Source organism: Xenopus laevis, chromosome 7S (genome assembly GCF_017654675.1).
Source record: "Xenopus laevis strain J_2021 chromosome 7S, Xenopus_laevis_v10.1, whole genome shotgun sequence".
NCBI lineage: Eukaryota > Metazoa > Chordata > Amphibia > Anura > Pipidae > Xenopus > Xenopus laevis.
Window position 1 is genome coordinate 111750658 of NC_054384.1, and position 55657 is coordinate 111806314.

At 42.8% G+C, this 55657-nt stretch overlaps 2 protein-coding genes across 2 annotated transcripts; one reads left to right on the forward strand and one right to left on the reverse strand.

Annotated features, from left to right (window-relative positions):
• Positions 1 to 4830: 4830 nt before the first annotated feature.
• Positions 4831 to 6497, forward strand: LOC121396066. Its single transcript, XM_041570660.1, has 3 exons — positions 4831 to 5221; positions 5300 to 5343; positions 5408 to 6497. The coding sequence occupies exons 1-3, from the start codon at positions 5183 to 5185 to the stop codon at positions 6495 to 6497; spliced, it is 1173 nt and encodes a 390-aa protein (XP_041426594.1). The 5' UTR covers positions 4831 to 5182.
• Positions 6498 to 28474: 21977 nt separating this feature from the next.
• Positions 28475 to 41618, reverse strand: fblim1.S (filamin binding LIM protein 1 S homeolog). Its single transcript, NM_001114834.1, is given in 8 exon segments — positions 28475 to 29122; positions 30141 to 30258; positions 30826 to 31004; positions 32962 to 33131; positions 33238 to 33412; positions 34682 to 34905; positions 38299 to 38491; positions 41387 to 41618. Coding segments are annotated over 7 exon segments (1152 nt in total). The 5' UTR covers positions 38474 to 38491; positions 41387 to 41618; the 3' UTR covers positions 28475 to 29011.
• Between the last annotated feature and the right edge of the window lie 14039 nt (positions 41619 to 55657).

The following is a 55657-nucleotide window of genomic DNA, read 5'->3' on the forward strand; positions in this document are numbered from 1 at the left end:
CCGCTACTGCAGAGCTCCATTGACCCACTTTCTTCCCTGATTTCAGGGCTGGTACCACAAGGTCAGAGCCACGGCACAATTAACAGCACCCTACAGGCAGGCCCTTCTCAATGTATTGTAGCTTTACACAGAATACGGGCTATCTCTAGGTACTTTTACAAAATGTTTTACCAATAGGGCTGGCTACGTAACTAGAATTCCATGAGCAGCACAGCAACTGTTTTAGGGCTCATCTGACAACCCAGTTATCACACAAATATACGAGTCCTCTATCATCATCATCATTTATATATATATATATAGCGCCGACAAGATACGCAGTGATTTACCTTAGTTATAACAAACAGGGAATAAATGGTGGATAACAAACAAGGGTTACAGATACAATAGGATTAGAGGGCCCTACAAATTAGAGTTAACAAAGTAAAGGTTTGGGTACAATTGAGACATTAGGACTTTAGAAACAATTTTGTGATTTATGATACAGCAATGATTGATTAAGGTACATCGAATAAGCTTCTTTAAACAGGTGGGTCTTTAAGGAGCGCTTGAAAGTTTGGAAAGAAGGAGAAAGTCTGACAGCTGGAGGCAGAGAGTTCCAGAGAAAAGCAGAAGCCCAAGAGAAGTCTTGTAGATGAGAATGGGCAGAAGTGATGAGAAGAGAAGCGAGGCGAAGATCAGAAGCAGAGCGAAGGTTTATTGTGTATTTGGAGATCAGAGATGAAATATAGGGAGGGGCTTCATTATTAAGGGCCTTGACCCCAGCCTCCAATAATTCTAGCACCCCTAATGTGCCACATCATTGCTAGAAGGGCCTGACAGATTAAAGCGCAGTCCTGCAAAAACTGGTGGTCAGCGCTCCCCTCCACAAAAGTTTTTAAAAAATTGCCAGCCAGCCCCCCCATCTCCTCTACCTCTTGGCAGCAGCTTTTTGGTTCTCCTCTGCGGCTACTTGTTCAACTCCCATTTGGCTTTGGCCCGGTTTTGGCTCCCATACAGCTGTGGCTCCACTTCCCTGGTCCATAAATGGAGCACCCCACGGGGAATTTCATCAAATGGCCCATTAGCCAGTCTGGGGCTGATTGCTAGGTGGAATAAGCTCTCATACATCCTTCTCTCTATGTAGAAATAAGAAGGAATAGGAGGAAAAAGACTGCTTGCCGAGGAGGATGAAGTTCCACTGAACTGATCTTTTTTTTTAACCACACTAACCACCAATTAACAGTAAGTATTCCCTGGATACCGATGTCTTTGTTTTTTTTGTTTTATTAAAAGGGTGGGGGGGTTGGCCACCAATTTTTTTTTTTGCTACAAGTTGCCCCTAATATGTCATGTAGGTAACTGAATCTGACTGGGGTCGCAGTCCTCAAAAGCATGGTGCCTTTGCACTGTGATACGGCAACTTCTCTCAGGATTTAGGATGGTGTTCCTTCTCTCCAGGCAAATGAACAGTGGGAACATATCTCATGAGATTTTCTTGAATACTTCTCTCAGGGCGTTTAGGGTTTCAACGTTAGTGTTGGGGATTTCTGTGAAAGAATTGAGTTACGGTTTCAAGAGAGGTGTTAATTTAATGCCTACTTATCCATCATTGGCTTCTGGAATACTCAGCGGTGCATTCCGGAACCGGTCAACGAGCTATGTTTAGGATAACGGTGTGGTAACAGAATATCTTTAAGTGCGGGTTAAGTTGCCACTTCATGAGGGATTGGGAAGCTGTGCTATGTGTTGCTGAACTACAAATAACAGACATCCCAAAATACTTCAGCTACTAGAGGGATGCTGAGAGTAAAGCCGGCCATACACACAGATGTTTTCATTATCACGTGGCCAAGCTTATCGTGAATTGATCATTTCAAAGTACAATTTGTCCATTAAGGAAAAATTACCCTTTCAAGTGATTGTCAGAATTAAGAACCTGCGACGGAATAGAATGAAGAACCTGCGACGGAATAGAATGAAGAACCTGCGATGGAGTAGAATGAAGAACGCTCTGGAGAAGAATGAAGAAGCTGTGAGAAGCCGCAATTGAAAAAGAACAAAGAAGCCACAATGGAAAATAACGAAGGACACAATATGGAGAAGAATGAAGAAGCATGACGGACAAGAATGAAGAACCGAAATAGGAGGAAGAGGACTGCTTGCTGAGGAGGATGAAGTTCCACTGAACTCCAATAATCTTTTTCCTAACCATACTAACCACAAATTAACAGTAAGTATTCCCTGGATACTACTTTTTTTTTTTTAAAAAAAACATGGCGGGGGGGCTGGCCACCAATTTTTTTTTTTAATTTGCAGGAGGCCTGGTCACCAATAACATTGGGATCACTGACCTTCCTATATATTTATCTTTATTCCCTATTAATAACATTGGGATCACTGACCTTCCTATATATTTATCTTTATTCCCTATTAATAACATTGGGATCACTGACCTTCCTATATATTTATCTTTATTCCCTATTAATAACATTGGGATCACTGACCTTCCTATATATTTATCTTTATTCCCTATTAATAACATTGGGATCACTGGCCTTCCTATATATTTATCTTTATTCCCTATTAATAACATTGGGATCATATCACTGACCTTCCTATATATTTATCTTTATTCCCTATTAATAACATTGGGATCACTGACCTTCCTATATATTTATCTTTTATTCCCTATTAATAACATGGGATCACTGACCTTCCTATATATTTATCTTTATTCCCTATTAATAACATGGGGATCACTGACCTTCCTATATATTTATCTTTATTCCCTATTAATAACATGGGGATCACTGACCTTCCTATATATTTATCTTTATTCCCTATTAATAACATGGGGATCACTGACCTTCCTATATATTTATCTTTATTCCCTATTAATAACATTGGGATCACTGACCTTCCTATATATTTATCTTTATTCCCTATTAATAACATTGGGATCACTGACCTTCCTATATATTTATCTTTATTCCCTATTAATAACATTGGGATCACTGACCTTCCTATATATTTATCTTTATTCCCTATTAATAACATTGGGATCACTGACCTTCCTATATATTTATCTTTATTCCCTATTAATAACATTGGGATCACTGACCTTCCTATATATTTATCTTTATTCCCTATTAATAACATTGGGATCACTGACCTTCCTATATATTTATCTTTATTCCCTATTAATAACATTGGGATCACTGACCTTCCTATATATTTATCTTTATTCCCTATTAATAACATTGGGATCACTGACCTTTCCTAATATATTTATCTTTATTCCCTATTAAATAACATTGGGATCACTGACCTTCCTATATATTTATCTTTATTCCCTATTAATAACATTGGGATCACTGACCTTCCTATATATTTATCTTTATTCCCTATTAATAACATTGGGACACTGACCTTCCTATATATTTATCTTTATTCCCTATTAATAACATGGGGATCACTGACCTTCCTATATATTTATCTTTATTCCCTATTAATAACATTGGGGATCACTGACCTTCCTATATATTTATCTTTATTCCCTATTAATAACATGGGGATCACTGACCTTCCTATATATTTATCTTTATTCCCTATTAATAACATTGGATCACTGACCTTCCTATATATTATCTTTATTCCCTATTAATAACATTGGGATCACTGACCTTCCTATATATTTATCTTTATTCCCTATTAATAACATTGGGATCACTGACCTTCCTATATATTTATCTTTATTCCCTATTAATAACATTGGGATCACTGACCTTCCTATATATTTATCTTTATTCCCTATTAATAACATTGGGATCACTGACCTTCCTATATATTTATCTTTATTCCCTATTAATAACATTGGGATCACTGACCTTCCTATATATTTATCTTTATTCCCTATTAATAACATTGGGATCACTGACCTTCCTATATATTTATCTTTATTCCCTATTAATAACATTGGGATCACTGACCTTCCTATATATTTATCTTTATTCCCTATTAATAACATTGGGATCACTGACCTTCCTATATATTTATCTTTATTCCCTATTAATAACATTGGGATCACTGACCTTCCTATATATTTATCTTTATTCCCTATTAATAACATTGGGATCACTGACCTTCCTATATATTTATCTTTATTCCCTATTAATAACATTGGATCACTGACCTTCCTATATATTTATCTTTATTCCCTATTAATAACATTGGGATCACTGACCTTCCTATATATTTATCTTTATTCCCTATTAATAACATTGGGATCACTGACCTTCCTATATATTTATCTTTATTCCCTATTAATAACATTGGGATCACTGACCTTCCTATATATTTATCTTTATTCCCTATTAATAACATTGGGATCACTGACCTTCCTATATATTTATCTTTATTAATAACATTGGGATCACTGACCTTCCTATATATTTATCTTTATTCCCTATTAATAACATTGGGATCACTGACCTTCCTATATATTTATCTTTATTCCCTATTAATAACATGGGGATCACTGACCTTCCTATATATTTATCTTTATTCCCTATTAATAACATTGGGATGACTGACCTTCCTATATATTTATCTTTATTCCCTATTAATAACATTGGGATCACTGACCTTCCTATATATTTATCTTTATTCCCTATTAATAACATTGGGATGACTGGCCTTCCTATATATTTATCTTTTTTCCCTATTAATAACATTGGGATCACTGACCTTCCTATATATTTATCTTTATTCCCTATTAATAACATTGGGATCACTGACCTTCCTATATATTTATCTTTCCTGTCCTTCCGCATGGCAGTAGGCACTAATGGGTTAACTCCCTCGCACAGCGGAAGTACAGGAACCAATAAACCTAATTCCCAACCCCCTTACCCCATCTCTTTTTTTCCTGTCCTCGCATCAGGAAGGATTCCCCTGTGCCGGTGTGGTTCCTCTCTGCCTCACCGAAGCGACCGGTTCACATATAGCCGGTGGAGCCTGGTAGCTGGGCTTTTAGAACGCGGTAAGACGCGGGGTGTGCAGTAAGGCGTTCTGAGTGCAGTAAGTCGGATCCCGCGGTAAGACACTGTGTAGACTCTTGATGATGTCATCTCTAGGCGCCCTTGGCTCTTAAAGCGCCCATTACCTGTTGTACAGCAGGAGCAGGTTTTGTTTGCAGTACATGCAGCAGGAGCCGTTTGCTGGTTGGGAGAGCCTGAATGTAAGCAGTGTTGCAGGCCTACCGGTTGGGGACCTAGGTGAACTGTACAGCTACTTATATTTACTCCTCTTTTTTCAGAGCATGAGTTCTAGGAGCCGGAGATCCCGGTCATCCTCTAGGGGGTAAGTGTATCAGAGAGATGTGTGGTGACTCCTATGTGATGGTAACAAACTCGTTTCTTTGTAGGTCACCTAGAAGGAGGAGTCATCATTCAAGGAAGGCGGTGGAAAAAGAGTGTTCAATATGTGATAATCCAGCGATGCATAACAAAAAAGTATGCCTAATGTGCTGGGAATCTATGTCTGGCAAAAGAGCAGATGATCAATGGAGTGCTATGAGAGACTGGTTTAAGGAGTCTATGTCTAAATCACTGGAGGACCTAGTAGGAACTGTGACAGCTAATGTGATACAGAAAGTGGGTCCCAGTGCCCCAGTAATGGGGAAAGAGAGCCGTGATCCTAAGGTGCCTGCGGAGTGTGAAGCACGTCAGCAGGGGGCAGCAAGGTGTAGCCTTTCGGCTACTTCAGAGGAGGAAGAGGAGCTAATTGTATTGGATGAAGATTCCTCGTTTGATTTGGATCTAATAGAACCTCTAGTAAAAGCTGTCCGGAAAGTATTGGAACTAGAGGACACTGAACAAGAGAAAAAGCAGGACAGAATGTTTAAATCATCAGGAAAGAAAGATCTGGTATTTCCAGTCCACGATGTACTGAAAGATATTATTAAGGAAGAGTGGGCAGTACCAGATAAAAAGTACTCAGAACCTAGACACATGAAGAAGATGTACCCGTATGCGGAGGGGGATGTGAGTCGGTGGACCAACCCCCCCAAAGTGGATGCTGCCATCACAAGGGTGGCTCGTAAGACCACATTGCCAGTGGATGAGGGGGTTTCCTTGAAGGATCCTGTAGAAAGGAGACAGGATACAGTGCTGAGGAAGGCCTATTCAGTTTCGGGGCTACTCTGCAAGCCAGCGGTAGCAGTCACGTGTGTGGCAAAGGCATCCAAAATCTGGCTGCAAGAGATAGAAACTGAGCTGCAGCTTGCTGGAGACAAAGACAAGGTGGGTCACCTAGTGGGTGATATAAAGGTGGCTATTGATTTCATCACGGACGCATCATTGGAGGTGCTGAAATTGGCAGCCAGAAATATGGGGTATGCAGTGGCAGCTAGGAGGATGCTGTGGCTAAAACATTGGCAAGCAGATACCCCTTCCAAGTTCAATCTGTGTGCGCTCCCTTTCGAGGGGGAGTTGCTGTTTGGGCCAAAAACTTGACAGTATTATTTCTAAGGCTTCGGCGGGCAAGAGCTCCTTTTTGCCGCAAGAAAGGCGTGTGAGACGTCAGCCAGTCCGTGCAGGCTGGGCGGACAGAATGCCGTTTAAGGATGCCAAGACCTATAGGCCTGGAAAGCAATTTGATAGGCAGCCCTTTTGGAGAAATCGCGGGCAAAATCAGCTCAAAAAAGAGTTCAAGCAGGGAAAGCCTAAATCGTTCTGACGGTGTTCAGGCCCAGCTGCCGCCAGTAGGGGGAAGACTACTTCAATTCCAGGCAGTCTGGGGGAAAACTACGATGGACAGTTGGGTCCGGGAAGTGGTATCCTTAGGTTACCACTTGGAGTTTTCGAAAAAACCAAACAGAAGTTTTTTTGTGGAATCAAAGGTTCCGAAAACGCTGGAAGCTCATCGAGCAATGAATCACATTTTATTAGATCTGTTGGAAAAGGAAGTAATTTTAACAGTGCCGGAAAGCCAGAAGGGACAAGGTATCTATTCTCCGATCTTCCTCAGGAAAAAGGCGTCGGGGGAGTTCCGAGCTATCTTAGATCTCAGAGGATTAAATTCGTTCCTGAAGGTAAAGTCATTCAAAATGGAGACATTGAGTATTATTTCGCAGAACCTACGGGTAAACGATTGGCTAGCAAAGATAGATTTGCGAGATGCATATCTTCATGTCCCTATTCTCTTAAGTCACCAGAGATTCCTCAGGTTCTCGGTAAGGGGGGAGCATTTTCAATACCGAGCACTTCCCTTTGGGCTAGCGTCTTCACCGAGAACCTTTTCAAAAGTTCTGGCTCCAGTCATAGCCGCCCTACGCCTGCAGGGCATACAGATCTTCACCTATTTGGACGACCTGCTGATAAAGGCCTCAAACGAACAACTGCTGAACCAGCAGGTCCAGGTGACCATTACGGTTCTAGAGGAACATGGATGGTTAATAAATTTCCAAAAGTCACAACTGGTCCCGTCACAACGGATGGAGTTCTTGGGGGTTCTAGTGGATACCAAGCAGTCGCGACTATATCTTCCCCTAGGCAAAGTGGAAGACATTATTCGAAGAGTGCAGAGTGTTATCAAATTTCCTTATACCACGGCTCTGATCTGTCAAGAGATAATAGGGAAACTGGTAGCTACGAAGGATGCCGTCAGGTGGGCAATGATTCATCTTCGACAGCTCCAGTTCGGGTTTCTTCAACAGTGGAAAAGAGTTACTCAGTCTCAAATCATTATTCTGTCACGACAAACAGTGAAGAGCCTGGAGTGGTGGCTAAATCCGTTCAATCTTTCTCAGGGCAAGCCAATAGATTGCTCATCGTGGCAGATGGTCACGACGGATGCCAGCAGCCTTGGATGGGGGGCTCATACGGCATGTGTATCAGCACAAGGCATATGGCCACCGGAGGCAGTAACGTGGTCCTCGAACTTCAGGGAACTGAAAGCGGTGTTGCAGGCGCTAGTGAGCTTCAAAAGTCAGCTCAAAGGGACAGCAGTCCTCATTCAGTCAGACAATATAACAACGGTAAAATATATAAAGAAACAAGGAGGGACTCACAGCAGGAAATTGTTGAGTCTGACTTTGGAGATTTTCGAATGGGCAGAGAACAATCTCCTCGACTTGTCAGCAACTTATATTCCTGGTCGTCAGAATATTCTGGCAGATCTGTTGAGTCGGAGGACACTCCACCCAGGGGAGTGGGAGTTGTCGCAGGGGAGTTTCCAAACGTTGGTGAATCGTTGGGGCCTCCCTCAGATAGACCTCATGGCTACATCCAGGAACAGGAAGGTGAGACTGTTCTGCTCCTGGTACCCGGAGAGGCAAGCATTGTGTCAGGATGCTTTCAGTCTGAAGTGGATGTTCAAACTGGCATACATTTTTCCGCCGATCCCGATCATATCAAGGGTATTGAACAAAATTCAGAAAGACAAAGCTACAGTTATAGCAGTAGTGCCATGGTGGCCGAGAAGGCCTTGGTTTGCCCGGTTGTGGGAAATGGCATTGGACAATCCAGTCAAGCTACCCTATCACCAGGGTTCGCTATGCCAAGGCAAAATATTCCACCCAAACCCACAAAAATGGGCTTTGACGGGGTGGCTTTTGAGCGGAAAGAGCTGACAGAGCTTGGGCTCGCAGAAATGACTATTGACACACTGTTGGCAGCTAGAAAGCCATCAACAGAGAATACCTACCATAGAATTTGGGAAAGATTCAGGGAATGGTGTACATTGTCAGGAGATTCATTTACATCACCAACCGAGTCGGCAGTAGTAAATTTTCTGCAGTCAGGCTTAGAGAAGAATCTCAGCTTGGCTACCCTGAAAGTGCAAGTGTCAGCCTTGTCAGCATTGACGAAAGTCAAATGGGCGGAGTATCCATTAGTGACCCGCTTTATTCAAGGAGTCAAACATCTGAAACCGCAAGTGAGACCAATTTTGCCATCATGGGATTTGAATTTGGTTCTTCAGTCTCTCATGACGGAACCATTTGAGCCTCTGGAGTCAATTAGCTTGGACCTCCTGTCAATGAAGACTGCTTTCTTGATAGCGGTAACGTCAGCACGGAGAGTGGGGGAGATACAAGCATTGCTGAGGAAAGAACCATATCTGAAAATGTTACATGATAAAGTAACGTTAAGGCTACCAGAGAAATTCCTCCCGAAAGTGGTATCCTCCTTTCATGCTAGTAAGGAGATTGTGCTGCCGGCTTTCTTCCCTAACCCCGCTACGGAAGAAGAAGTAAACTGGCATAAACTGGATTTGGTGAGGTGTTTATCAATATACTTGCGAAGAACCGAGGCATTCAAGAGGTGTGATAGTCTCTTTTTGCTATTTAAAGGATCTTCTATGGGCCATCAAGCTTCTAAGCGTGTGATTGCAAGCTGGATAAAAGCTTGTATCAAGAAGGCGTATTTACTCAAAGCTATGCAGGCTCCCCATGTTAAGGCTCACTCCACTAGAGCGGTGGCTGCGTCCTGGGCGTTCGAGGCTCAAGCTACGCCGGAAGAAATTTGCAGTGCAGCTGCATGGTCCTCTATATCTACTTTTGTTCGTTGTTATAAGCTTGATGTTTGTTCCGTAAACAAAGCTGGTTTCGGGCTTAAAGTCCTCTCTTCAGTTCAATTTAATAAATGATTTTCCCGCCCAAAGTCTGTACTGCTTAGTTAATTCCCATTAGTGCCTACTGCCATGCGGAAGGACAGGAAAATGGAAAATTCTATCATACTTACCGTAATTTTCCTTTCCTGGACTGAAGCATGGCAGTAGGCACGACCCACCCCTTCAGTACCTGAGCTCGGACAGGGAAAGAGATGGGGTAAGGGGGTTGGGAATTAGGTTTATTGGTTCCTGTACTTCCGCTGTGCGAGGGAGTTAACCCATTAGTGCCTACTGCCATGCTTCAGTCCAGGAAAGGAAAATTACGGTAAGTATGATAGAATTTTCCATTTTATTCCCTATTAATAACATTGGGATCACTGACCTTCCTATATATTTATCTTTATTCCCTATTAATAACATTGGGATCACTGACCTTCCTATATATTTATCTTTATTCCCTATTAATAACATTGGGATCACTGACCTTCCTATATATTTATCTTTATTCCCTATTAATAACATTGGGATCACTGACCTTCCTATATATTTATCTTTTTTCCCTATTAATAACATTGGGATCACTGACCTTCCTATATATTTATCTTTTTTCCCTATTAATAACATTGGGATCACTGACCTTCCTATATATTTATCTTTATTCCCTATTAATAACATTGGGATCACTGACCTTCCTATATATTTATCTTTATTCCCTATTAATAACATGGGGATCACTGACCTTCCTATATATTTATCTTTATTCCCTATTAATAACATGGGGATCACTGACCTTCCTATATATTTATCTTTATTCCCTATTAATAACATGGGGATCACTGACCTTCCTATATATTTATCTTTTTTCCCTATTAATAACATTGGGATCACTGACCTTCCTATATATTTATCTTTATTCCCTATTAATAACATTGGGATCACTGACCTTCCTATATATTTATCTTTATTCCCTATTAATAACATTGGGATCACTGACCTTCCTATATATTTATCTTTATTCCCTATTAATAACATGGGGATCACTGACCTTCCTATATATTTATCTTTATTCCCTATTAATAACATTGGGATGACTGGCCTTCCTATATATTTATCTTTTTTCCCTATTAATAACATTGGGATCACTGACCTTCCTATATATTTATCTTTATTCCCTATTAATAACATTGGGATCACTGACCTTCCTCTATATTTATCTTTATTCCCTATTAATAACATTGGGATCACTGACCTTCCTATATATTTATCTTTATTCCCTATTAATAACATTGGGATCACTGACCTTCCTATATATTTATCTTTATTCCCTATTAATAACATTGGGATCACTGACCTTCCTATATATTTATCTTTATTCCCTATTAATAACATTGGGATCACTGACCTTCCTATATATTTATCTTTATTCCCTATTAATAACATTGGGATCACTGACCTTCCTATATATTTATCTTTATTCCCTATTAATAACATTGGGATCACTGACCTTCCTATATATTTATCTTTATTCCCTATTAATAACATTGGGATCACTGACCTTCCTATATATTTATCTTTATTCCCTATTAATAACATTGGGATGACTGGCCTTCCTATATATTTATCTTTATTCCCTATTAATAACATTGGGATCACTGACCTTCCTATATATTTATCTTTATTCCCTATTAATAACATTGGGATCACTGACCTTCCTATATATTTATCTTTATTCCCTATTAATAACATTGGGATCACTGACCTTCCTATATATTTATCTTTATTCCCTATTAATAACATTGGGATCACTGACCTTCCTATATATTTATCTTTATTCCCTATTAATAACATTGGGATTACTGACCTTCCTATATATTTATCTTTATTCCCTATTAATAACATTGGGATCACTGACCTTCCTATATATTTATCTTTATTCCCTATTAATAACATGGGGATCAACCATCATTTTTTAAATCTCTGGCCTGGTGGCAACGCTAAGCAGGGCCCAGTAAATGTTGTTGTACTGTGATTTCTGATGGTGTTCCTGTGTATAGGCCTTGGTGTATACTTTTTTTTCAAGCCAAATGTTCTTTTATGTACCCTTCATTCATGCGTTATCATGTGAAAAAATAAAAAGTAAAAAAAATGTAACATATACAGGGCCGGATTTACATAGCGGGTGCCCCTAGTCCCACTGCCGTTTATCGCCCCTGTCCCTTCCCCTTTATTCGTGCAAATTCTCGTCATTGGGACCAGAGCAATGGGGAGATTTAAAAAATGGTCGTATCTCCTGCGCATCCCAAGTGTTTTTGAACCGATGTGGGTGTGGTTGGTCAGCAGGCCGCCCCCTAACATTCTGCTGCCCTAGTCCTTGGTGGCCTTTCCACAAATCCAGGCCTGAACATATATCTTTGCGACAGCTTTTTCTTTTGAGCCGTTTCATATATTTATCACTGTCATTTAATGTAATTCTGAAGAACAAACGTTCATTACACACAATCTCGCTGAACAAAGCACTGGCCCACACACACGCGCAGTTTACAAATGAAGGGGAATCTGTCCATCCCATCAATTTTCAGTCAGAAGAAAGATCTCCAGAAGTACGACTGCTCTGTGCTCACCAACCTTCTCATCATTTCACGATCTACCTCCTTAACAGCGATCGGCCAATCACCTCTTGGATGAATCTCATTTGAGGGTCACCAGCTCAAAGCCGGAGCCTCCTCCAGTAACTGAAGAGGAATCGAATGAAAACAAAGTGAACATTCATGAAAGAAACAGGATCTAATGATGAATCAAAAGGGCAGCTGAGCAAATCCTGTGAGAAAAGCAATTAAAGGCAATTATTTACACTTTCCTGACAGGAATACAACCCTCAAATCTTAGGTTAGGAGACTAATGATGATTTTATTTCCACATGAGGAGGAGGTGAGATTTGTCAGGCGGAGACATAATCCCTGAGGTGGCAAAGTCTCAGGCAAACAACATCCCTTCCCCTAGCAACAACATGACAGCAGCGAGGGCGCAGTGCGCATGTGCACAACGAATCTCCAAAGACGCAAACGTGCGTGTCACAGTGCCGAGTATTGGTTTCCATAGTGACCAAGCGCAAAGCTACGTCCCAGGGCATCTCCTGACAGAATGCTGTACCTGCGCATGCGTCTCTCTGCGGCAAAGCTAAGACGGTTCTGCGCAAGCGCAAAGTTCAGGGCGGCGGAAGGTTCTAGAAGAACGGAGGCAAAGTGAGCGCTGACTGAGAAGAGATTGGGGTTCCCGGGCACATGTCGGGTTGTCTGTCACCCGGTTAGGATGGTGGGGGTTAATAAAATGCCTCGGTGCATTGCGTGTGTCGGCGGAGTCTCACAGGAATATATAGGACTACCGTGCCCTGTGAACACTGGAGCAGCTGTATGTAGTCCCCGGCTGAAGGCTCGGATAGGATTCGGAGTGTAAGGAGCAGGAGAATACCTCCCTCGCTGTTTCCTTGTGTTAAACTCCGTCTGCCGCCATTTTGTGAGGACGCCTGGGACTCTTCCGCCATTTTGTACGCGGAGCGGCGCATGCGCACTTCGGGACTCGAGACTGAGGGGACAATAGGCGCTGCTGCTGGCGGCACCCAGTGTCTCTCTTGGCTTGTTCTCTGTGTTTGTTGTCCACTGTATATGTGTATGACCCCCCTGTAATATATCCCTGTATGTGTGTCCCCTGTAATATATCCCTGTATGTGTGTCCCCTGTAATATATCCCTGTATGTGTGTCCCCTGTAATATTTCCCTGTATGTGTGTCCCCTGTAATATATCTCTGTATGTGTGTCCCCTGTAATATATCCCTGTATATGTGTCTCTGTCCCCCCTGTAATATATCCCTGTATGTGTGTCCCCTGTAATATATCCCTGTATATGTGTACCCTTTAATATATACCTGTATGTGTGTCCCCTGTAATATATCCCTGTATATGTGTCTGTCTGTCCCTCCTGTAATATATCCCTGTATATGTGTCCCCTGTAATATATCCCTGTATATGTGTCCCCTTTAATATATACCTGTATGTGTGTCCTCTGTAATATATCCCTGTATATGTGTCTGTCTGTCCCTCCTGTAATATATCCCTGTATATGTGTCCCCTGTAATATATCCCTGTATATGTGTCCCCTTTAATATATACCTGTATGTGTGTCCCCTTTATTATACCTGTATGTGTGTCCTCTGTAATATATCCCTGTATATGTGTCCCACCTGTAATATATCCCTGTATGTGTGTCCCCTGTAATATATCCCTGTATGTGTGTCCCACCTGTAATATATCCCTGCATGTGTGTCCCCTGTAATATATGCCTGTATAATACACAGAAGCCATGAATATTTTTATATGGTCATGAAACTCCTCGGTAATTTATAATATCCTTATAATGTACAAGAGGGGGTACTTTATTCACAATATATGTGCCTCTGTCTGTCCCACCTGTAATATATCCCTGTATGTACGTCTGTGTATCTCCCACCTATATAATTTCGTTATATATTGGTCCTTTGTTGGTCCCACCCATAATCTATATTTTGAGGCTAAAATCTCAGCCCCTGTGCATTGTGACAAAGGTATTACATTACTGTGTCTGAAGTGTCACACAAGAAAGAAGCGCAACAAATGAGTGGTTTTCGCAACAGTGGAAATATACTGTGTGTGTGATATTAGCCTTAGTGTTGCTCAGTTTTGGACAGTGAATGTGTTTGTAAAGGCGCCTTTGTCATCCCTATACTGTGGCGCAGGTGCTTTGTCAGCGGAGCACACTCACAGTTGTGCTGATTGTGTCTCTTCTTACCCAGTGTTGTGTTTTTGGCAGTTTTTCCATTAAGTGTGGTGCTAGTTAGTGCAACATTGTATTGTCTTATTTGTGTAGCTGCACTGTGTGCCCTGCCGTGTGTGTGTAATATGTGTAAGGCTGTGGCATATGTGTTCTCTATGGATACAGGGCTGTGTCAGACATACATATACCCAATGCAGAAAGAGCTGATTTCACAAATTATATCCAGTTTCTCTTTCTTTAAACAGATGGTGCCTGACAGTTAATAACATACAGTAGTTAGAAAGTTAAATATTTTCTTTGCCCCAAATACATATATCCTAAATATTGCACCCACATATATGGCATCATTACTTTATATCACACTATGCTCTTTCCCTCATGGGAGTCTAAGGCAAGGACTGTCTTAACTGGAGGCTTGGGAGTGGGATGTAGCCCTTGATTATTACAGTTTGACCCCTGAACATGTAGCATAGTGTATCTGTATAGATCTGCAGTGAGTAGAACACTGCAACCAGTCTGAGATCCTCCTCCCAAGAAACTTAATACAGTGGTTCCCAAGCTGTTGTATTGGTCTCTTTGGGTGGGGGCTGGAGCATGAGATGATATCCTGGAGCAGTTGTTGGGGAGACTCAGCCTATAGGGCAATCATGGTAAAGGTGGCTAAACATGGCAGGTTTTGAGTGGGTCTATTTGATTTCCTTGTCAGATTAAAGGTGGCCATAGATAAAAACCAATATTATTTTACGAAAGACCTTTCATGTGATAATCATTGTGTGTACGGTGGGAAACAAGGTGACTGATCTCGGTCATCTCGTCGGGACTGAAAATTTTGATTGGGTGCCTTTGAAGGTTCCGAACATCATAACGTTTGTTTTTACCTGCATATTTGATGATTCAGCTCTTAAAGGGATACTGTCATGGGAAAAAATGTTTTTTTCAAAATGAATCCGTTAATAGTGCTGCTCCAGCAGAATTCTGCACTGAAATCCATTTCTCAAAAGAGCAAACTGATTTTTTTATATTCAATTTTGAAATCTGACATGGGGCTAGACATATTGTCAATTTCCCAGCTGCCCCAAGTCATGTGACTTGTGCTCTGATAAACTTCAATCACTCTTTACTGCTGTACTGCAAGTTGGACTGATATCACCCCCCTCCCTTCCCCCCCAGCAGCCAAACAACAGAACAATGGGAAGGTAACCAGATAGCAGCTCCCCAACACAAGATAACAGCTGCCTGGTAGATCTAAGAACAACACTCAATAGTTAAATTCCCATGTCTCACTGAGACACATTCAGTTAAATTGAGAAGGAAAAACAGCAGCCTGCCAGAAAGCATTTCTCTCCTAAAGTGCAGGCACAAGTCACATGACTGGGGGCAGCTGGGATATTGACAAAATGTCTAGCCCCATGTCAGATTTCAAAGTTGAATATAAAAAAATCAGTTTGCTCTTTTGAGAAATGGATTTCAGTGCAGAATTCTGCTGGAGTAGCACTATTAACTGGTGCGTTTTGAAAAAAACATGTCTTCTGATGACAGGATCCCTTTAACGTTAGTGGAGTGGACGAAAGATCTTTCCTACCAACAATGTTTGTGGGAAATATCGTAATTGTAGCGTGTATGGCTACCTTAAGGCCTGCAACTGTTCATTGACGCAGTTTTCGGCCTGACTGCTGGCTAAGCAGCAATTATAACCTGCTATAACCTTACTCCGCTGGTGTGGATGTCTATAGTTCTTTTAGTGCTGGAGTGATTCTGATCCTGTCGGTGTATGGAAGAGCTGCCCATATGTACAGATATATTGTATTATTTCCAGTATGTGTATTCTGCCCAGTGATCTCAACAGATCTGTTCAGTGGATATTGGTTAGTTTAAAGTTGGCCATAGATGCAAACGTCCCCATCTCCAGACCTGCCACTAACCATTCAGATGAAATAAAGTAGTAAAAGAACAGATCAGCCGATGTTCTGCCCCTGACAGTAATCCTACGATAGTTATGTCTGACAAAGCTGGTGACAGTCTCCCACTGAAAATCAGACTATCGGCAATCCTTTCCTAATTCTGCTCCACAAGAAATTGTATCCTTACCTTCTGTGGCCTTTGCACTTTGCTTCCACACCTCTCCTCTTTAACTCTGCCCTATTTCCTTATCTTTCTTTGGGGGTAAAGGTCCAGAAGAAGAGTGAGCTATTTCTGTCTGCTGGGCCAAGGGTCGTGAGAGAACTCCCATGTTACGGAGCAGCCGGCCTCAGCTAGGAATGATACTAGGGTCCAATTTCAGCATGGGCCACTGCTATTATTCAGTGCACTTGTTTTTATATAATCGCTAAAATAGTGAGGGGGCTGCCCACAACCTTCCATAGCACCTCCTATTGAGTTCTAATTGCACCGTTATACTGCTCTGTTATAAATGTGTTACCAAGCCCATGGAGTGCCTTGTCTGCAGGACCAAAGGTTATCTGGAATGAAACGGAATATTGAGGAGTTTTGGGACATTGTCCTTGAATCGCTGTCCATGTGTAAATCTGCAGCCAGAGGCAGCCCCCCCCCCCCATTATGATGTCAAATTGCATAAGTCGGTAATAGACCCAATGGGGGTCATTTATCAACACTGGGCAAATTTGCCCATGGGCAGTAACCCATGGCAACCAATCAAATTGCTGCATTCGTTGTTCTATTTGCAGCTGGCTTTAAAAAGCTAATCACTGATTGGTTGCTATAGGTAACTGCCCATGGGCAAATTTGCCCAGTGTTGATAAATGAACCCCTATGTGTTCCAATATTTGTCCTTAGATACAATGTACAGTAAAGATAATCCACTTGCAGTTGGGTACAAAACCCTGGACTAAATGAGCCCTCAGCCGCTGAATCTGAAACCTGAAGCTGTTCAAATCATATTTCTTGTTTGTCAAATGTTTGGATATCGATCATTTGTTTTATGCAATGATCTAAAATGAACGATTTTTTTTAAACTGTAGGAAAAAGAACAAATCAGACGATGGTCTGGTTATTAATTGGGAGAACCGAATCCTATGATAGTTATGTCCTGGATATAGCAGTGACAGTCACCCACGCATTTCAGCAAATTGTTCAATTTAATGGATACATATTCTAACCTGTCCGATCGACTAAACTACAAATTGCCATGGGACGAAAATTGTCTGTAACAAACAAGGGAAAGTTGTGCTCACCACTAGTTTTTAAAATCATTAGGCGGGGGGGCAATGAGGCTGTGACCACAAAAAACATATATACAAATACAAGATTCCTCTGCACTCAACCCATTATCAATATATTTAAGACAGAGACATTTTGTGCTACTGTTACTGAAAATGCCTTACCCTTTAAACAAAACAGGGATTGTTTGTCCATATATTGCAATATATTTAAGCTGAACAACTACGTCAAAGTCATCCCATATCTGTAGCGGTATGCACAAAATGTCGCTGTCTTAAATATATAGATAATGGGTTGAGTGCAGAGGACTCTTGTATTTGTCTATATGTTTTTTGTGGTCACAGCCTCATTGCACCCCCGCCTAATGATTTTAAAAACTAGTGGTGAGCACAACTTTCCCTTGTTTGTTATAGTTCTACAGGAGCAGTGACCAGCTCCATGTTGTAGCTCCCACCCCCTCCAACTATAGTCGGGTGATCCCACTGGTGTCTAATAAAAGGGCAGCCAAGTTTGGGAGTTTTACTTTGAAAGCAGCTAGTAAGTTGCAGGTAAAACGTATTCGTCCCGTTTATAAAAAGTATAATTAAACCATAGAATTCTTAATGAATCAGATGAAAATTGAGCATAGGACTGGCCAGATATGGGATGAGTGTGACGTAGTTGTTCAGCTTAAATATATTGCAATATATGGACAAACAATCCCTGTGTTGTTTAAAGGGTAAGGCATTTTTCAGTAGCAGTAGCACAAATTGTCGCTGTCTTAAATATATTGATAATGGGTTGAGTGCAGAGGAATCTTGTATTTACGAAAATTGTCTGGACAAGTATTGTGTCCAAAAATGGTACAATTGTGCTGAGAAAAACCATATCCTGGAGTTGACTCTTCAGATAAATGGCTCCGTTGTTGAGAAAGTTAGTAATACTAAATTTCTTAGAGTTCATATCTCAGACGACCTAACATGGAGCCTAAATTCCTCTGCTTTGGTTGGTAAAGCACAACAATGGCTTTTCTTTTTTAAGAAGGTTGAGGAAAGTAAATCTCCCTAGATCTGTACTTGTGCCCTTTTACAGAGGAGTTATTGAGAGTCTATAGGCAAATTCTATCTTAGTTTTAGTGACTGCAAGAGGCTACAAAGAATTGTGAGGACGGGAAGTGTAATTTTTGGAGAGTTTTTACTTTCAATTCAAGAGATTTTTAACAAGAGATGTTTTTGTAAGGTATCCAGTATAGCGGATGATCCTTCACACCCTTTTAATAAGTTTTTTGATCTGCTGCCATCTAGAAGGAGATATCGTAGCATTCGTGCACGTTCAGCCAGGTTTTGTAACCGTTTTATCCCTCAAGCTGTAAGACTTTTAAATGAGAAACTGCTCTTTTAAAATTGTGGGTAACTATCTGGTCTTTTTATAGAAATTCAATGTTTTTAGGCTTCGGTTTTTAATCCTGTCCCTCATAGACTAGATATAAAAGGGTTGCACATGGGAGTTGAAGGCAAAGGTGGATCGTTAGGGATGGGGTTGCTTCCATATTGCACATATTATGGGTTATGCACAATAAATGCACTTTATTATTGGCTGTGAGAGGAGGTAACAGAGATGCACTTTATTGCACAACACAGTGATGGAAAAAAAAATAGATAATGTGAATTGTGGTTATATAGGTACTAAAATAGTACCTTATATTAGGTACAATCAGGCACAATTATTGCACTCTATAGTAAGGTTGATATTAGATTTTAGATAAGGTGTGATTGCACAAATAAATGGCACAAAATATAAAGAAATACTCTAGTGTTAAAATGAAGGAGTGTGAGCTAAAACATGGGTTTCATTTATATATTCTTGGCTTGAAAGTGTACACTGAAATAAGTTTTGATTTTTAACACAGTACATGTTTGTTTGGGAGTATGTGTAATATGTATGTGGTCTGGGGTGGGACAGGTACATTGCAATTTTGTCTCATTATGTATGCATTTCTTTCTTCTATGCAGAAGAGATGACAATAAATATGACTGGGTCTTCTGGCACTATTCCTTCAACTAAATATAAGATGTATTTTATTTGAAACACAGTGGAGTCCATTGTGAGACTCGCATGTCCTGACTCTTTCTTTCATGTCTTATTATTATCACAGTGTGTCGTCAGCGGCCCATGTCTTATACTAAAGAGAACTTAAATCAACTGTTCCATTTCTTAAAACACTTTACAACTGAATTTTGTAACCATTTCCAACAAATCCGTATTTGGAAAACTTTACTTGTAAGATTGTAGAGAGCGAAGTTTATTCTCCCCAATAAAACTGTTGCACTGTTGTGTTTTATTTACACGTGAGCTTGTCGTCTAAGTGAGAACTGTGTCTGCTACTTCCAGCATCTTTTATTCCTGATTCTAAACCATATTACTTTAAGTTCTTATTTTCTTTTAGTTTTAAATGAACTAAAAAAAAAATGTCGATTAAACTGAATGCCAGGCAGTGTGGTCACCTTTCATGCCATGAGAAGAATATGACGCCTCCTATTTCTTCTATACAGTATATTAGTGTCCACATCCCATGCAGCACTTAACAGAGGTTGCCCCCTCATTTGCCCCCAGCCGTTTGGAGTGGCAGGACGAACGACACTCACAGGGGTTAGTTCTTGGCAAGTTCTCTAGCTGACGTGACGATGATGTGAAGGATTTGTTGGCTTCTGTGGACCGGGGCTTTGCACATGCTTACAATGTAGATTACTACTGACTGAGATACCAGGAGACCGGGGCGTGCTGCTATTTGTACAGAATGCCAGTTCTCTCATGTGTGTGACTCTTGAATCTGCACATTGCCATAATCTCTAGTTCCAGCTTGGCACGCACGTGGCTTCTCGGAGCTTGTTATGGCCATGGAATGCTAAGCAGGCAATGTGGTGATGGTGGGTAGGGGGTGGGCTGCTGTGCAATTCTTTGCTACAAGCAACATTTTGGAGTTGAACAAGCACCTTCTGAAATGTGGAGGAAGGACGTGCTACTCGTGAGGCTTGTCAGGCTGCTGCAGGCTCCCAGCACTTAGGATTGAAGGCCACAAATCAGAGAGCAGGAGGACGGGTATAAAGGGACAATAAGAGAAACGAACAAAGAGGCCGTGACCAAGCCCTGCACCAATAAGCAGACGGCTGCTCTAACCACAGGAGGAGGGTTTGTGTGTCTCTATAGTTCGAAATGAGGGGCAATTTGGGTGCTCCTGCTTTTTGGTCAAGAGATGTCCAGTTTGTTCCTGCAAAGTGTACAAATGTACCTTCTAAATGTGTCCAAATGGCTTGTTATTGTCAACACTATGGGCACGGCTCGGGCACCTGTCTCTGCTGGACGTTCCTTCTGTACAAGTAATGATGTACATTGTATGAGTTGAACAGATGGACCGCAATGGAAAACAGAACCCTGGCCATTAGAGATGTGAGGCTTGGGAACTGACCTGCAGCCACCCCTTCTCAACCCAGGCCCAAAGCAGCCCACTCCTGATCAGTTCCCTCTGATGGTGTGAGAAGCATCTAGGAGACCCCCATATGGTCTGTCATTTCAGGTACTGCAAAAGCAACACATTTACATCCTTTTGAGGGAGGAAAAGTTAAAAAAAGAGTAAGTTCACCCCAGAAAACCAAATATTTTCGGAAAGTACGCATTCCCCTGATTCCAAATTGGGTATGCATGTCTTTCTACTCCAAAGCAACAAGCCGCAAAACTTTCCTAAATTTGGCGATATTGGTGACATTTCCAAATATAACCTCAAAATGTCCACACTGCAGCATCTTATTTCCACACAGACTTTTAGGTATCAATATAAATCACCCCAAATATGAAAGCCTGGGGTCCTCTGAACATTTTTATGCCCAATACGTATAGGTGGACCTAAGCATGTGACATAAAGGAGCCCCAAAAAAGAAGACCCCCCATATGGTCTGTCATTTCAGGTACTGCAAAAGCAACACATTTACATCATTTTGAGGGGGGCAAAGTTAGAAAAGAGTAAGTTTGGTTTTGAGTCAGCTGATCAGTGATGGTCCCCAAAAATTCACTGCATCAGTGTGATTGGAACCACTAGAAGGGTTTGCTGACAACATTGGGGCAGATTTTGGGCCCCTACAGCAGCCGACTCCATTCTGCTTAGTAAACAGGGTTCAACCCCCAGGGGACACAGTCCAATGATTTCTGTTGGTGGCCATGTCTGTATACTTATGTATATAATTCTATAGGGTATATTTATATCTGCTAATGATACTAAACACTTATGTGCCTCGTGTGTTCGTATGGGTGGGCTGATCCGCGCCAGATGCAGCCTAATTAACGCCATACACTGCAATTATTGAGCTGATCTCACGACACATTAGACCTTGGTGGGGGGGATCAGGTTTGTCAGAGACTGGGAATTAATTACTCCAGAATGTTCTTCCCAGCACAGCTCATTAAAGGGCCTGGGCCCACCCATCTAATTCATGCAACTGCAAAGTGTGCGTTCCCATGGCAGCGACCAAAATAAAAACAAGGACTTTTCCCAAGGAAACCTGATAAAACTAATTAGGAAAAGAGCAGAGAGGCAAGCGGGTGTGTAGGATAATGTGCCCCCCATGTTTAATTACAAGGATCTTACACCTTGTGTGAGTGTGTACTGAAGGGGCCACACACCAACTGCATTTCCCAACCTGCCCCTGACTTTATGCATTGGGCCAAAGGGTAAATAAATCCTGTATATACGAGGTATGTTTATATATATATATATATAAGTTATGATATAACACGCACATATCCGAGTCTCTATTGCTCATATGAATGGGAGCAGCCATGATTCCTGGACAAGTGCAGCTCAATGCATGTAGGTGCCACCTTACACAGGGCCAACGAGTTGGGTCTTTATTTTCATTTAGTGACAGTCGACTGTCCGGTGGTAACTATTGGCAACTGCACTTGTGCAATTTAGCACCTGAGTTGGTGAATTGGCCGGAGTATCACTTTATAGATGATTGTGTGAAACATGGAATGGACCTTATGGAGTGGAGTGGACCTTGTTCTACTGGCAGGGGATGGCACAGACTGTGATGCATCTGAACCCGATTCCATGAGTGTCATTGCTAAAGCATGTGTATAAATGGACCTATACGGTATATACAGTATATATATATGTGTGTGTATAAATGGAGCTATACGGTATATACAGTATATATATGTGTGTGTATAAATGGAGCTATACGGTATATACAGTATATATATATATGTGTGTGTGTATAAATGGAGCTATACGGTATATACAGTATATATATATATATGTGTGTGTGTATAAATGGAGCTATACGGTATATACAGTATATATATATGTGTGTGTATAGCAGTGTGTCAGATGTGCTGGTTATAGTGGCTGGGTGTGGGGCAGTTCAATGTAGAGTCCAGAGCCTGTGTTGGTCCAGTTGGTCAGACACACCTGCAACAGGACACTGTCCTCAGAGGGTTAACGTTAATTCTGAACCCAAACTGAAAGTGAGGGCACTCTGTGAGGCAGATCAACCAACTCCTCATTGGGAGAAAGTGGGGGTGGGGGCCATATTGCCCCAAGTTTTACCTTTACACAGGTAACACTCACTCACTCACTCATGAAATCTGGAACTTTTTGCCCTAAAGCTGCACAGTTTATTGGTTGCCTTTTTGGCCCAATGCAGGACCCTTGTAGCCTTAGTGACCCTAATAACTAACCTGGGCCAGTAACTAACTGATGCCAATTCCCCTCCAGAAGAGGTTTCCTTGGGGGATACCCCGCCTGGTGCAATCACACCCTCCTCTTTCCCGGTAGTTCTGCCGCTACCCTGGGTCCATATCTGCCACCTGCAATCCTTGGGTGGCCACATGTGCTGTGTAGTGATGAGCGAATTTATTCACCAGCAATGGATTCACGGCGAAATTCTGCATTTCGTCATGTGCAAATTTTTTCGCAAAAATAATAAAAAACGCCCATTGACTTTAAGGCATTAGGACAAAAAAGTCGCCATAAGAAAAAACGCCCATTGTCTTAAATGCATTGGGATAAAAAAGTCACCATAAGAAAAAACGCCCATTGACTTTAAGGGTAAGGACACACTGGACGATTTGTCGCCAACGTTTTTAAAAAGCAAATCGCAGCGACATATCGCTCGTTTTGTCTCTGAACAAAACCAAATGAAAGACGCCAGCTCCTGTGCCCACAGCGCGTTTGTGAATCGCCTGTAGCTCCAAAACGCACTGAGACCCTTTTCCGAGGGATTTATCAGAAATAGCATGTACTTAGAAAAGCAATGAAATCTCCTAGACACGCACACACATACAGATAAGTAGCAATTGTATTCAAATTACAATGCGAACGCAATGACGCAAGAACGTAAAGACGCCAGGTTACAGTGGGAAGCACAAACCGTTTCCAGTTTGGGTGGATGGGATACAATCGCTCTGTGCCAATAGTCGCTGTGAATCGTCTGTTCAAAAAAGACGATCGTCTTGTCGCCGCGATTTACTTTTTTAAAACGTTGGCGACAAATCGTCCAGTGTGTCCTTACCCTTATGCATTAGGACAAAAAAGTCGCCATAAGAAAAAACGTCCATTGACTTTAATGCATTCAGAGAAAAAAGTCGCCATAAGAAAAAACGCCCATTGACTTTAATGCATTCGGAGAAAAAAGTCGCCATAAGAAAAAACGTCCATTGACTTTAAGGGTGGTGGCACATGTGCAGATTCAGGGAGATTAGTTGCCCAGTGACAAATCTCTTCTACTGCAAGCGACTGATCTTCCCGAAATGCCTTTACGCCAGCAAGAATGTGAATAGCGGGATGGCATATGAATCCCTTCGGTTTTCCTAAGTCGCCCGAAGTTTCCTTGTGAGGCAACTTCAGAAAATGAAGCAATCCGTATGCCATCCCAGCGGTGATTCACATTCTTACCAGCGGGAAGGTACTGCGAGGAGATTGGTCGCCCGAAGAAGAGGAGATTTGTCGCTGGGCGACTAATCTCCCCTGAATCGTAGTGTACCACCAGCCTGGCGCATTAGGACAAAAAAGTCTCCGTAAGAAAAAACGCCCATTGACTTTAATGCATCTGGAGCGAGAATAGTTGTTGCTCGTAAAAAAGGCCATTGACGGTGACAGAGTTTTCGCCATTTCACACATTTTCTTTGCAGTTTGTCGAATTTTTTGTCGAAGCGAAAAGAGACAGATTTGCTGATCACTAGTGCTGCGCAGTGTATTCGTAGAAATGATAAAATTGCACAAGAAATGCATAAAAGTGATGTATATGATGATGACGTGAGATTTTAGTAACCCCAGAAATCCTGTTACTCCAGTGTAACTTTACTCCTGTGTGTATTCTCCCCAACGTGTGTCACTATTGTACCCCACACTCCCGTCCGGTTCTTGTTGTGCGGGCACAAAGGGTTAAGGAGCCGTACTTGTGTCACAGAAATGCACAATTACTCAGCACAATTAATAAGTAGGTGCAGTAACGAGAGGTTAATTCCCAATGATGGTGCCAGCCAATAGGATCCTCTCAATGGCCAATCAGAATTATTTGGGGTAGAGTAAAAGCTGTACGTTGTGCTGGCGCTGCCCTCTAGGGGTCAGTTGGGAAATAACAAGGGAAATATTGCAGAGACTCATTTCTGTATTTCTCATGAATTTACCCCCAGTTATTGTATGTGGGGCAGGTGAGGAGATGCCTGTGTGTAACTAATTACACATGTCTCTTACTGATTTATATATACTGTATATATATATACTGTATATAGAGACAAATACACGTGTGGGGGTTATAGACTCTCATTCTGGGCCACTGACAAGTCTGGCTGCAGCTTTAGCCCCGAGTCCCACCCTGACACTGCGATTGTGCTGCTTTACTGGGTCATTCACCCCTTGCTGCACTGCTGGTTCTCCCTGTGAGAAGGTGATGCCTGAATCATCACTACCCGACACGGAATAAAAATAACCTCAACTCACTCCCTTTTATGTTAATCCTAAATGTGTTACACCCCTTGTACAATCACCTTGTTACCCCAATCACCTGCTTTGTGTAATTAACTGGAGATCACAGCACCCACTTTATTGTTTCACTGGGTGTCTTTATAGGGTGTATAGAGAATCAGTTAATTAAGCCTACAGACTTGAATATGGGGGGTCTGTAAATTCATGTTATAGGTATAGTAATATACATAGTATTACTGTGTGTATTATAGTAATGGAATAACCAGTCACTTATCCACTGTTACTATAGGCACCATGTCTCCCTACTATACCTGCTATCCCACAGTCACACTCCCTTCCCAGAGACTATTATCCCCACTGTTACTATAGACACCATCTCTCCCTACTATACCTGCTATCCCACAGTCACACTCCCTTCCCAGAGACTATTATCCACTGTTACTATAGACACCATCTCTCCCTACTATACCTGCTATCCCACAGTTACACTCCCTTCCCAGAGACTATTATCCACTGTTACTATAGGCACCATCTCTCCCTACTATACCTGCTATCCCACAGTTACACTCCCTTCCCAGAGACTATTATCCACTGTTACTATAGACACCATCTCTCCCTACTATACCTGCTATCCCACAGTCACACTCCCTTCCCAGAGACTATTATCCACTGTTACTATAGGCACCATCTCTCCCTACTATACCTGCTATCCCTGCTACCCCAGTCACACTCCCTTCCCAGAGACTATTATCCACTGTTACTATAGGCACCATCTCTCCCTACTATACCTGCTATCCCACAGTCACAGTCCCTTCCCAGAGACTATTATCAACTGTTACTATAGACACCATCTCTCCCTACTATACCTGCTATCCCACAGTCACACTCCCTTCCCAGAGACTATTATCAACTGTTACTATAGGCACCATCTCTCTCTACTATACCTGCTATCCCACAGTCACACTCCCTTCCCAGAGACTATTATCCACTGTTACTATAGACACCATCTCTCCCTACTATACCTGCTATCCCACAGTCACACTCCCTTCCCAGAGACTATTATCCACTGTTACTATAGACACCATCTCTCCCTACTATACCTGCTATCCCACAGTCACACTCCCTTCCCAGAGACTATTATCAACTGTTACTATAGACACCATCTCTCCCTACTATACCTGCTATCCCACAGTCACACTCCCTTCCCAGAGACTATTATCCACTGTTACTATAGACACATCTCTCCCTACTATACCTGCTATCCCACAGTCACACTCCCTTCCCAGAGACTATTATCAACTGTTACTATAGGCACCATCTCTCTCTACTATACCTGCTATCCCACAGTCACACTCCCTTCCCAGAGACTATTATCCACTGTTACTATAGACACCATCTCTCCCTACTATACCTGCTATCCCACAGTCACACTCCCTTCCCAGAGACTATTATCCACTGTTACTATAGACACCATCTCTCCCTACTATACCTGCTATCCCACAGTCACACTCCCTTCCCAGAGACTATTATCAACTGTTACTATAGACACCATCTCTCCCTACTATACCTGCTATCCCACAGTCACACTCCCTTCCCAGAGACTATTATCCATTGTTACTATAGACACATCTCTCCCTACTATACCTGCTATCCCACAGTCACACTCCCTTCCCAGAGACTATTATCAACTGTTACTATAGACACCATCTCTCCCTACTATACCTGCTATCCCACAGTCACACTCCCTTCCCAGAGACTATTATCCACTGTTACTATAGACACATCTCTCCCTACTATACCTGCTATCCCACAGTCACACTCCCTTCCCAGAGAATATTATCCACTGTTACTATAGACACCATCTCTCCCTACTATACCTGCTATCCCACAGTCACACTCCCTTCCCAGAGACTATTATCCACTGTTACTATAGGCACATCTCTCCCTACTATACCTGCTATCCCACAGTCACACTCCCTTCCCAGAGACTATTATCCCACTGTTACTATAGACACCATCTCTCCCTACTATACCTGCTATCCCACAGTCACACTCCCTTCCCTCTGCTGTTGATCATTATTTGCCACAGCCCTTCACCCCACAGCAAATACTTATAGGAGTAATGCTATAGGAGAAGTGATGAGTAAACTGCAGCAGAACAGGGAATATCACAGAGAACAAATGTTTTGGATTTCTGCAGTAAATCAGATCCACCAGCAGGTGTCAGTGTAACACTGGATCATGTAAAAGGGCAATAGACATTACAATTACAATGTTTCCTGCAAACAATGGTCCCCTCTATCTGACTGTATATATATATATGTGTGTGTATATAGCTCTACTTATGTACTCGGCACTGCACAGCAGGACAATATATTAATAGAACAAATGGGGGGAGGGGGCAGGTACTGTAATACACTGTAAAGCTGGTGGGTAGGTATGAGGAGGGTTCAGTGGGGCAGGTAATGGGAGGAGAGCAGCACAGGGTTTGCATTGTGTCCTTATAGTTCTGGGCTCCTCAGTCTCATACTGATCCAGGCACCTTTGTGCCGTCTCTATGGTTCCTGCCGCAGGGTTATTAGTAGTAATTAAGGTCGTACGAAGAAGTAGAAGAGGAAAGCAAAGATCTGATTGGTTGCTCTGTCTCCCTGGGAGCAGAAAGCTCCATTGAATGTCCCTGTTCCCGAGCTTATGATATTGGGTACCAGTGAGAGGTCCCCCCTATGTATGTTTCTCTGTCCGTGGGGTACCCCACCTGTATCTGTTAGCCCTGCCCCCCAACCATCTGCCACAAGCCTACAAAGAACTGGCCTATTAAGTGTAGCAAATAGAAGAAATAGAAACCTCCATGTGCTGAATGTATAAATTGGGGTGAGGGCCCAGAACCCACTTTGTGTTCAGCCCCAAACCCTGTTGTGCGTAGGAAGGAATACTGGGCCCCAATAAGGCGAATTTATTATAACAGTCGCTCGGTCCAATCACTGGAGTGTATTTGCATTTTGGCACAGGAATCACAAGAATGTCTCACATCAGTCTGGAAAGGTGAGTCCAACCTGTGGGTCCCCCGGCCGGCTGTGCTTGATCTGCAACTGGGACTGTGCACACAGCTGGAGGGCCCCAGGTTTATTATGTATTTCATCAGGATTCACCTCTATTGATTGTTCCTTATTAACCCTTGCATGGCTCACTGCATGGGGTCTGACAGTTCATTCACAGTGGGGAATCACATAGGCCTGTGGCTGCAGCTGCTGAGCATCATGGGAATTCTTTTTCCATTATGTGTTTCTTGGGTTTGGGGGGCCCTATCCGGACCCCATTCATTTGTTCTCATTCCACACAGTCCAATTTCCAGGTTGGCCGGAACAATCCGAGTGATGAGTTGTCTCATGTGCAAAGGAACAAAGATTCAGCTAAAATAGTCTAGATGGAGCCAAGTGGGGCCCCCCTGCACTGTGACATCACATGACAAGTCCGTTAAGAAAGCTCCTCCTTCCAGGATAAGTGACACGACTTGCACAGCAAATGCCCTTTCATTGGGAAACATCCAGTCTCTGTGGCCTCCAAGGACAGGACAACGTCACATCTCTGCCAAGAGAACAACCCAAAATGGAACATGTCTACTAAATACCGTTACATTTTATATCTCTGTACATTCTGCCTTCTATTCACTTGGCACCTATCCTCCTGCTCCTGGGCTGTTCTCTTTCCCATGGTCAGACAGGAACCTCCCCCTGGGTAAGTGAATCCAATCTCCCCCAGTACTTACCCAGGTATAGAGCTCTGATTCTCTGTACTTCCTGCTCCTGGGCTGTTCTCTTTCCCATGGTCAGACAGGAACCTCCCCCTGGGTAAGTGAATCCAATCTCCCCCAGTACTTACCCAGGTACAGAGCTCTGATTCTCTGTACTTCCTGGGCTGTTCTCTTTCCCATGGTCAGACAGGAACCTCCCCCTGGGTAAGTGAATCCAATCTCCCCCAGTACTTACCCAGGTACAGAGCTCTGATTTTCTGTACTTCTTGCTCCTGGGCTGCTCTCTTTCCCATGGTCAGACAGGAACCTCCCCCTGGGTAAGTGAATCCAATCTCCCCCAGTACTTACCCAGGTACAGAGCTCTGATTCTCTGTACTTCCTGCTCCTGGGCTGTTCTCTTTCCCATGGTCAGACAGGAACCTCCCCCTGGGTAAGTGAATCCAATCTCCCCCAGTACTTACCCAGGTACAGAGCTCTGATTCTCTGTACTTCCTGGGCTGTTCTCTTTCCCATGGTCAGACAGGAACCTCCCCCTGGGTAAGTGAATCCAATCTCCCCCAGTACTTACCCAGGTACAGAGCTCTGATTCTCTGTACTTCCTGCTCCTGGGCTGTTCTCTTTCCCATGGTCAGACAGGAACCTCCCCCTGGGTAAGTGAATCTCCCCCAGTACTTACCCAGGTACAGAGCTCTGATTCTCTGTACTTCCTGCTCCTGTATTAGCCTATACAGTGCGGGAGGGCATCACATGACCAATTTAGTTATTCTGGATAGTAAATATGGGGGTGACTGCACAACTTGCCTGATTAACCCCATGGGGTGGAGGATTTTTGACCCCATATTTGCCTCTTACCTCACAGCGGTAACAGTTCTCGTGGTAGTTGTGACCAAGACACTCTATTTTATAGGAGTCGTTCCCGTCTTTTGGGATGATGGGGTCGTTGCAGGCGCTGCAGATTGGGGCAAATTTCCTAAAGTAAAAAGGTATAAAGACTGAAATGAAGTAAAAAAAAACACAATACCCCAGTATGGCTGATATTGTGCTACACAGAGATTAAGAACAATTAATGGAGCAGATTTAGAAGCAGTACAGCCTCATGGAGGTCTGGAAATAGTTTGTATGAGGTTGGGAGTTTTATGGTTGCACTAGAAAGTGTGATCTCCTCCCTTTGTCTGCAGTACGGCAGTCCTGTCCTGCTTTATGGCAGCTGAGATTCTAGCTATCTGTATAACAGAACATTCTGTCCCAGTGGCTGCACAGATCCTATCTGATCCCCATTGTAAGCAGCAGTCCTGTCCTGCTTTATGGCAGCTGAGATTCTAGCTATCTGTATAACAGAACATTCTGTCCCAGTGGCTGCACAGATCCTATCTGATCCCCATTGTAAGCAGCAGTCCTGTCCTGCTTTATGGCTGAGACTCTAGCTATCTGTATAACAGAACATTCTGTCCCAGTGAATTATATTGAAAGAAATGATTGAGAAGGGAGATGTTTGGAGAGATTCTTTGCTTTTATTAACCCAATCATTCCCTGGTACCTGTAATAATCCTCCGCACAGAACACGTCATTGAATTCATCCACAGCAAAACTCTCGTCAGCGATTCGTCTCTGACACACCACACAGGTGAAGCATTCGGGGTGATACCCGCTCCCCATGGCACGAACTATATGCTGTGTGATTAGGAGCTGACACTTGGCACATTTGTCTAATGTTGCCTAAAAAATATACAAAAATAGTAAAACATCAGACCTACAGGCTTCCTTCATAAATGATAATGGGAAAGGAGGGGGCTGCCATATTGCAATTGTCTGCACACGGAGACTGAAGCAATTAAATAAATTAACCAGAAAAACAATATATTAATTTCTACTCAAGTATGAAAATACAAATATATAAGAAATGAATGTTAAGTGCATGTTAAGCCTTTCCCTTTATTCCTTTAATAACTGAACAATAAACCTTATTTTTAAATTGGGTGTAGCTCCCCTTTAAATCTCTTAAAAGGATATTGGAAGTCACTGAGGGGTTGTTCTGTGACCATATAAAGGCACAAGGCTGCAGGCTGAGTTATACAGGGAACTCTGAGTATCATTCATGTATTATAAGGGATAATGTACCCCCTACTGTAAATGATAAGGATATTAGAAGTCACTGAGGGGTTGTTCTGTGACCATATAAAGACACAAGGCTGCAGGCTGAGTTATACAGGGAACTCTGAGTATCACTCATGTATTATAAGGATAATGTACCCCCTACTGTAAATGATAAGGATATTAGAAGTCACTGAGGGGTTGTTCTGTGACCATATAAAGACACAAGGCTGCAGGCTGAGTTATACACGGAACTCTGAGTATCACTCATGTATTATAAGGGATAATGTACCCCCTACTGTAAATGATAAGGATATTAGAAGTCACTGAGGGGTTGTTCTGTGACCATATAAAAGGCACAAGGCTACAGGCTGAGTTATACAGGGAACTCTGAGTATCACTCATGTATTATAAGGGATAATGTACCCCATACTGTAAATGATAGGGATATTAGAAGTCACTGAGGGATTGTTCTGTGACCATATAAAGACACAAGGCTGCAGGCTGAGTTATACAGGGAACTCTGAGTATCACTCATGTATTATAAGGGATAATGTAGCCCCTACTGTAAATGATAAGGATATTAGAAGTCACTGAGGGGTTGTTCTGTGGCCATATAAAGGCACAAGGCTGCAGGCTGAGTTATACAGGGAACTCTGAGTATCACTCATGTATTATAAGGGATAATGTACCCCCTACTGTAAATGATAAGGATATTAGAAGTCACTGTAGTAAGTGCCCATGGAGGAGCTCTATATATTTATTCAGTCTCTCCCACTGACACCACCGGATGGGTCTCACATTTGCATGAGCACCAACATTTAGGTTCCCTGTGCAAACAGTAGATTTGCTAGGAAAGGGTTAAAGTTACTTAAAGGTGAATTGCCCCTTTAAACATGTTCCCATGAATGTGAGTGAGTAGAACAGCCCCACAGGCAGTGAGTGGAAAGATGACGTTATTTAATATCCTGTTACTCTGGAGTTTGGTTGTCTCTCACTTCTTTGGATTTCAGCCCCGGGAGACAAATAAAATTGGGGGGTACATTTACATGCGGATCACTGGAATCTGTGGGGCCTGCAGAGATGCGCGTTTGCTGTTCTCCTGCCAATAAAATAATTGCACTTTCACCTCGCATCATTATATTGACGCCCCTACAATATGCTTTTTGGGGGGAATATTGGGACTGTTACATGTTTATCAGGGGTGTTTGGGGGATGATTTAGGCAGAGAAGATTGGTTTGGGCAAGGTACATACAGCAATGATCCTGGGGAGGAGAGCAGCACCGGGGAGGAGAGCAGCACCGGGGAGGAGAGCAGCACCGGAAAGAGAGCAGCACCGGAAAGAGAGCAGCACCGGGGAGGAGAGTAGTACTGGGGAGAGAGCAGCACCGGGGAGGAGAGCAGCACCTGAAAGAGAGCAGCACCGGGGAGGAGAGTAGTACTGGGGAGAGAGCAGCACCGGGGAGGAGAGCAGCACCGGAAAGAGAGCAGCACCGGGGAGGAGAGCAGCACCGGGGAGAGAGCAGTACTTACAGTATGAGTGGGGACATTCCCTGTATAATCACATTGGTAGGTGTTTACCTTGTAGCAGTGCTCGCAGAGGGGCTGTCCATCTGTCTGGTAGTACAGCTGTCCGGCCAGCAGACGGGAGCACTTTCTGCAGGTGAAGCAGTTGGCGTGATATTGTTTCTTCATTGCTTCAATGACGGCACTGCTGGAGGGAATTGCTTTGTGGCAGAAGGCACAGATATCTAAAGGAAAATGTTCAGCTGTTACTACAACTCCCATGATCCCCCGCTAGTCACGGTTACATCACATGACCCTTCCTGCCCCACCCTTTGTGCCGCACAGCCTCACCACTTGTCAGGGGTGCAGGATGGGAGGTCCCTGTGCTTCCAGCCTCTTGCTTTGCAGGGAACCCATTCAGGTTCTGTTTGTTGGGTGCCGGATTGTCTCTCCTGTGTGGGTGGGTGGGCACCGGCGTGTTGCTCTGTAGGATGGGGGGCTGCACTGACGGCACAGAACTGGGTTTCTAAGAACAAAAAGATTATTGTGAGAATGAAAAGAAAGTCATCTACTGTCACTCAGGGCAGCCATCAGGGGGGGACAGGGGGGAGAGTTGTAGGGGGCCCGAGGGTAAGGGGGACCCTGCCACGCCACACTTACTTCATTAGCCGGGCCCCCAATCTTTCTGAGAGCTGCTGACTTCAGGAAGGCATGGACGTTTAAGGGGCCCTGGCCACCATATTTTTTGTGGTTTTTTTACTGTGTGGTGGGGGGTGGACCTGTGGGGTGGGGAGGGAGGGCCTGTAGGCGGGGCTTGTGGTGGGCGCAGCCCAGGGGGCCCAGGAAATGTTGTCGTATGGGGCCCTGTGATTTCTGATGGTGGTCCTGCTGTCACTATTGCCCCAATTTTGCCCCACTGTCACCCTCTTACCCCACATTCTTCCTAAATAATCGGTGTCACTGCACAACCCACTCTGTGCCCGGCCAAGAGCAGCTTTCCCTATCCAGCTGCAACTAAACATTGACAAGTCAACTTCCCCTTTAATCGGATGATTCTACTCCCCCCCCAAGTATCAATGAGCTGCTGCTGCTCTCTTGGTTCCTAAGGGGAATTTTGAAACAGAAACGGAAAGTTTGGGAAAACGGATGAATGAAAACGTTCAACTCTGGAGAAGGGACTCAACGTGGTCCTTGGATTTCTGGCTAATTATAAACACGGGACTAATTGCTTTTATTTCACACTCCGTTCATTTAGCCCAAATTTATATTCAGATACTTTGATCCCCATTATCTTGTAGCTTATCCCTTGTATGTCCCCCTGTATATGACTTATGTGTATCTGTTAACCCCCTGAATGCTGTGATATTTATATCAGACAACATCATTATATTCAGCTTGAAAAAGAAATTAGAATGTGCAGAAAGCTTGAGCTTTGATCATCTTAATTAACCAATAAAGGGGTCACCTTTACACCACCTCTCACTTCTTTTATTTATTTGCCCTACAGTGAATGGTGGAAGGAACGTTGTACCACACTCAGCCACTAGAGGCCACTGTTCTCCATTAAAGTCTATGGACCTTCTTGTTATAGACACTATGGCAGCTCCCTATGGAAATAAAAAGTGGATTTCTGATGGCAGACTTGAGTTCAGTTACCCTTTGCCTGATATTCCCATTTACAACTCTCTGTCTGGAGGTGCCGGTGTTAGATTTAAAGAGCAGGAGAGATAAAGCAGATGTACAATAAATCCATCACTAGACTCCGTGTATTTGGGTCACTATGATTCTCACTTACCTGTGGCTCATTGGGACGGACCAGCTCCAGTTTCTGCAGCTCTAGACTGAGCGAGTCTCTGACATAAGGTGGGGTCGGATCTGGGTGACGTTTTCTTGGGCTCTTCAGAAATACTGGGGGTGGGGGTGGGGGTGAGGGGGGCTGAAGATCTGGGCTGAGACAGTCGTCCTCACTGGGAATGTCATCCAGGAAGGAACACGGGAAAGCCGGAATCTCTGAAGAAACTGGGAAGAAATAAAGGTACATTGGAATCAATATGGCACCTCCCTCCTCCCATATGTATAAATACAAATATACAGAGAAGGAATGTTCTGGGCACACAATAAGCTATACCCTCATACTGTACTTTATGTTTTGTGTATATATATATATATATATATATAGAGATATATGGGTGAGGGTTGCCATATAGCTTAGCTCACATTCTCTGTTTATTGGCTCCTTATAAAGAGCTGCAGGGTTTATAGAGGGACAATAAAGAAGACATTCTTTGCAGCCCTCCTGCTTCCTGGACTCTATTGTCAGCCATTGTGTCCCCAGCGGGGCCCTAACCCCAGGCCTCAGATGTCTGATATGTGTGGCAGGAATGTCAGGAATTCCTCAGCAGATTTCGTTTACACTGTCCCTGCCCCTATCTGCAGCCTGATCAGAATAACTGGATGGCAGAGGAGGAGAAGTGAGGGGGGGAGGCTCCGGTCTCTCACGGATAAATTCTTTCACATATTTCCCATCTAATCTCAACAGACAGTTACTGGAATCCTAAGTAACCACCAACATAATTATTCCGGGTAAAATTCCAAGCCAGGGAGACATACAGTATCTGTGCAGGGGTCGGCGATCTCAGAGATACTAACTGCATTGCAAAGCTGTTTCAAAATGCTGGTTAATACAGTAGGGCAAGATGGAGACAGTAGGGCAAGATGGAGACAGTAGGACAAGATGGAGACAGTAGGACAAGATGGAGACAGTAGGGCAAGGGGATACAGTAGGCAAGATGGAGACAGTAGGACAAGATGGAGGGACAGTAGGACAAGTGACAGAGGACAGTAGGACAAGATGGAGACAGTAGGACAAGATGGAGACAGTAGGGCAAGATGAGACAGTAGGACAGAGACAGTAGGGCACAGTAGACAAGATGGAGACAGTAGGCAAGATGGAGACAGTAGGACAAGATAGGACAAGATGGAGACAGTAGACAAGATGGAGACAGTAGACAAGATGGAGACAGTAGGGCAAGATGGAGACAGGGGATGGCGACAGTAGGGCAAGAGGGAGACAGTAGGAGGGCAAGATGGAGACAGTATGACAGTAGGCAAGATGGAGACAGTAGGACAAGAGGGAGACAGATAGATGGAGACAGTAGATGGAGACAGTAGGTAGGGCAAGAGTGATGAGACAGTAGGCAAGAGGAGACAGTAGGACAAGATGAGGACAGATAGGACAAGATGGAGACAGTAGGACAAGATGGAGACAGGTAGACAAGATGGAGACAGATAGCAGAGATGGACAGTAGGACAAGAAGACATAGGGCAAGAGGGAGACAGTAGGACAAGATGGAGACAGAGGGCAAGATGGAGACAGTAGGACAAGATGGAGACAGTAGGACAAGATGGAGACACTAGGAACAAGATGGAGACAGTAGGACAGAGAGGGAGACAGTAGGACAAGATGGAGACAGTGAGAGACAAGAGGACAAGATGAGACATAGGACAAATGGAGACAGTAGGGCAAGATATGGAGACATAGGGACAAAAGATGGCGACAGTAGGCAAGATAGAGGAGACAGTAGGACAAGATGGAGACAGTAGGACAAGATGAGACAGTAGGACAAGATGGAGACAGTAGGACAAGATGGAGACAGTAGGGTAAGATGGAAAGAGTATAGGAAAGGATGAGACAGTAGGACAAGATGGAGACAGGACAAGATGGAGACAGTAGGACAAGATGGAGACAGTAGACAAGATGGAGGACAAGGGGAGACAGTAGGACAAGATGAGACAGTAGGACAAGATGGAGACAGTAGGACAAGATGGAGACAGTAGACAAGATGGAGACAGTAGGCAAGATGGAGACAGATAGGACAAGATGGGACAGTAGGGCAAGAGGGAGGACAGTAGGACAAGATGGAGACAGTAGGGCAAGATGGAGGTAGACAAGATGGAGACAGTAGGACAAGATGGAGGACAGTAGGTAAGATTGAGACAGTGGAGACAGTAGGACAAGATGGAGACACAGATGGAGACAGTAGACAAGAATGGGACAGTAGGCAAGAAGACATAGGACAAGACAGTAGGACAAGAGAGACAGTAGGGACAAGATGGAGACAGTGAGAGACAGATTGAGGACAGACTAGGACAAGATGGAGACAGTAGGGCAAGATGGAGACAGTAGGATAAGATGAAGACAGTAGGGCAAGATGGAGACAGTAGGGCAAGATGGAGACAGTAGAGCAAGATGGAGACAGTAGGACAAGATGGCGACAGTAGGGCAAGAGGGAGACAGTAGGACAAGATGAAGACAGTAGGACAAGATGGAGACAGTAGGGCAAGATGGAGACAGTAGGACAAGATGGAGAGAGTAGGGCAAGATGGAGACAGTAGGACAAGATGGCGACAGTAGGGCAAGATGGAGACAGCAGGACAAGATGGTTACACTAAAGTAAAATAAAACAATGGATTAAGATGAAAAAATTAATGAAAGATGGAGACTTTTGCCCTGGGCCCCAATGTTAGAGACAGCCTGTTGGAATGAGACTGTTCAGCTGCTCCCAGTAATGACTTGTGTGAGTGAAGGAGCCCAGGGTCACATTCTTCCAACTCCCCCCCCAGTATGTAACATGCGTGGGAAACATGTTGCCCGTGTGACTTTATAAACATGTGGAGCCCCTAGCAGCACATACACTTGTCTGATCACATAGAGACAAGACAAGGAGATGCTGTCAGTGTAGTTCAGCAAAGCAGCAGATTTATTTGTGTTGTTAGAGGGGCCCCATGTACAGTAAATACAGTAATGATTCCCCAGTCCTTCCCTGGTACAGATAATAACTCACCTCTCCCCAAACTTCTCTCCCACCGGGAATTCCTTCCCATGTATCCCAGGCCTGGAGGGGCCCAATTCCTGCCCAGGGGGTCAATCCCTCCTCCCATTAGGATGAACAATGGAATGAAGAGAGGCAGGTAACACAACTCCCTGCAGGTAACACAACTCCCTGCAGGCAACACAACTCCCTGCAGGCAACACAACTCCCTGCAGGCAACACAACTCCCTGCAGGCACCACTACACCCTACTCTATAGAAAGTGTTGCTGTTTAACCCATTCCATGCCATGGCACTGCTAAGTAACGGCTTGTAGCCTGGGGGTAAATTGTTTCACCCAAGAAGTTCCTGTTAAACAAGAAAGAGGGTCAGAGATACCCCTGTATATTATACATTGATTATTGCAGTGACTCTTGTTCTGTTGTACAGTGCCGAGTACGCAAGCACTGCTATACACACACACACACACACATATATATATATATATATATATATATATATATATATATATATATATATATATATATATATATATATATATATATATATATATATATATAATGTTACCACTGCTGATTTACTTCCATTCAGTCCATGTTTGTGGTCAGTCCAGGGCAATTCCTCTGTGCCAGGGGGTGATGTTGGGGGCAGCAGAGCAGCCAGTCTGGGGGTATCATTCTGGGTGGGGGGGTCCTTCCGTTGTGAAGTTTCGGGTCTCCATGGGGGCACCAGAGTGATCTGCACTGAGGAGACCATCCGTTTTCCCGACATCCCCTGCCAGGGAACACAAAGGTGTTAGAGAAGCTCACAATCCTATAATGGCCAGTGGATCTGCTTTCCCAAACAAGCCCCGCCTACTGGCCTATTGATTACAGATCAGATCTTATTTACTGTATCATTGGCCTCACAGAGCATGAGAAAGTGAATGTTTGGTTATATTCCAGCACCAGCTTGACCAGTAGGTAATGTTTCTGACTCCATGGCCACAACTTTCCTTATTGACTCCCTTAGCCCTCCTACTATGTTACAATACCCCTAACAAACTGGCAGCAGCAATTAAATGTGGGGAAGATCCCAGGGGTTAAAGTAACTATATATATATATATATATAAGACATATCAGATGGTGCAAACTTTGTGATATTTGCAATTGGTCTTTAGTATTTGAGTGGCTGCGCTCCAGTCTGGATTCCAAACAGATACTGATCCGCAAGAACAGGGGAGCGCCTGGAAAACACCAGTGATAAAAGAAATACTTTCAGGTTTTTGGGATCTGGTGAAACACCCTGCACCCTGGAGAGTATTGGCCGAGGTCCCTAACCGCACCTTAGTTGCACATTCCCTCTGCTCTTCCTGCTGATCCCGGGCTGAATCCTTCAGTGATTCACTTTGTTCTCAGAAAACCCCAAGCTGATTAAGCAACAGACTTCCCATAAAGGTATTTCTCATCACTCCCACTCATATATGATCATTCACTCACACTCACTCACTCACACTCACTCACACTCACATGGGCTTCAGTGTAGTAGCAGGGCATACCCATATATACAGTTACTTCCCTTATCTGTAACAGATACTTCCCCTTTAATCTAAACCTTTCCCAGGCCACACATTCAGGTTCCGCCCTGAGCTTTGTGCCCCAGAGCTGCATCTGTGGATTATTCTGGGCCTTTGTGCCGGGAGCGGTGCTGGGTGTGTCGGCTTGTGTGTTTGCTGTACGTGTGTTGCACACGCCACCCCCTTACTTCTTACTGTTTAGCCAACAGCTGCACTTTGCCTGTAAACACAAGATGGCACAGGATCCCGGCCCAGAGTAGCCCAGCGGAGCTGTCACACACATTGCCCAATAATAACCCTAATGGGATCAGATATAATGGAGTTGTGTCCAAACACTTTATCTACCCCTGGAATTCCAAAAGGGCAATTAAAGATGTTGCTTTGTAGCTAAATGGGTGTAAGAACTCACAGGATTCTGGGTTTTATGATCTCAATTAAGGGATAAAGTGACCTACAGCAGTTTAGCAAAGTCCTTCTACTGTTGAGCTACTAATCCCAGAATCCTCAGTTAACCACTGGGCAGCTTACATAGAGTCTTTCACACAGGGCCAATTCCATGTATAATACCCCAGAACCCACAGCAGATAAATACAGGACCAATTCCATGTATAATACCCCAGAACACACAGCAGATAAATACAGGGCCAATTCCATGTATAATACCCCAGAACCCACAGCAGATAAATACAGGACCAATTCCATGTATAATACCCCAGAACACACAGCAGATAAATACAGGGCCAATTCCATGTATAATACCCCAGAACACACAGCAGATAAATACAGGGCCAATTCCATGTATAATACCCCAGAACACACAGCAGATAAATACAGTGCCAATTCCATGTATAATACCCCAGAACACACAGCAGATAAATACAGGACCAATTCCATGTATAATACCCAGAACCCACAGCAGATAAATACAGGCCCAATTCCATGTATAATACCCCAGAACCCACAGCAGATAAATACAGGGCCAATTCCATGTATAATACCCCAGAACACACAGCAGGATAAATACAGGACCAATTCCATGTATAATACCCCAGAACCCACAGAAGTATAAGGTACTGGTGGATGGTTCTGTAGGAAAGTTAATGTCGCTGGGTTTAATAGGCTCTCAGGTGCTACTAGTGCAGGAATGTATTTTCTCTATGGTTCTGTATGACTCCAGTGTGACAGCTGAGGTTGTATTAGGTACTAACAGGACAGTATTAGGTACTAACAGGACAGTATTAGGTACTAACAGGACAGTATTAGATACTAGCAGGACAGTATTAGATACTAGCAGGACAGTATTAGGTACTAGCAGGACAGTATTAGGTACTAGCAGGACAGTATTAGGTACTAGCAGGACAGTATTAGGTACTAACAGGACAGTATTAGGTACTAGCAGGACAGTATTAGGTACTAGCAGGACAGTATTAGGTACTAACAGGACAGTATTAGGTACTAACAGGACAGTATTAGGTACTAGCAGGACAGTATTAGGTACTAGCAGGACAGTATTAGGTACTAGCAGGACAGTATTAGGTACTAGCAGGACAGTATTAGGTACTAGCAGGACAGTATTAGGTACTAACAGGACAGTATTAGGTACTAACAGGACAGTATTAGGTACTAGCAGGACAGTATTAGGTACTAGCAGGACAGTCGATGTTCTATGAGTTACTGGTGTCTCAGTGAAGGTTCTATAAGATCCTGGTTTGGAAGTGTAGGGTCTATAACCCCTATTTCCCAGCAGCCTCAGTGGCTACATTGGGATTTCTGTTTGGCAATTCAACCAAGAATCCTGTTCTGCTGCCAGAAGCCCCTCTCCCCTGCCCTCCCCAGGGGCAACTCATTTCCTCCCCAGGTACTAAATCATTGCTGGGCGACTGCACCGGAATCAATGAAGCCACGACACCTCCCAGTGTTCCCTTATCTGTCCCAGTTGTTATAGAATTGAAGTGACCCGGGGGTGGTGGGGTCTGCACTGAGCTGCCAGTGACCCCCAATCTGCTGGAAGGAAATCTGAGTGTCACAGGGAAATGACCCCCCACATTCCCACCCCACAGACACTTCAGATACAGGGAATTTAGTTTAGGGGGAAAGAGGTGAAATCACTTACCTGGCTGCAGAGGTGACTGTCCTGGGTGATCCTGGGTGTTTGGGGTGAGATGTGGGTGTGTTTGGGGGGTGCCAGTGAGTGTGTTTGGGGGGTGCCAGTGAGTGAGCCAGTGAGTGTGCCAGTGAGTGAGCCAGTGAGTGTTAGCGCTGGGTGTGTGGGAGTGTTAGAGAGTGTGTCTGCGCTTGTCTCTCGCTTCCCAGAACAATAGGAGAGTGTCCTGCTTTGTGCTGCTGGGACCCAGCCTTTCTGCAAGGGGTCAGCGAGGGAGGCCGAGCCTCTATACTGACATCACTCAGCCCCTCCCACTCTCCTGGGGCCCCGCCCTCAGCCCTGTCTTACCATAAAAGGTGCAGCAATGTGGGAGTGTGAGACAGTGTTACCTGCTGATTCTTCAGTTACACCTAGAGACCCCTCACCCGCCTGCTGCTATTGGCCCTTTGTCCAGTCACATGTCTCGGCTTAACCCCTTACTCTCTGTACATAGAGTTGTCACCTGGCCGGTATTATAAAAAAATGTGGGTAAAGTTGCTGTAACGTGTTAGTAAATATGTTACAGGGAAACCCTTGTGAAATAAAAAATAACAAAAGTGGTGATCCCTTTATTGGCTAACTAATATAATTATAATATAATATAATCATAATATTATTTAATCATAACTAATATAATCATAATATAATATCATAATATAATATAATCATAATATTATATAATCATAAACTAATATAATCATAATATTATATAATCATAATATAATATAATCATAACTAATATAATCATAATATTATATAATCATAATATAATATAATCATAACTAATATAATCATAATATTATAATAATCATAATATTATATAATCATAACTAATATAATCATAATATAATATAATCATAATATTATATAATCATAACTAATATAACCATAACTAATAGAATCATAAAAAGCTTTTAGAACATTTTAGTTCCTTTTTCAAGCTGATTACATTGAAGCTGTGCTGTTCTCTGGTATATATATATATATATATAGTGAATAAAGTACCCCCTTTTGTAAATATAAGGATATTATAAGTTACCGAGGAGTTTCATGACCATATAAAAGTACGAGGCCGAAGGCCGAGTGTTTTTATACAGGTCATGGAACTCCGAGGTAACTTATAATATCCTTATATTTTACAACTGGGGGTACTTTATTTATTATAATACACAAGTTTCAGTGAGTCATGTGACAGGAATGACATCAGAACATCAGTACACAAAAGCCATGAATATCCTGTAAATTATATCCTTATAAACGGTGAGTTCTGATGTCATCAGTTATAAATGGTGAGTTCTGATGTCATTTCTGTCACATGACTCACTGAAACTTGTGTATTATAATAAATAAAGTACCCCCAGTTTGCAAAATATGAGGATATTAGAAGTTACCTCGGAGTTCCATGACCTGTATAAAAACACTCGGCCTTCGGCCTCGTACTTTTATATGTCATGAAACTCCTCGGTAACTTATAATATCCTTATATTTTACAAGAGGGGGTACTTTATTCACTATATATATATATATATACACAACATTCAGCTCATAGGTCACATGAGCAACATAAAGGAATATCAGTCTGTGTGTGAGGAGTAAAGTCAATTACGAGGGGATCAGTAAGAGAGAAGCAGAGAAGGTACAAGATAATGTGAATATAAATTAGGGCTGAATTATGTGAGTGTAGAATGAAAGGAATTCCATATGATCTATTAGTCCAGATCCAGACATGTTACTATTTGTGACCTGGTTCAGTCCTTTATTAGTCCATAGAATTAGCCAGAAATCCAAGTTTCCATTAATTAATATTCACACACTTTTCGTTCATTATCTGTTTTAAAATTACCCTTAAGAACCAAAATTCTTAAATCCTTTATGGAGTGATGAGGCCATTGAAGTGATTTCCTATTGGTTTGTCCAGTTTTTTATTTGTTATAGTGAATGGGGGGTGAGTATTTCTCTTTCTCAGACTTTGCCCAGTCTCTCCTCTATACAGTCCCCCTGTTATACATTTAGTGCATTGTATTAAGTACACCACCTTGTATTAACTACACCAGATTGTATTAACTACACCACATTGTATTAAGTACACCACATTGTATTAAATACACCACTTTGTATTAACTACACCACATTGTATTAAATACCCCACATTGTATTAAGTACACCACATTGTATTAAGTACACCACATTGTATTAAGTACACCACATTGTATTAAGTACACCACATTGTATTAACTACACCACATTGTATTAAATACACCATATTGTATTAACTACACCACATTGTATTAAATACACCACATTGTATTAACTACACCAGATTGTATTAACTACACCACATTGTATTAACTACACCATATTGTATTAACTACCCCACATTGTATTAAATACCCCACATTATATTAAGTACACCACATTGTATTAACTACACCACATTGTATTAAATACCCCACATTGTATTAAGTACACCACATTGTATTAAGCACACCACATTGTATTAACTACACCACCTTGTATTAACTACACCACATTGTATTAACTACACCATATTGTATTAAGCACACCACATTGTATTAACTACACCACCTTGTATTAACTACACCACATTGTATTAACTACACCACATTGTATTAACTACCCCACATTGTATTAACTACACCACATTGTATTAACTACACCACATTGTATTAAATACACCATATTGTATTAACTACACCACATTGTATTAACTACACCACATTGTATTAAATACACCATATTGTATTAACTACACCACATTGTATTAAATACACCACATTGTATTAACTACACCAGATTGTATTAACTACACCACATTGTATTAACTACACCAGATTGTATTAACTACACCACATTGTATTAACTACACCACATTGTATTAAGTACACCACATTCTATTAACTACACCAGATTGTATTAACTACACCACATTGGAAGTAGAACAGATGTAGTGACCATGTATGTTGTTTTCCTCTAATGTGTCGGCAATTAGTATTTAGTCTGAAGTCGGGATGTGGGGGGGGGGCAGGTTTTACATTGGTTTTTGCCACAGGGATATGTTCCATTTTTGGTGGGAGCAATAAGGCACTTGTTGTTATTAGTGACTGTAGGTTGTGAGTCTGAATTCTGGGAGTGGTGGGTCTGGGAATGTACTTGTGAGCCTCTCGTCATTATGAAGTGCACCTTGTAGATCTCTCGCTGTGTTTCTGAGGGTCCTTAGTTGGGGATTATATGTGACCACTAGTGGAACTGATTTATTTCAGGGTTTTGTTTATATTGTAGAAGGTGAGTCCTGGGAATCCTGGTGGATCTATGAATGTATTGATGTACAATGATGGGCTGTAGCCCCTGTAGATGAAGTTCTGATTTGAGTGGGTTGAGGTGGAGATTCCTTTCAGCAGTGTCAGCACTTATACGATTATATAGTAAAGTCTGACTGTAGATTATTGAGTATTCAGTGCGGTCAGGGTTAAATCTGTTGTACATTAGATATGAGGCTTTGTCCGTTACCTTTCCGTATATGTTGGTCTGAATAGTATTTTCCCTGATGTTAATATTTGTGTCCCAACTGGAAAACCAGGATTCCAGGAAAACTCCCGGGGGGCCCAGGTGTCAGTGGACCTTTTACTTCTCCCCATTTAGTCTATTTCATGGTCATTCCCTGTTTATTTATAGGGACAGATGCTAAATCATTGGAAGATACAGTAAGTAGAGATAAACGACTGGGAGAATAAAGAGGTTGAGTGAGGAGAGGAGGAATAATAGTTTGGAATGTGGGTCCTCAGACTAAGGTTTTCTGTTGGGCCCCTGAGATCCCAGTCCAACACTGTTGTGTCCAGAAAGTGGATGTGACTGAGAGAGAAGCTCAGTCTCAAACTGAGGATGAAAGTCTTGAAACTGAAGAAGTTCTGGTTCAGTATTTGTCCAGATTATAAATAAGTCGTTTATATAGAGAGGTAAGTCAGAGGCTTTGGGAGGAGAGCAAGTCTTCTAGTCTTGTCATGAACAGCTTGGGATATTGGGGTGCAAAGTGTGGAACAGGATTTAAGAATTTTGGTTGTTAAAGGGGTGGTTCACCTTCAAACAACCAGTTGGTTTCAGACAGATCACCAGAAATAACGACTTTTTCCATTGAATTTCTATTTTCTATGTGTGACGGTTTTTCTAATATTGAAGTATAAAGTGTCATTTTTCACCTTCTAGAGCAGCTCTATGAGGGGGGGGTCGCCGACCCTGTAAACTGTTCTAAATTGTTACATTTAGTTGATCCATTTCTTATCTTTGTCCCTGCTGAGCAGAATCTCTGAGTTTCATTACAGGCAGCTGTTAGACTTGATACAATAGTTACTGATACTCCAGAGATGCTGCTGAGAAATGGATCAACTCAATGTTGTAAAATTGTAACAGAATCTGCACCTGAATTACTGAGCTTCAGACTCAAACACCAGAGACACCAACATTCAAATTTACACTTAGATTTTGGAAAAACTGGAAAAAATAAATAATGGAAAGTTATTGAAAAAAGTCTTTATTTCTGGGGAACAATCTGAAACCAACTGAACTAAAAAAAGTGTTTGGAAGGTGAACTTCCCCTTTAAGGGCAATTAAAACAGATAATGAAAGAAAAGTGTGGGAATACAAATTAATGGAAACTTTCAATTCTCTGGAGAAGGGACTAAACGTGGGACTTAGATTTCTGGCTAATTCTATGGACTAATAAAGGACTGAACCAGGTCACAAATAGTAACATGTCTGGATCTGGACTAATAGATCATATGGAATTCCTTTCAATCCTTATACTATAACTGGGGCCCAGCCTGATACACTGGATCTCTTATATCCTTATACTATAACTGGGGCCCAGCCTGATACACTGGATCTCTTATATCCTTATACTATAACTGGGGCCCAGTCTGATACACTGGATCTCTTATATCCTTATACTATAACTGGGGCCCAGCCTGATACACTGGATCTCTTATATCCTTATACTATAACTGGGGCCCAGCCTGATACACTGGATCTCTTATATCCTTATGCTATTCCTGGGGCCCAGCCTGATACACTGGATCTCTTATATCCTTATACTATAACTAGGGCCCAGCCTGATACACTGGATCTCTTATATCCTTATACTATAACTAGGGCCCAGCATGATACACTGGATCTCTTATATCCTTATACTATAACTAGGGCCCAGCCTGATACACTGGATCAGTTATATCCTTATACAGTAACTGGGGCCCAGCCCCCAACTCCCCACTGACCTACTGATGCATTTGGCCCCGGGGAGTCTGTGTGACACAGTCATTAATTATTTACCTCCCCAACCAAAACCCCCCCACCCTCTACTGAACTGTTTGCCACCCTCCCCCGCAAAACACACCTCCCCCCACTTGCCCCAACTAATGCACCTGACAACCCCCAACAAACCAACTTATCCCCCCAGAAAATGCACCAAAGGATCCACCAAGTTGACATTTAAATATAAGACCCCAATAGTGATACAGCCCCCCCAGTGGCCAGTTTGGAGGAGAAATCTCTATCCCCCAAGGTAATGTCCCCAATAATTCAATTACCTGTAAATACCCCTCCCCCATATATTATTATTATTATTATTATTAATAATATTGTTATAATACACAAAAGCCATGAATATCTTGTAAATTATATCCTTATAAACGGTGAGTCACTTCTGATGTCATTTCTGTCACATGACTCACTGAAACTTGTGTATTATAATAAATAAAGTACCCCCAGTTGTAAAATATAAGGATATTAGAAGTTACCTCGGAGTTCTATGTCCTGTATAAAAACACTCGGCCTTCGGCCTCGTACTTTTATATGGTCATGAAACTCCTCGGTAACTTATAATATCCTTATATTTTACAAGAGGGGGTACTTTATTCACTATATATCCTCAGCCCAGGAGCAGGAAGTACAGAGAATCAGAGCTCTGTACCTGGGTAAGTACTGGGGGAGATTGGATTCACTTACCCAGGGGGAGGTTTCCTGTCTGACCATGGGAAAGAGAACAGCCCAGGAGCAGGAAGTACAGAGAATCAGAGCTCTGTACCTGGGTAAGTACTGGGGGAGATTGGATTCACTTACCCAGGGGAGGTTCCTGTCTGACCATGGGAAAGAGAACAGCCCAGGAGCAGGAAGTACAGAGAATCAGAGCTCTGTAACCTGGGTAAGTACTGGGGGAGATTGGATTCACTTACCCAGGGGGAGGTTCCTGTCTGACCATTGGGAAAGAGAACAGCCCAGGAGCAGGAAGTACAGAGAATCAGAGCTCTGTACCTGGGTAAGTACTGGGGGAGATTGGATTCACTTACCCAGGGGGAGGTTCCTGTCTGACCATGGGAAAGAGAACAGCCCAGGAGCAGGAAGTACAGAGATCAGAGCTCTGTACCCTGGGTAAGTACTGGGGGAGATTGGATTCACTTACCCAGGGGAGGGTTCCTGTCTGACCATGGGAAAGAGAACAGCCCAGGAGCAGGAAGTACAGAGAATCAGAGCTCTGTACCTGGGTAAGTACTGGGGGAGATTGGATTCACTTACCCAGGGGGAGGTTCCTGTCTGACCATGGGAAGAGAACAGCCCAGGAGCAGGAAGTACAGAGAATCAGAGCTCTGTACCTGGGTAAGTACTGGGGGAGATTGGATTCACTTACCCAGGGGGAGGTTCCTGTCTGACCATGGGAAAGAGAACAGCCCAGGAGCAGGAAGTACAGAGAATCAGAGCTCTGTACCTGGGTAAGTACTGGGGGAGAATTGGATTCACTTACCAGGGGGAGGTTCCTGTCTGACCATGGGAAAGAGAACAGCCCAGGAGCAGGAGGTACAGAGAATCAGAGCTCTGTAGCTGGGTAAGTACTGGGGGAGATTGGATTCACTTACCCAGGGGGAGGTTCCTGTCTGACCATGGGAAAGAGAACAGCCCAGGAGCAGGAAGTACAGAGAATCAGAGCTCTGTAGCTGGGTAAGTACTGGGGGAGATTGGATTCACTTACCCAGGGGGAGGTTCCTGTCTGACCATGGGAAAGAGAACAGCCCAGGAGCAGGAAGTACAGAGAATCAGAGCTCTGTAGCTGGGTAAGTACTGGGGGAGATTGGATTCACTTACCCAGGGGGAGGTTTCCTGTCTGACCATGGGAAAGAGAACAGCCCAGGAGCAGGAAGTACAGAGAATCAGAGCTCTGTACCTGGGTAAGTACTGGGGGAGATTGGATTCACTTACCCAGGGGGAGGTTCCTGTCTGACCATGGGAAAGAGAACAGCCCAGGAGCAGGAAGTACAGAGAATCAGAGCTCTGTACCTGGGTAAGTACTGGGGGGAGATTGGATTCACTTACCCAGGGGGAGGTTCCTGTCTGACCATGGGAAAGAGAACAGCCCAGGAGCAGGAAGTACAGAGAATCAGAGCTCTGTACCTGGGTAAGTACTGGGGGAGATTGGATTCACTTACCCAGGGGGAGGTTCCTGTCTGACCATGGGAAAGAGAACAGCCCAGGAGCAGGAGGTACAGAGAATCAGAGCTCTGTAGCTGGGTAAGTACTGGGGGAGATTGGATTCACTTACCCAGGGGGAGGTTCCTGTCTGACCATGGGAAAGAGAACAGCCCAGGAGCAGGAAGTACAGAGAATCAGAGCTCTGTAGCTGGGTAAGTACTGGGGGAGATTGGATTCACTTACCCAGGGGAGGTTCCTGTCTGACCATGGGAAAGAGAACAGCCCAGGAGCAGGAAGTACAGAGAATCAGAGCTCTGTACCTGGGTAAGTACTGGGGGAGATTGGATTCACTTACCCAGGGGGAGGTTCCTGTCTGACCATGGGAAAGAGAACAGCCCAGGAGCAGGAAGTACAGAGAATCAGAGCTCTGTACCTGGGTAAGTACTGGGGGAGATTGGATTCACTTACCCAGGGGGGAGGTTCCTGTCTGACCATGGGAAAGAGAACAGCCCAGGAGCAGGAAGTACAGAGAATCAGAGCTCTGTACCTGGGTAAGTACTGGGGGAGATTGGATTCACTTACCCAGGGGGAGGTTCCTGTGTATAAAATATACAAATTTGTCGTTAGGGTGAATTTCTGTAGCAAAGTTTGGCTGCTGGGGGGGGGGTGTTGGAGGGGGGCTGATATACAATAAAAGCAACAAACTGTGTCTCATTGGGCCCCTTCCTATGAGAGATTTGAATCGGAGCCAGGAGTGGGGGGGTTTCTCTTACACAGAGGGGGGGCCCCATGTCGTTCACATCTGTTCCCCCCCCCAGCGTGTCTGAGTGATGATGTCACTGCCCAGGGAGAGGGAGGGGCAAGTGGAACGGTGATTGGACATTTCCTGTTTGAGAGGATCCCCCCCCAGTTGTCAGACCCCCCCCCATTACAGAATTAACCATTAGAATTGTAAGAAAAGGAGAAACCATTAAAATTAACTCATTGCCAGACAGAAATGATGTGAGCGGCTGATTTCCTTCTGGATTTCTCTTCTTCCGACTCCTGAGGAAAAGGAAAAGCCGACAGACCTGGGAAACAAGTGACTGGCTCTGCTATAGAACTTCAGGAGTCACAACCAGCAGTGCAGAGAATTCATTCAATTGGAATCACATTTATGCTCAACTATAAAGCGGTTCAGCTCTGTTTCCCTTTAAAGGGGAAATTTGTCCTAAATTAACATTAAGTAGGAGAGATGGAGTGTGATGTCATTAGCGGATTCCTAATCCCCCCCCCCACAGATCCAATTTCTCCTCTTGTGAATTTAACCAATTTAACCCCTTCTGGGCCTCGAGTCTCCCCTGTGCAGCGCTGGTTTTAGGGCACAGCAGGGAGCCCCCCACAAGAACATATCAGATTCTTCTCTGATTTCATCTCCTTCTTTTTATCGACTGTGAGATGGGGGAGGGGGGAACCATATGCACGGGGGGGGGGTTGTTTTACAGAACCCAAAGTCCTTCAAATGTGTTTCCCATTAACTCCTTCCCCTCTGGCCTTAAACTCACTTTTTATTTTCTTGAAAAGACTCTGGTTTAACTCTTTAGTCACTCAGTTACTCCTCCCCAGGTTGGGGCACAAGGGATTATTTGTACCCTGGGTACCCCTGGAACTATAGCAGGGTGACACCCCAATGTTTCTATATATCTGTAACCTTGTTATGAGCTAAGGGGGCCCAGTCTGAAGATCAGTTAGGGGGAGATTTGGGGTGAGTGATTATTTGTACCCTGGGTACCCCTGGAACTATAGCAGGGTGACTGTTACCCCAATGTTTCTATATATCTGTAACCTTGTTATGAGCTAAGGGGGCCCAGTCTGAAGGTCAGTTAGGGGGAGATTTGGGGTGAGTGTTTATTTGTACCCTGGGTACCCCTGGAACTATAGCAGGGTGACACCCCAATGTTTCTATATATCTGTAACCTTGTTATGAGCTAAGGGGGCCCAGTCTGAAGGTCAGTTAGGGGGAGATTTGGGGTGAGTGTTTATTTGTGTCCTGGGTACCCCTGGAACTATAGCAGGGTGACACCCCAATGTTTCTATATATCTGTAACCCTGTTATGAAGCTAAGGGGGCCCAGTCTGAAGGTCAGTTAGGGGGAGATTTGGGGTGAGTGCTTATTTGTACCCTGGGTACCCCTGGAACTATAGCAGGGTGACACCCCAATGTTTCTATATATCTGTAACCTTGTTATGAGCTAAGGGGGCCCAGTCTGAAGGTCAGTTAGGGGGAGATTTGGGGTGAGTACTTATTTGTACCCTGGGTACCCCTGGAACTATAGCAGGGTGACACCCCAATGTTTCTATATATCTGTAACCTTGTTATGAGCTAAGGGGGCCCAGTCTGAAGGTCAGTTAGGGGGAGATTTGGGGTGAGTGATTATTTGTACCCTGGGTACCCCTGGAACTATAGCAGGGTGACTGTTACCCCAATGTTTCTATATATCTGTAACCTTGTTATGAGCTAAGGGGGCCCAGTCTGAAGGCCAGTTAGGGGGAGATTTGGGGTGAGTCCTTTTTATGCCTGGGGTACCCCATGGTGACTTTTAAATGATCCAAAGGGATTCAGGTCAAATTTTGGGGTTTGATTCCACTCAAAATCCTAAATATGCCTTCTGAGGCTGCATGGTATTTGTTGTCATATTGAATTCACTTGTTTATGTGGAAACCCAATAAAATATTTTAAACACCAGAAAATACTAAATATGTTTGAATTGATTTCATTTGTTGACAATTCATCACTATAAAGTACGATAAAACTCCCCCAGGTCAGCGCTGAAATGAATTGCCATCTAGTGGTGGATCATGAAACTGCGCTCAAGTACATTCTTGTTGTGTTGGGCTGTGGTTTCTGAATGTAATTTATTGAATTCCAGGAATATAAATATATCAGTAGAAATAAATATGGATTTGGTGACATTGAGTGAGAGTTGGAACACTGAGGTGATGCCCAGTTACATTCTGATCCTCTCCTGGAACAAATGGAAATCTCTAGAGACAAATATTATTTTCCCTTTAATCTCAGCGTCGGCGACTCCACATTTCGGTTCATTTGTGATTATTCTTTCATTTCCCAATCACCTCGTTTGTGTCACAGACTCCCGGGAATCGTGGGGATTTGGTCACAAACATTATTAGTGAAATTGTACAAAACTGATTTGTGATTCGTTGAATTAATTGATTTCTACCCCGAGCGACTGACGCCTGTAGCCCCCAGTGGGACCCGTTTATCAGGCGCTTGTGACAAATATTTTGGGTGAAATCCTTGGGAATCTCTAAACTTGTTCGAATTTAATAAAAACAAGTCATTTTATATTCCAAGTGGAACCAGACCCACACCAGAGAAATATTCAGAGGGACAGGCGCATATAGGGACTCCTACAGACAACCCCATCCCCCACCCAGGGGTCAATTTAAAGGGATCCTGTCATCGGAAAACATTTTTTTTTCAGTTTATAGTGCTGCTCCAGCAGAATTCTGCACTGAAATCCATTTCTCAAAAGAGCAAACTGATTTTTTTATATTCAATTTTGAAACCTGACATGGGGCTAGACATATTGTCAATTTCCCAGCTGCCCCAAGTCATGTGACTGATGTGTTTTGGGAAAACATTTTTTTCCCATGACAGTATCCCTTTAAAGAAGAACCAAGCATGGGGTCTGCTCCCTCTATAGTTACACCAGTGGTATATACACATTATTAATGTCTGGGGCATATTGCTATAATAAGGTATTTGTGAATTGTATGGAAGAGTTCTAGAGAATAATAGTTGTAAGAAGATCTACAGTGAGAACTTCAACTCCCACCATCAGACAAGAATAACTAATAACTGAATAACTAATATGAGAGATGTTGTATTGAATTAAAGACTATACAATAATACACTGACTTGTTATAACATGGAGAAGATTGCAGAAAAGTGACCTTATGCTAAACTGCTGCAATGACGTGATCTGCAGAAATGTGACCAGTATTAGTATCAGTATTAGTGTTAGTATTAGTGTTAGTATCAGTATTAGTGTTAGTATCAGTATTAGTATCAGTATTAGTATCAGTATTAGTATCAGTATTAGTGTTAGTATCAGTATTAGTATCAGTATTAGTGTTAGTATCAGTATTAGTATCAGTATTAGTATCAGTATTAGTATCAGTATTAGTATCAGTGTTAGTATCAGTATTAGTATCAGTATTAGTGTTAATATCAGTATTAGTATCAGTATTAGTATCAGTATTAGTGTTAGTATCAGTATTAGTATCAGTATTAGTGTTAGTATCAGTATTAGTATCAGTATTAGTATTAGTATCAGTATTAGTATCAGTATTAGTATCAGTATTAGTGTTAGTATTAGTGTTAGTATCAGTGTTAGTATCAGTATTAGTATCAGTATTAGTGTTAATATCAGTATTAGTATCAGTATTAGTATCAGTATTAGTGTTAGTATCAGTATTAGTATCAGTATCAGTGTTAGTATCAGTATTAGTATCAGTATTAGTGTTAATATCAGTATTAGTATCAGTATTAGTGTTAGTATCAGTATTAGTATCAGTATTAGTATCAGTATTAGTGTTAGTATCAGTATTAGTATAAGTATTAGTATCAGTATTAGTGTTAGTATCAGTATTAGTATCAGTATCAGTATTAGTATCAGTATCAGTATTAGTATTAGTATCAGTATTAGTATAAGTATTAGTATCAGTATTAGTATCAGTATTAGTGTTAGTATCAGTATTAGTGTTAGTATCAGTATTAGTATCAGTATAAGTATCAGTATTAGTGTTAGTATCAGTGTTAGTATCAGTATTAGTATCAGTATTAGTGTTAGTATCAGTATTAGTATTAGTATCAGTATCAGTATCAGTATTAGTATATTAGTAGGTATAATGTGGTGAAGGGACTGCAGGAAGGTGGTCAGTAGCCATATGCTTTTGGGATCTTACACACGGGCGGTTTTTCCAGCTTTCGCTGGGACGCACTCAGTTATTATGAAGGGGCTGTACTCACACAGACGCACGTAAGCGGCAAATGCAGGGGGGACGCAGCAGGTTATTCCACCTACGTTCGGCGCATACGTGCGTCTGTGTGAGTAAAGCCCCTTCACAATAATTGAGTGCGTCCCTGTGGCCGTACAGAAGAAAGCGTAACACAGGGGAGCGCCGGAAAAAACCGCCCGTGTGTAAGAGCCCCATACACAGGTCATTACAAGCTGCAGAAAGAGCGAGTTGGCAGCTGATTGGCCTGTGTGTGACCACCTGACCGGAGTCCCCAATCAATATCTGCCCCTCTCCATCAGGTTATCAGGGGGGGGTGTATTTGGTCCCCCGATCTGACCGTCTGTATCAGACACATTAGGATCTGATTGTTGGGCCCTGGGGCCAGTGACGGGATCAGTCCAATATCTCAATGTCGGGACATCAGGGAGATCCACTCGTTTGCTGATCTCTATGTCTCTGGTCTCTGGTCAAGATCAACAATTTAACTCATTTCCTATTGAAGCAAAGTCCACTTGACTCATCAGGCACCACATTCTCATCTATAGTTATAGTTATATGTATAGTTATATGTAGTTATAGTTATATGTATATATGTATAGTTATATGTAGTTATAGTTATATATATATATATGTATAGTTATATGTAGTTATAGTTATATATATATATGTATAGTTATATGTAGTTATAGTTATATGTAGTTATACTTATATATTTATATAATACACAAAAGCCATGAATATCCTGTAAATTATATCCTTATAAACGGTGAGTTCTGATGTCATCAGCTATAAACAGTGAGTAGTGATGTCATTTCTGTCACATGACTCACTGAAACGTGTGTATTATAATAAATAAAGTACCCCCAGTTGCAAAATATGAGGATATTAGAAGTTACCTCAGAGTTTTTATATGGTCATGAAACTCCTCAGTAACTTATAATATCCTTATATTTTACAAGAGGGGGTACTTTATTCACTATATATATATATAGTTATAAGGAAAAGACCAAATTCTGGTGCACACATAACAATTGTTACTGCCTAGGTGCTGGTTATAATCAATCATAGATAAAGCAACAAGAACCGCACTCACAGGACTTTTGAAGGTGCAAAATCCAAAAAAATATTTATTTCAACGTTTCGGCTATTCACTTAAGCCGTCATCAGGAAGTGATATGGCTACTGACCACCTTCACTTAAGTGAATAGCCGAAACGTTGAAATAAATATTTTTTTGGATTTTGCACCTTCAAAAGTCCTGTGAGTGCGGTTCTTGTTGCTTTATCTATGTATAGTTATATATATCTCTAATTCTCAGCTCATTAGGGTTTAGTGACACAGACTTTCCCCCGGCTACAAATCAATTAGTACATCTCGTCTCATTAGCAGATAATCTATTAATGACCAAATCTACATTTATCTTCATCAAGAAGCATTTGTATTGATTCCAGCACATTCTCTTAAAATGAACATTTAGTGGCCGTTGATTTGCAGGGGACCCCCCCCCTCCTTTTCTTGTCGCAAGAAACTTGTCAATGAAAAAGAACAGAACTTTACCCTGAGGATTCTGTGGGGTCTGTCCAAATCCAGGGTCTCTGATGCTCCTTTACTCCCCCCCTTCTCCTGCCTGAGGTTAATCAGCGAGTGAAGAGACAGAGAGTCACAGAGAGGAGAGAAACACATTGTCTTATTTATCTGCAGCTTCTGAGGCAACAACAAGCCATGGACTTGACCCTCACACACAGCTA

Coding starts and splice junctions, on each gene's coding strand:
- LOC121396066 (XM_041570660.1), top strand. CDS start 5,183: ATGCAGCAGGAGCCGTTTGCTGGTTGGGAGAGCCTGAAT. Junction 5,222..5,299: donor CTGGTTGGGAGAGCCTGAAT/GTAAGCAGTGTT, acceptor CTCTTTTTTCAG/AGCATGAGTTCTAGGAGCCG. Junction 5,344..5,407: donor TCCCGGTCATCCTCTAGGGG/GTAAGTGTATCA, acceptor GTTTCTTTGTAG/GTCACCTAGAAGGAGGAGTC.